The sequence below is a fragment of the Triticum urartu genome, chromosome 4 (genome assembly GCF_003073215.2).
Source record: "Triticum urartu cultivar G1812 chromosome 4, Tu2.1, whole genome shotgun sequence".
Classification (NCBI taxonomy): domain Eukaryota; kingdom Viridiplantae; phylum Streptophyta; class Magnoliopsida; order Poales; family Poaceae; genus Triticum; species Triticum urartu.
In genome coordinates this window covers 611,956,489-612,028,376 of record NC_053025.1, presented here as the reverse complement: position 1 = coordinate 612,028,376, position 71,888 = coordinate 611,956,489, and the positions used below count along the sequence as shown (strand labels likewise).

General features: G+C 45.0%; 3 protein-coding genes across 4 annotated transcripts in view; 1 reads left to right on the top strand and 2 right to left on the bottom strand.

The window, feature by feature from the left end:
- Positions 1-4,619, bottom strand: part of LOC125553221 (ankyrin-3-like) — a 7,134-nt gene extending 2,515 nt beyond the window's left edge. Inside the window, exons 1-7 of the mRNA XM_048717017.1 lie at positions 4,377-4,619; positions 4,126-4,296; positions 3,799-3,930; positions 2,943-3,082; positions 2,047-2,133; positions 1,526-1,645; positions 191-340 (exon numbers count right to left, since the gene is read on the bottom strand). Of these exons, the coding sequence (XP_048572974.1) occupies positions 191-340; positions 1,526-1,645; positions 2,047-2,133; positions 2,943-3,082; positions 3,799-3,930; positions 4,126-4,296; positions 4,377-4,500 (924 nt within the window). The 5' untranslated portion in view covers positions 4,501-4,619. The remainder of the gene's footprint in view (positions 1-190; positions 341-1,525; positions 1,646-2,046; positions 2,134-2,942; positions 3,083-3,798; positions 3,931-4,125; positions 4,297-4,376) is intronic.
- Positions 4,620-35,480: 30,861 nt separating this feature from the next.
- Positions 35,481-47,732, top strand: LOC125553220. Of its 2 annotated transcripts, none has more exons than XM_048717016.1 (12): positions 35,481-35,849; positions 35,997-36,728; positions 37,573-37,860; positions 37,982-38,155; positions 39,399-40,368; positions 40,447-40,535; positions 42,382-42,483; positions 42,582-43,724; positions 44,423-45,151; positions 45,252-45,444; positions 45,564-46,436; positions 47,361-47,732. In XM_048717016.1, the coding sequence occupies exons 2-12, from the start codon at positions 36,000-36,002 to the stop codon at positions 47,450-47,452; spliced, it is 5,382 nt and encodes a 1,793-aa protein (XP_048572973.1). In that variant the 5' UTR covers positions 35,481-35,849; positions 35,997-35,999; the 3' UTR covers positions 47,453-47,732. The 2 variants fall into 2 exon arrangements, with proteins under 2 accessions (XP_048572973.1, XP_048572972.1); XM_048717015.1 differs by having other exon boundaries at positions 35,961-36,728.
- Positions 47,733-50,557: 2,825 nt separating this feature from the next.
- Positions 50,558-57,402, bottom strand: LOC125555004 (methyl-CpG-binding domain-containing protein 9-like). The gene is made up of 10 exons (XM_048718333.1): positions 57,070-57,402; positions 55,770-56,900; positions 55,005-55,658; positions 54,527-54,820; positions 53,579-53,920; positions 53,245-53,340; positions 52,754-53,112; positions 52,603-52,663; positions 50,965-52,413; positions 50,558-50,806 (listed from the first exon to the last, which is right to left on the bottom strand). Exons 1-10 carry the CDS (start codon positions 57,400-57,402, stop codon positions 50,558-50,560), a joined length of 4,968 nt encoding a protein of 1,655 aa, XP_048574290.1.
- Between the last annotated feature and the right edge of the window lie 14,486 nt (positions 57,403-71,888).

Below are 71,888 nucleotides of genomic sequence, written 5' to 3'. Positions count from 1 at the left end.
CCCCCAACCAAAGAATCTTATAAAATGTTATCAATAGCATGTATAAAATTCTTGTTCATCCAATCAAAAGAGGCAAAAAGAAACATGGCTAATTTTATGTATGGTAATTCTAACTGGGAAACCATGGATTCAAAGTTGATGCCAGTGTTAAACTAGAAAATATATGAAATACACAGGATCTAATGCATACCTGTTCCATAGACACTGACTTTGCATGAAGTATTATTCCGTCAATGCTCCAATCATGCACAGTTGGAATACAAGAAGTTACAGGGAATAAGATCTCAACATCTTCCCTTGTACCGTTCAGTGCAGCGAGTTCTATTGGCAGCCTACCCGACTGTTGTACACAAAGTTCAACTTCAGAAAGGCACTTTCAGAAAGGCCAGAGGGAATGGAAACTAAGGCGGAAAAGCGTACTCAAATAGATCATTAGTAAGATAAAAAAAGGTAACATAATTACAAAAAAATATGAGAACCAATTGCTAAAAATGATTGTCAAAAAACCATGTTTGTCCATTTAAAATTTGAACCCCTTCCTTTTGGCATATCCCCGTGTTCAGACTGCAAACTGACAGCCCTGATGCAACTTGAAACATGATTCCGAGTTGTCTTACAAATATTTCTTTGGCAATGACATTATGTCTTTAAACATAAGCAGCCCTAGTACAGATAATCTTGTACAACTAACTCGTACAAGATACGCAGGATTTCAAAATGACTTGGCGATGTATATGACATTGTTGAAGAGTTACTAGAGATGTATTTTTATCATTTGATGGCCTCCCATTCCAATTACGTAACACAGCATGCTAAAAAATAGATAAACAGTCCTAAAAAGAAATGAAAAATGCCAGCAGCTCACTGGTTCTATGTTATTCAGAAAGGTAAGTGTGTATGCAATTGCTAGGATGCATTACGATCATGGAAATATTTCTAATACAATGGTTAGTGCACCTAAGTCTAACAAATGAAGAAAGCCAAAAGTCTCAATCGCAGTTTTAATTAAGTCTAATTTCATAAGAAAACACATGACCCCTAGAATTATATTTGCATGCAGCATGTGACAGCACATACAGTCTACATATAGGATTCTAGGATGTTGGATTGAGTGGAACAATTTTATTATGGCAAGAATCTTAGGACATGTTTGGAGCAGCTCCAACTCTTGGATAATATGTAGGCTAAAATAAGATGATTTAAGCCTAACAAACAAAACACACACCCAAAACCCCCCAATTCCAGCTCAGTGAATTCTTGGAACTATGGATACCCAGCTTCATGAATTATTGGACCTGTTTGGAAGAGCAACAGCTCCAAGAATTCACTTTTAAAATATGTGCCAGGCTTCCAATTTGCAGAATCTGGTAGATCTTAGAATGCGCTATCAAAACTCTTAAAGTGTCTGTGATGCAATGCATAACCCAATCATGAAAACCTCTAAATAGTATTCTTATGTGTGTGAACAGCAGTACCTATGTTCAAGCAATTGGCATGCCATGGCATAGAGGTAAAGAAATCTTACGGGGTCAGGAACATTAGGGTCAGCTCCAGCTTCCAGTAAGCATTTCAAGCATGCAGTTAAGCCTTTATCCGCAGCAGCAGCTAAAGGGGGTACAAGACCGTCATTGACATCAGCACCAGCCTACCAAAAAGTATTATAAGAATCAGTTTCTAGAGGAACTCTATGAGCTCACTGCCGATTAGACACGACACTTTCTTGTGGAAATAATTAGTGTAGCGCATCCACAAAAGTGTCTCAAAGGTACATCACATAACAAACACCGTTAAAGAAGGCCAAACCTACTTTACTGTGCAAAAATGTACTCCCTCCGTTCACAAATATGAGATGTTTTGGAATTTCAATACGGAGTACATACGGACTGAAATGAGTGAACAAACACACTAAAATGTGTCTATATACATCCAAATCAGAAAAGTTAGAACGTCTTTATAATAATGAATGGAAGGAGTAGCATTGAACCAAAAATTTCTTAAGTAATTCTGAGGCCTGACGCAATGAAAATGAGACTGCATTCATGATACCTCAACCAGGAGCTTGACACATTTCACTGAGGAAGCAGTTATAGCAGAAATAAGGGGGGTGTCAATACCAGGCAGTATCTTGTTGTGCTGGTGAGAAACGAATAACACACGAGTTACTATATATATACTGAAGTAAAATGTAGGAAAGAACATAAAAATAAAAAAGGAGAATGATTTGTGGTCCTATGACCTTCTGTAATAAGAAAAATCTTCCAATGACTTTGCAAAAGCAAACATGTATCAACAAGAGCTTCTGGAATAATATATTGAGCATTAATGCCTTAGTGGCCATGTTAAGCAATTAGACCGTTTTATCAATTCTGTCCCATGTGTCCCTTTGAAGGAGAAGTACCACATAACAGCACACCCTTTTGTTCCCAGCTAAGCTGGGTAGGCTAGAGCCTAGGGATGAACCCACCAAGAGCCGCCAGACAGAACAAGCGTATGTGAAAGAAAAACATACATCATCATGAATACTAGAGGGGATACAAATTCAGAAGGTTGCAATGCCCTTAAAATTGGCATTGGGAAAACATATAACTGTGTGTATAGTGGAGCCTATATTGAAGAAGCAGGTACGAACGGGGTTTAAGCAACAGCCTATGGAGTACAGAGAAACCACTCTGGCCTATCGAGAATGCAGCCTCAGCAGAATTTAAACAAAAGTTAACAGGGTGAACTTAGTCACTGCTACAAAGGCATGATCTTTAATAATTGCTAGAAAAATGTATCAAGTTAGCTCATAATTGCCCTCGGACTTCAAAACTACTGAATAAAAAGCAGTAAAGCCGACTCAACACAACCAGCAAAGCACGAAACAGCCGCGTTGTTTAATCGGAACAATGCAGCTAGCCAAAATTACACCTCGGGAGGAAACAATGTGTTATTAAACCTACATCTGCGTTGTTCTCCAATAAAACTTTCATAGCTTCATCCTGCCCTCTGAAGGCAGCGATATGCAATGGTGTCCCACTGACAGATACTGAGTCAACAGAAGCTCCTTTTGTAAGCAAGAGTTCCACCATTTCACGGTCTCCTGAGTGAAGGACAAAAAGATGAAAAGGGAATCCAACAGGTAAATGCTACAAAGTACAACTAATTGTGTGATGGGGGGATTTTATATGATCAAGACACACACCGATTAAAACTACATTCCCAGGAATAGTTACAAACAGACAAGGGAGAAGAATATGAGAAAATGGGCAACTTTTGAGACAAAAAGGAAATGGCACTGATATCCAAAGTATACAACAAAAACCATGAAACATTCGCCCAGGCAACCTCTAGCCAGGCAACAATAAAACACCCCCATGAAAAGAGGGGCACTCTGTAAAATTTTCGTTGTTGTCGACTTCACATCAATTTAGCTATCAGTGTGAATGTATCCCACTTTCCTTACATTAGCTGAGGGAAGGAAGATGGCTGTGAAATACCAGCAAGAAGCTGAGGCGCATAATTTTACATCATAAGTTAAATACCAGCAAGAAACTAGTAGATGGGTTGATGTAAGCTAGGTAGTTTTGGTCAATTAGCCGTTTATGTTTGTCATCATAAGTTAGGAATCCTATTCAAAAGAAAAACGTAAGCTAGGAAATAAATCTGAATACTTTGCCCCCTCCCAAAGTAGATCTATTGCAGATACCATCTCCTACATACTCTCTTTCCAACACGCATGGGAATCATATCATAGTAGAACAATATTGCAATACAATACTATTGGAAGAAAAATGCCATGTGCTAGCAGAGAAGTACCCATTCCAGCGGCATGATGAAGCGGGGTGAAGCGGTCGCCGACAACTTTGTCTGGATTAGCCCCATGATCGAGAAGATAGCAGATAGTATCCAAGCTTCCACCAAACATTGCGCAAAGCAGAGGCGTTACGGCTATCAGATGAAGACGCGTGTCAGTGGAAAGAGATGTATACCGGGATCATCGATCCCTGGCTATCAGAGCATGCTTTGTTTTCTAATTAACAGCATGGAATTTACTGCTGGCCTAGGAATTTTTATATTACGAACGCACCTACCAAGAGGGCTATGGTACATTTTAGAGACAAATTAAGAGGCAGAGGCACGTACATTCATCGCCGTCGGCGTCCACATCTACCCCTATCTCCTCGACCAGGTACCTGCACACCGGGACGCTCCCAATTCTGGCGGCCATGTGCAGCGCCCCGAGGCCTTCCTCCCTGGTCGCATCCAGCACCTCCCTGGGATCCCGCGTGCTCTTCTCCAGCGCCCGCACCAGCCCTGCAACACGACGAACCCCGGGGGAAATCAGTACCTCCCTGCCCTGGGATCCCAGACGCCAGCCCACCCGAAAGACGTACCCTTTAAGAGCGGGAGGTCGCCCTCGCTCGCCGCGTGGAGCAGATGCAGATTGAACTCGTCGACGGCCGTAGGGTAGGGGATAGGGAGGTCTGGAGGGGCGGCGGTGGAGCGAGGCGGCGCCATGGCGGCCGGCGGCGGCGATGGGCCTAGGGTTTAGAGGGGGGGATTGGCAGCGAAGACGGGAGGGCGGCGGCGTGTCAGTCAAAGGTTGAAATGGAAATGTTGCGCGCACGCTTTGGGCGTGGACTGGACTAGCACTACCTCTGTTCTGGGTTTTTTTAAGAAAAACTTGCAGTCAAGGTAGTACAAAGAATGGTAGAAGTAAAAAATACATCCATGTCCGTATAGCAACGATTTTTTTATAAAGGTTGAATTTTATTAGCTCAAAAAAAAGCATCAAGAGGATACAAACCCAAAAAGCACACACCCAGCATCTGTATAGTTCGAATGCACCCGGCACACGGCCAACACAAACCCACGCACACACAAAAAAAAACGTCGGCAAATAGCAAAGTCACATAAGACCGAAGCTATATGTAGGGGAAAAAAACAAAATGATCAGATCTGTTATCGACAAATTATAATAAATACAGTATTCGCACCAACCATCTCATGACATCACATAGACGACGAGGTTCCTCAAGCAACGCCTTCAACAAAGTAGCGACAATCAAGCATCGCCATCACCGGATCCAACCACCAAAGCTAGAGTCTAAGCTTTTCACCCTGAAGAATCAATCCGAACATATCCGAACAATGCCTTCAATAAGGTTACGGCGTAAGAACATCGACTTGCCAGGTATAACCGTCACTGGTCAGACTTAGGTTTTCACCCTGGAGCTCGTGACCAAGTGCTTGATTAGCACCACCATTGAGGTCACTCAAGTGTTGTCGCCACCATTTTCCCACGATTCCAGCATTTACATGCGATGCGACCGCCGCCACTGCATAACCATCCCTCCGCGTCAAGTCATCGTTCATAATTTGCATCTCACCGTAAAAATCAACCCACTGGATTTTGAGTGATGAATACCCTTGAAAGATCTTTCGGTGACCATCATCGTCACGGAGCCGTATGAGATCGTTGGAGCATAATCTGCAGCTACCCCACCCAGCCGATCAGATCTTAATCACGACCACCAAGCCATGACCATGGAACCATTGACCGGTTTCATCACCTCGCCACCACGCACTACCAGAATAACGGCCGCTGCCGACGGCCTTCTCTACGCCGACGGCCCCCATCGGCATAGATGGTGGTATACCGACGGCCGCGGAAACACCGTAGGCGTACTAAAGCCGTCGGCAAACCTCCATCTATGCCGACGGGGGCCGTCGGCGTAGGAAGGCCGTCGGCGTATATTTCACTATGCCGACGGGGGCTGTCGGCATAGAGCCGCCGTCGGCACACAGGTGGGTCCGCCGACCCAGGTCCAAACGGAGGGTTGACGTCGTCACCTCTATGCCGACGGCCCTGACGGAGGCCGTCGGCATAGCTTGTACATTTTTTTATTCGGCAAAAAATCACGTGGGCTTTCTATGCTGACGGGGATACCGTCGGCATATATATTATATGTTTTTTATTTCTCATTTTGCATTTTTTGTTTAAACTTTAGATTTGATTAATTTAAATCTAATTTATATAAACTTAAACATACACAAATTATATATGAAATTGGGGCAGAATTTTCCATAGATTATGAATATCCTGTTTGTTTTTACTTTTGAGTATTTTAAAATGTAACTTCATGTAATTTTGCATATAGGTCCTTATACTTAGTAAAAATCACAAGTAATTGATACTTCACTAGATTTGGATAACTTTTAAATGATTTTCTTATCATAATCTCGCACCAGGACATGATGCATGTGTGAATGTGTTGTGACATGCGTAGACGCCCTTCTTGGGCTTCGAGGTGTGCCCCCCCCCTTCACGGACGGCAGTGCCGCCATCACTTCGAGGGGGAATCGTGCGCGTCGGGTAGAACCGGAGGGAATCTAGTGGTGGGTTGGGTCCAGGCCATGTTCGGGGATGTTTCTATGGGCTGAACTATCGCAACCAGTGGAAGAGTCCACTGGTCAAAGCCCGCCAGGAGAAAGTCAAAGGCCTAGATCTCCTGGTTAACGAGGCTAGGGTTAGTCCGGTCAGTGGGGCTTCGAGGTGTAGCTATGCCGCCGAAACACCGTACCGGGTCTCGATGCGTGTGTGAAAGTGATGTGGTATGCATAGACGCCCGTCTTGGGTCTCCGAGGTGTTGCCCCCCTCCATGGACGGCTGTCCCGCCATCACTTGGAGGGGGAATCATGCGTGTCGGGTAGAACCGGAGGGAATCTATTGGTTGGTTGGGTCCAGGCCGTGTTCGGGGATGTTCCTATGGGATGACTATCAGGGCCGTCTCCAAAAATTTGGGGCCCCGGGGCAAAATTCAAAATAGGACCCTAAATTTACATCAGGGTCGAACTAAATAATCACACAATACATATATGATGATTTTCCAACAACCAAAAAAATCAAGAACTACTGAGTTCAAACTTAATTGTGTCCTAAATCTAGCCTCGTTCGACACTTCCCACCTAACCTAATCAAAACAAATGAACTTATTACCTAATAGTGGAAGACCCGAGGTGATGGCGCTCGTAATTGACAGGCCGTGGGCGATCGACTGATGCCGAAGCAGGCAGGCATTCAGGTAGATCTGGCATCGTAGTCTCTGGTGGGCGGCCGGAGGAAGCAAAACCAACGGGCGTTGTTGGGGCCTGTTAGCAATCAATGCACTATGGCAGAAAAACGATCGATTGATCGATTCTCTAGACCTCATGGGCCTGTTATACATGCTGTTTTGGGCGAATGGGCTCATGAGCTTTATTTTTCCTGATTTTAAACCTACAGCTAATAGACTAATACTTAGTGATTAGGGGCCCCAAATATTTGGGGGCCCTGGGCGGTCGCCCACCTCGGCCCCCTCCATCGACGGCCCTGATGACTATTCATAACCAGTTGGAAGAGTCCACTGGTCAAAGCCCATCCGGCAAAAGTCAAAGGCCTAGATCTCCTGGCCAAGGGGCTTTGTGGTGGCCTTCCGGTTGTGGCAATGCCACCGAAATAGCGCACGCGGTCTTGATGCATGTGTGAAAGTGATGTGGCATGCGTAGACGCCCGTCTTGGGTCTCCGGGGTGTTGCCCCCTCCACAGATGCCAGTGCCGACATCATTTGGAGGGGGGGAAACGTGTGCATCAGGTAGAACCAGAGGGAATCTAGTGGTTGGTTGGGTCCAGGCCATGTTCGTGGATGTTCCTATGGGCTGACCTATCGCAACCAGGTGGAAGAGTCCACTGGTCAAAGCCCGTCTGACGAAAGTCAAAGGCCTAGATCTCCTGGTCAACGGGAATAGGGTTAGTCCGGTCGGTGGGGCTTCAAGGTGTAGCAATGCCATCGAAACACCGTATCGTGTCCCAATGCATGTGTGAAAGTGATGTGGCATGTGTAGACGCCCATCTTGGGTGTCCGGGGTGTTGTTCCCCTCCACGGACGGCAATGCCACCGTCGCTTGGAGGGGGGGTCGTGCGTGTTGGGTAGAACCGGATGCAATAAATGTCTCAAATATTCCAGGCGGGCCCGAAAAATGCCATGTCTTGGCACATGTCATGTAATGCCCCCCTTTGAGAGAAAGACAAGTTTCGAGGTCAATGGAGCAACGGGTAGCACACTTCCTTCACAAACCGGACACATTCCCTCTTGATAGCCAGATACTACCTAGGAGATGGTGCAATCTACAAGTGGCTTTCGGTCAGGCTTCTACGAAACACACTCAAACTTTTACTAGACCCTACAAGGAACATATGAACATCGTCCCAGATCCTGAGGATTTCCGGCATCGTATGTTTTTTGTGGATTTTAACGGCTAGATCCGGCATGCCGCCGAGGTACATTCGCCCCCCGGTGGTGGGTCCTTCCCCTCCTTTTGTTGCACTAGGTATACACATTCCGAAAAGACATCATATACGATTGTACAAACCACTTTTCGACATCATTTCAGGTGGCCGCCATGCATATCTGTAATTTCCCGCATTGAAACCCTACGGATGCAATAAATGTCTTAAATATTCCAAGCGGGCCCGAAAATGCCATGTCCTGGCACATCTCATGTAATACCCCCCCTTTAAGAGCACGAGAAGTTTCGAGTTCAACAGAGCAACGGGCAACACCCTTCCTTCACAAACCACACACTTTCCCTCCTGATAGCTAGATACTACCTCGAAGATGGTGCAATTTACAAAGGGCCTCCGGTCAGCCTTTTGCGAAACGCGCTCAGATTTTTACCACACCCTACAAGGGCCATATGATGACACCATTCCCGGTCCCGAGGATTTCCAGCCCTCTCCGAAGCCCACCGCAAGTCCCATGGGCGGCTCCACCTCGTGGATGGTACTCCTGCACCCGGTGGCTGCGGGGCGGACGCGCGCAGCGGATAAACTCCGGCGAGGCGGTGGCTCCCTCCGGCGGCTCCCTCCACGGCATGACGGCGGTGCACTGCATCGGCTAAAGCACCACCATGGTGAGCCCCTCTCCACTCTGCTGTTCCCTCCGGTTGCTGCCATGCACATGACGTGTATTTTTCTAACTGTACAAACACTTACTCCTCTACTGTCACATACTAGATGATTGCTACTAGACTAATAGATTAGCCTTGAATTCATGTAGTCCGGATCAAAACAGAACCATTGATTAATACTAGATGATTTTTACTATAAATTTTGTTACAGATTTCTTTGAACTAGTTTGATTCCCTGTTGATCTACATTTTTTACTTACTCACATGTTGGACTGAATTTGCTACTGCTGTTACTCTAGTGTTGAACGAGATAGGCATTCTATTGCTTGTTTCCTTGCTTCCACAAATTAAAATTCAGTAATCTTGTTAACTGCTACCGTTGTCATGAACCACACATCTGAGATGAACTTGACATTGATTTGCTCCTTTGTCAAGTATGGATAGACTTTGCTATTCACCAGTATTCAGGCAGTTGATGTGTGCGTGTTGCTGCAGCTGTTAGGACGTTGTTGGATTGTTATCACTAGTACTAGTCCTATCAAATTTCATGTGAGTAGTTCATTACCATGCTATCCAGGTGTAACACCCTCGATGCGACTATAGCTCCCACGTGTCGAGGCACGACTTAGAGACATAATCGCATTGAAGGCATAAGTCGCAAGCTAGGCAATCTTCACAACATCCCATGTAATATAGATAATAAAAGGGGAGATAACATAGTTGGCTTACACTCGCCACGTCAATCAAGTACATAAATAACATTACAACATTCAAACACTCATGGCCCGACTACGGCGCCAAAATAAAAGATAACCCAACATGCGACACGGTCCCGATCACCCCCAACTGGGCACCATTACTGATCATCAGGAAAGGAAACATAGTATCATTGAGAGTCCTCATAGAACTCCCACTTGAGCTCAAGCGCGTCATCTAGAGCGGAATCATCAGGCCCTGCATCTGGTGTAATAGTAATCTGTGAGCCACAGGGACTCAGCAATCTCGCACCCTCGTGATCAAGACTATTTAAGCTTATAGGTAAGGCAAGGTAAATATGTGGAGCTACAGCAAGCGACTAGCATATATGGTGGCTATCCTGTTCGCAAAAAGAGAGCGAGAAGAGGAGGCAAAGCGCGAGAGAGAAACTAGAGGGCAACCTGCGCAAAACATTACTCCAACACCGTGTCCACTTCCCGGACTCCGCCGAGAAGAGGCCATCACGGTAACACACTCAGTTGATTCATTTTAATTTAGTTAAGGTTCAAGTTATCTACAACCGGACATTAACAAATTCCCATCTGCCCATAACCGTGGGCACGGCTTTCGAAAGTTCAAATCCCTGCAGGGGAGTCCCAACTTAGCCCATGACAAGCTCTCACGGTCAACGAAGGAATAGACCTCCTCCCGAGACATTCCGATCAGACTCAGCATCTCGGTTCTTCAAGACAACTCCGACAATGGTAAAACAAGTCCAGCAACACCACCCGCTGTGCCGACAAATCCCGATAGGGGCTGCACATATCTCGTTCTCATGGCACACCGGATAAGCTAAGCGTGCGGGAGCCAACGTAACCCAAGTTGCCAAGGGACGGCCCCGCACGGTGCTCTAGGTTGGACCAACGCTCAGAGGAGCACTGGCCCGGGGGTTTAAAATAAGATGACCCTTGAGTCCGCGAAACCCAAGGGAAAAGGCTAGGTGGCAAATGGTAAAACCAAGGTTGGGCATTGCTGGATGAGTTTTATTCAAGGCGGACTGTCAAGGGGTTCCCATTATAACCCAACCGCGTAAGGAACGCAAAATCCGGGAACATAACACCGATATGATGGAAACTAGGGCGGCAAGAGTGGAACAAAACACTAGGCGAGAGGCCGAGCCTTCCACCCTTTACCAAGTATATAGATGCATTAAGATAGCATGGCAATATAATGATATCCCAACAAGTAAATAAATGTTCCAATAAGGAACGGACTCCAATCTTCACCTGCAACTAGCAACGCTATAAGAGGGGCTGAGCAAAACGGTAACATAGCCAATCAACGGTTTGCTAGGACATGGTGGGTTAGAGGTTTGACATGGCAATTTGGGAGGCTTGAAAGCAAGTGGTAGGCATCATAGCATTGGCATAGCAAAAGAGCGAGCAATCTAGCATAGCAAAGATAGTAGTGATTTCGAGGGTATGATCATCTTGCCTGCAAAGTTGTCAGAGTTGACTGGATCCTCGAAAGCAAACTCAACGGGCTCCTCGTTAGCGAACTCGTCTCCCGGCTCTACCCAAACAAGACAAACAAGCAACAAGGACACAATCAACCACGTGCAAGGATCAAACAATATGATGCAAGGATGGTATGCTATGCGGAAAGCGATGCGGGATGCATATGCAAGATTTGACAAGGGATGCATGAACCTGGCCTCAACTTGGGAATACAAGTGTGCCACTGGAAAAATGAGATGAAATCTCTTGAAAATGATATAAAAGAACGCCGGAATCGGAGTTACGGTTTGGAAATGGCAAGCAATTCAAATATGACACCGGTCTGCGATTTACAGCAAGTAGCCATCTAAATGCAATGAGATGAACATGCTACAGCACCCAAACATGGCATAAAAATCCATGGCAGGGATGCATTCATGATGCTTAACAAAAGTCTAGCACTGAGCTACGTCCAATTCATTCATTAACAGGTTCAAACAAGCATGGCAAAAATGCATATGGTAAACAGATCTCAGACTTAGTGAAATTAACACTTGTCTGGAATTCCAGATCAGGTAGCACTCTTGGGAGCAACAAAACTATATGCTACATGACCTGAACATGGCAAAGTAAAGCATGGCATGGAGCTACTCAAAGATCTTAACAAAAGTCCCTTAGTGACCTTGAGCCAAAAGGGATCAGAAAATACAATTACAAGCATGTGAACATGGCAAAAACATAATCAGTTCTCAGACTTAGTGAAAACTGGCACATGCTGAAAACAGATATCAAGTAGGCATGTTTACGAGCTCGATGCACTCACTACAGAGCAAGTCATGACCAACTAAGCATACAAACATCAAGAATACACAAAATGCAAGCTAGACATGGCAAGAACAATAACATAGCATGCACGGATCAACTACAACATCATCGGCAAAATCGCTAACAAGTAGACAATCTGCCCGGATTCACGAAGTAGCAAAAGTAGAGCTCGATTGGCTCAAGCTAGGGTGCTCTATAATTACAAACAAAGACATGGATGGATAGAGCACTGCAAGATTAACAAAACATCCTTACTGATCATCCTCAAAAGAGGCACGGATCACTAGGAAACAACATGAACATATGGCCATATGAGATAAACAGCTCAAGGACTTAGTGGAAATGCTAAGTCCCTGAAATCAGCATTAACAAGTGCACCACTTTGCAAGCTTGTGCTAGTCGCCACACACATCACAAAAATACATGGGTTGTACCTCTGGAAAGATGGAAAAACCCTTAACAAAACATATGTAGAGCTCATGGGCATATCATGCACACAATAATCATGGCAAAAATGACAAATATCTAAATGGAACAGCAGATCTGACAATTATCTCAAGTAGCCCTCTTCTAACAGCATTTCGGGCATCAAGATGAACTCAAATGAAAATGATGCAATGGAATGAAATGATGTACTCTCTGAGACGAACATTTTGATATGTTATATGCCTAAAACGGAGCTACGGATGAGGAGTTATAGCACGATGAACATGGGCATATGGATTAGGGTTTTGGGAGAAAAAGTCAACCGAGGCGATCTGGATCTGAGATCTGCACGGACTTCGAGATTCGCCCGAGAAGCACTGTAGCCGGCCGGAGCTTCGCGGGGCGTCGCCGAAGAGGAAGAGGACGGAGTCGGGGACGAGGCCGGGGCGGTGGAGATGAGCGGCGGAGCTCGCCGGAGCGGTGGCGGCGGTGGCCGGCCGGTGCGGCGGGGTCAGAAGAAGGGCGCGGCGAGGCAGAGGGGGCGGCGCGCTCCCGGAGGCGAAGGAGACGGCGGCGGGATGCGGGCGAGCGCCTCGGCCCGGGCGGGAGCGGCGGAGGACCTGCCTTGGGCCGGGACGGGCCGGCGGCGGGAGGGGTTCCCGGTGCCACGTGGCGGCGTCTCAGTGGCCGCGGGCGGCGGCGGACGGAGTGTCCGGTGGCGGCGAATCTGGATCTAGGGTTAGGGGGAGAGTGGAACCGCGAATTTCGGAGGGGGGTGTATATATAGGCATAGGAGGAGCTAGGAGAGTCCAAATGAGGTGCGGTTTGCGGCCACGCGATTGTGATCGAACGCTGTAGATGATGGAGAGGGTTTTGGTTGGTTTTTGGGCCAACTTGGAGGGGTGTTGGGCTGCAACACACACGAGGCCTTTTCGGTCCCTCGGTTAACCGTTGGAGTATCAAACAAAGTTCCTATGGCACGAAACTTGATAGGCGGTCTACCGGTAGTAAACCAAGGCCGCTTGGCAAGTCTTGGTCCAATCCGGAAATGTCTAATACCCACACACGAAAGAAAGGTAGAAATGGCCACCGGAGGAGAACGAAGCGCCGGAATGCAAAACGGACAACGGGGAAAATGCTCGAATGCATGAGACGAACACGTATGCAAATGCAATGCACATGATGACATGATATGAGATGCATGACAATGACAACAACACACGGAGGCAAAAACCCGAACCCGAGAAAATAAAATAACTTAACGCCGGAAACGGCAAGAGTTGGAATACAAATTGGGTAAGTCATATCCGGGGTGTTACACCAGGGGATATTCATTTTTGTGCCTGTGAATTCGTTCTTGTTGTGTATATATGTATATGTGCTAGCAACATGAGTAGGATTTAGCATCATGCTGGGCCTAGATGAATTGCATGCATACATTGATCCTGGGAGAAGTGTCTGGCTGATACAATCCTCTTTTTTACAAAGCTATTATATACTTTGGGAAATATAGTAATTTGTTATTTACTGCCTGCGCTGCAAGTATGGATGCTCATGCATGCATGCATCCAGGGTGAGTCGTACCTAGTTGTTCTTTGTGCATCTCCAAGTTACTATTGAAAAAACTCGCATAACTAGTTGTTTCTTTTCAGTTTAAACCTGAGACCTCTTTTGTTTTATCTTGAGAGCTATGACTGATGGCCAAACCGTTGTTTTTCTGTGCTAGACTCACTCCATAGCTTTGTTTTGTTTTGCGCCACCTGATCATTATGCCATCCTATTGATATTGATGCAATGGAATTTATAGTTTTGCTGTCCCCTGAGATGCTTATCTAGTGTTTATGGCTTAGTAACTGTCCTCTGAATTTGAAATTATACTAGTATTGCTCTACACTCAGCAGCTAGCTCTGTTTTGTGGCACCTGTTACTTATGCCACGGTATTGTTTCAATGGAATCAGTACAATTTCTTTGCACATTGGGATTGCTCTGTTTGCTTCATATTATGGTGTTAATGTCTTACTAGCTAATTGTGGCGGCCCTCTGGATTGTCGCTCATAGCATTGCTGGTGGTGGTGCTGTTGTGTAGGTTGACAAAAATGCTTTGCATCTTGAGAAGCAAATATCTTAAAACTTTGACTTGGATCTCGACGACGATGGCATCCAACGAACACAAGGTCGCTCCCAACCAACAAGTTTTTTTCTTCCAGGTTAATAATGTGGATTGTGACGTTTGTCTGTGCACTGATTTTCAGAGTGGATGGCTGTACCATTTAATTTTGATTACTAGCACTAGTAGTTGTATTCAGTGTGAGCTGGAAAACTAACTGATTTAGTTTTCGAAGCCATCTTTGCTATTCTGGTTGTGTTTGCACAGCTCACTTGTTGTCAGTGCAGTTCTCTTACACATATTTGTTTGTTGGGGTTTAATTTCTAGAATCATGTCTCTAATTGCATTCGTAAATTTCTAGCCTTAATTGTTTTTTTGTTATGGTCAGCAAGTATGCCGACGGTCTAACCGTCGGCGTAGCTATGCGCCAGGCCTGCCCAGCAGCTGACATGTGGCACTGCTAGGCCGACGGTTAGACCGTCGGCATAGGTTCTAGAGCTATGCCGACGGCTTTACCGTCGGGATACCTGTGCCACGTGTCAGCACATGGTTGGCTCGGTTTTGACGGCGGAGCCGTAGACGGCCGTTAGGCGGAAAATTTTGCCGACGGTGCATGTATGCCGACGGTGGTACGGACGCCGTCGGCATAGCGGCCTATGCCGACGGCCGCCCTGGGATATGCCGACGGGGCTATGCCGACGGTTTTTTGGCCTATGCTGACGGCCCTGGGCCGTCGGCAACGTAGCTTATTCTGGTAGTGACGGTCTACCTCCCGACATAGAGCCATCAGCCCGGGTTTTCTGGACATGGCCAAAACTAGCCGCAGTCGAAACCACCGCCGGGCTTTGGGATTGATAGTCATAGAGGACTAGATCGGGCCTGAATCCACCAGATCCACCGAGCCGGAGGCCACCAGCCAAATCCAACTGAGCTGGAAGGCACCAACTAGAAATAAAAAAATTCAAATAGAAAGAAAGATTATAAATAATGTTGTTAACATATAACTAGGTTTTATGAAACAAAAGTTTGGTACTTTCGTATATATTTATGTGAAAATTCAAACGGGACCACCTATACATCAGCTGCCTGAAAAAATATATTGCATCACTTACGTTCATTCCATTAGATCTTCATCCAACGGCTGAAAATAAATTAAGGCATCGTTCATCTTCAACCTCTAACTTCTTCTTTCTCGCATAGCTGCCGACCAACCTAGCCCTAACCGACTCCCCCCCTCAGCCGGGCAGCGGCTGTCACCGCCCGCCCTCCTCTCCCCACATCTCCGTAGTGTTGGTCGCCGCCCCGACCATCCTTCTAAGCCATGCATCGGTTAACAACTCCGACGACCCCCTCCCCCCACTCCCCGCATCCCCATGTCCCTAAGATAGTGAGGTTGCTGCTTCTGAACGAACATGCACCCCCACACCCCTTAGATAGATAGTAAGGTTACTTCGTCTGCAGCGAGGTCCAACCTCCACATCTCAAGCGCTCGGGAAGAAGAAAAAGGTGAATGACGCCAAGAATATTTTTCAGGCACTTGAGGTTTTAGCTAAAACCGAATTCACACACACATACTTAAAATTTGAATATGTATATTAAAAGTTTTGACATATTTCCATGATCACACATATACTTCCGGTTGCAACTACAGGGAAAATGGACCCACAGGTCCAGAATACAATTCTTGACCTATGTGACATTTTTTATGTTTTCTCTCAGAAATCAATGGTCTGTAGCATTGCAAATGGCTAAAGGAAGATATGAACGGAGATTGGTCTATCAAACATGCATACTCATTTGAATTTGGGCATACATATATGAACAGTGATAAATAGCAATGCCGGTCACCGATGGTGCAGACACACATCATGGGGAAGGGACAAAGTGGGGGAAAGGGCTTTGGGTGGGCCATGGGTGTCGGACGACACACGTCCAGACTCCACCAAACTTCCCTGCATTTGATGTTGGTTTGCGGGTCCCGACATTTTTGCGACCGCCATTGGGTGACAACAAAATGTCCGAACAATATGATGAGGACATTTGCGAGCGAGCAGGTCAAGTCTTCATTTCTTTTCCAGGCAAATAGGAGGCGACCAAGTCCCCGTCGCTTTCATCCGGTTGTCATGTGGATCCCTTCCCCATCCGCCTGCTGCTTCAGTGGTAGCAGTGAAGGAAATATGCCCTAGAGCCAATAATAAATTTATTATATATTTCCTTATTTCATGATAAATGTTTATTATTCATGCTAGAATTGTATTAACCGAAAACATAATACATGTGTGAATACATAGACAAACATAGTGTCACTAGTATGCCTCTACTTGACTTGCTCATTGATCAAAGATGGTTAAGTTTCCTAGCCATAGACATGAGTTGTTATTTGATCAACGGTATCACATCATTAGGAGAATGATGTGATTGTCTTGACCCATTTCGTTAGCTTAGCACTTGATCGTTTAAGTTTACTGCTATTGCTTTCTTCATGACTTATACATGTTCCTATGACTATGAGATTATGCAACTCCCGAATACCGGGGGAACACTTTGTGTGCTACCAAACGTCACAACGTAACTGGGTGATTATAAAGGTGCTCTACAGGTGTCTCCAATGGTGTTCGTGGAGTTGGCATAGATCAAGAATAGGATTTGTCACTCCGATTGTCGGAGAGGTATCTCTGGGCCCTCTCGGTAATGCACATCACTATAAGCCTTGCAAGCAATGTGACTAATGAGTTAGTTGCGGGATGTTTCATTACGGAACGGGTAAAGAGACTTGCCGGTAACGAGATTTAACTAGGTATTGAGATGCCGACGATCGAATCTCGGGCAAGTAACATACCGATGACAAAGGGAACAACGTATGTTGTTATGCGGTTTGACCGATAAAGATCTTCGTAGAATATGTAGGAACCAATATGAGCATCTAGGTTCCGCTATTGGTTATTGACCGGAGACATGTCTCGGTCATGTCTACATAGTTCTCGAACCCGTGGGTCCGCACGCTTAAAGTTCTGTGACGATCGATATTATGAGTTTTTGTGTTTTGATGTACCGAAGGTAGTTCGGAGTCCCGGATATGATCACGAACATGACGAGGAGTCTCGAAATGGTCGAGCGTAAAGATCGGTATATTGGAAGGTTATATTCGGACACCGGATCGATGAGTTCCAGGGGTTATCGGATAAATACCGGAGAACCGGGAGAGGTTACCGGAACCTCCCGGGGGCTTATTGGGCCTTATGGGCCCAAGTGGAGGAAGAGGAGAGGCGGCCAGCTAGGGGCGTGCGGCCCTCCTAGCCCAAACCGAATTGATTTAGGGGGTCGGCCCCCCTTTCCTTCTTCTTCTCCTACTAGGACTAGGAAAGAGGGGGAATCCTACTTGGAGTAGGATTGCCCCCCTTGGGCACGCCTCCTCCTCCTTGGCCGCCTCCTCCTCTCCCTCCTTTATATACAGGGAGGGGGGCACCCCTTGGAGAGACAACAATTGATCTGTTGATCTCTTAGCTATGTGCGGTGCCCCCTCCACCATAATCCACCTCGGTTATATCGTAGCGGTGCTTAGGTGAAGCCCTGCGTCGGTAGCTTCATCAACATCGTCACCACGCCGTCGTGCTGACGAAACTCTTCCCAGAGCTGTACTGGATCATGAGTTCGCGGGATGTCACCGAGCTGAACGTGTGCTGAACGCGGAGGTGCCGTACGTTCGGTGCTAAGGATCGGTCGATCGTGAAGATGTACGACTACATCAACCGCGTTGTTATAACGCTTCCGCTTAACGGTCTACGAGGGTACATGTACGACACTCTCCCCTCTCATTACTATGCATCACCATGATCTTGCCTGTGCGTAGATTTTTTGTTTTGAAATTACTACGTTCCCCAACAAGCAGGTGGGGTGGCGATCTCGGTGCTTCGTATCCGGCTGGTTGGTGGTCTAGGGTTAGTAGTTTTTCTGAATGGTGGCGTCTTGATGGCGGCATCACCACTGCGGAGAATAAGGTGTTCCTCACTTCGGTCCCATTGCAGGGCTTCTTCTTGTGGAGGCTTCGAGGAGTGAGTGAAAAGTGTCATGTACGTACAGGAGTTCGTCGTCGGCCGCTGCTTCATGCGGTGACGGCGGTTTCTTTCATTGTGGTTGTTGATTTAGCATTGGGTTATGGTCTGCAGGCAGGCGGATCCAATGGTATTCATCAACTGCAGACGGCGGATCTGAGCACTGGTAGAAAAAGGCCCTATAGTCCCGGTTCGTAAGGGCCTTTAGTCCCGGTTCCGGAACCGGGACTAAAGTGTCGGTACTAATACCTCCCCCCTTTAGTCCCGGTTCAATCCAGAACCGGGACTAAAGGCCCTCCACGTGGGCAGTGCGCAGAGCCCAGTTAGGAGACCCTTTGGTCCCGGTTGGTGGCACCAACCGGGACCAATAGGCATCCACGCGTCAGCACTTCTGTGGCTGGGGTTTTTGTTTTTTTTGAAAGGGGGGGGGTTGGGGGTTTTGGGGGGTTAATTTAGGTGTTTCATATATTGTGTTAGCTAGTTATAATTAATAGAGAGAAGTGTCCTCTCTTATGTCCGTGCTTGGTCGACGCTACGTACTATACATACGTATATAGAGAGGACTAGACACGCTAGCTAGCTAGTAAGCAAAACGAAGGAAACAGAAGATCGTCATGAACATATATGCATATATATAGAGAGAAGTGATATCGACCACCTCTCCTTCTCCGAGAGATTGGTCGAACAACAAGTTCTCGTATATCTATCTGACACTACCGGCTACATATATACAATAATTATCTCTTACAAATATAATCATACGGACTCAGGGTCCACATAGAATTCTCCGTCTTCAGGGATCACGTGGTCAAGAAAGAATGCCGCCAATTCCTCTTGAATTGCTCGCATGCGAGCTGGTGCTAGGAGTTCATCCCGCTTCCGAAACATCTAATTTGAAGAAGGGGGTCAATACATATATATATATATATAAATGAATGAAACTCAACACAAATGATGGTAATAAAATAAAATTGTGAATGTTGTTATTTACGTACTTCATATTGTTCGTTAGAGTACCCGCCCCGCTCACAGGTCGTGTGGCAGATGGACTCGCAGATGTAGTATCCACAGAAATCATTTCCTTGTTCCTGCCACAACCACTTTACAAGAAATAGAGGTCAATCAAACTGATAAGCAAGAATGCTAAATGGTATTGATGAAACTAGTGCTTGAATCACTAGGAGATGCGCGGAACATGCTACTATAGTACTTACTTTTGGGTGTCTAAATTCCAGCTCCTTCGGTAGTCCCGGAACTATTTTGGTGAATTTTCTCCAAACCCTGCCGGACAAAGAAAACAATTACTTGATATCAGGAAATGAACAAAGTTGCTGATATGGTGGATAATGATCGATTTAACTTACTTCTTGAGGATTTCAGTCATGTCCGCATACTCCTTGGGATCTTTTCGTTTAGAGTCCAAGACGGTTACTACTCCCTGCTCAAGCTTAATCTCTAGGAGAATATAGTGGTAACTGCACACACATGCATAACTCATCAATTACATTACTATAACCTTGACTAATATATAAGGGAAACCGAATACGCACAAGACAGTAACACTCACCTGAAGTTGTAAGGAAAGAGTATTATATCTTTGTTTTGATTTATTACGAACGATCGTAGCAAGTTGGCCTCGGTAGCTGCGGCATGAAGTTTAACCTGAGTTGCATCTATGAGATATGTGTTAATGAACCCAATATCACCGACTTGTCTTTTCTTCAATTCGGCGATCTTCAATCTGCATAATATAGTGAGGATGATTATAAATACATGCAATGAAAGAGCTAAGCTATATAGAGAAACTTAATGACAGAAGTAGTACTACTTACAGACAGTAGCAGGCGACCGTTGTTTTATCGAGGGCCAATTGATTGAAAAACTGATAGAACTCCTCAAATGGAATAGGCAACAGATCAATTCCAATGAGGTCATGCTCCGGTTTAACTCTCGCATACAAAGTACTCCTCCCCCCAGAGTCTCTGCAGATTTTCAAGTACCAATCATGCAATCTTCGCATCATCGTTGATAGAGATCTTTCATCTTTGACGAGAGGCTTCCCGTACTCGTATCTTTGTATCTGCACCTCCATGGGTTCATAATGTACTTCGTCGGGCAGGTAATCTGCAAGATTGCTATAACCGGGCACCATCCTCGGATCATTATCGACGTTGTGGCTAGGCACCTTGAGCGGGGGGCACGATTGCTTCGCTTGTTCGCCGAGCTGGGCAATTTTTTTCCCAACTCGTCGTTCTTTTAGCCTTTGATCACTGACAGTACTTCCCGACCGCTCCGCTTCGGCAAATTCCTTTCCAATAATGCGGTCATAGTTTCCTTTCGGTGGATCAGACTTCGGTGGTTTTGTCAGGGCAGCCAGAGTGCGCTTCACTTTCACCCGATCTACCTTCTCCTCCGGAGGTGGATGTTTCTTTGCTTTCACCCCTTCAAAGAAGTTCCTCACTTCTTCTCGCGCGATCTCGGCGTTCTCCTCCAGGGTCCTCTCATATGGTAACTTCTCTGGAGTCTTCAGAGAAGGACCGAATCTGTATGTCCTCCCGCCTCTGGTTGTACTGCTAGACGCCGACCGAGCAGACGGAGCGGTTGTCTTCTTTACTTGCTTAAGCGGCGGAGGAGAAGGACTACGACGCGCTGGAGCAGTTGGAGCGGTGGCAGGTCTCTTCCGCCCTTGCTGACGAGGCGGAGAAGGAGGAGGCTGGCTGCTCGGGCGCGTCGGCGCAGGCGGAGAAGGAGGCGGAGTGCCGCCACGCGCCGGAGAAGGAGCCGGCCGAGGGCCCTGATCGTCACTCGCCGGAGGAGGAGGCAGTGGAGGCGGAGTGCCCTGACTCGCCGGAGGAGGAGGAGGAGGCGGTGGCGTCCAGTTCGGAAGGTTGATGAGCTCCTTCCGCCATAGGCATGGAGTCTTCAGAGCAGACCCCAGCCGAGTCTCCCCTTCACCGGTAGGGTGGTCAAGCTGGAGGTCCTCAAATCCCTCCGTTATCTCATCCACCATCACCCTAGCATATCCTTCTGGAATCGGCCGGCAGTGAAAATTTGCGCCGGGTTCAGTAGGATAAACAGAGCCAACAGCCGCCTTGACCTTCAAATTCATCCATTGCGTCATAAGGTGGCAGTTTTGAGACTCTGTTATAGCATCCACGGGATAGCTGGCAGGAGCCGTCAAGGCATGCTCTAGCTGAAGCAGCTCGGTGGAAGCCACGCTGCTTCTGCGCTGAGATGGCGGGGTAGCTTCGGGGGAGGCTTCGGCAGTACGTTTGCTGCGATTTGCTTCTCGTTCTTCTATCGCGTCTACCCTTGCTTGCAGTGCCTGTATTTGGGTCTGCTGCACTTTTTTCCTCCTCTCATGGGATTTGTAACCGCCTGCGTCCGGAAACCCAACCTTCCACGGAATGGAGCCTGGCGTGCCTCGTGTCCGTCCAGGGTGCTCAGGATTCCCGAGGGCCATTGTGAGCTCGTCGTTCTCTCTGTCTGAAAAGAACGTCCCTTCCTGCGCTGCTTTGATATACTGCTTAAGCTTACTGACTGGTATGTCCATTTGATCGTTTGTCCAAATGCACTTCCCTGTTATAGGGTCCAGTGTTCTGCCAGCCCCGAAGAACCAAGTCCGGCAACGGTCTGGCCAGTTATTGTCTCCGGTTCGATCCCTTTATGAACCAGATCATTCTCAGTCTTGGACCACTTAGGCCGGGCTACGAGGTAGCCACCTGACCCCGTGCGATGGTGAAGCTTCTTCTTCGCAGCATTTTGCTTGTTTGTCGCCGACATCTTCTTACTCTTTTCTGATGTCTTGTGGGCCACAAATGCGGGCCAGTGATCTCTGATCTTCTCATATCTGCCCTTGAATTCTGGTGTCTCATTATTTTCGACAAACTTATTTAGCTCTTTCTTCCACCTCCTGAATAGTTCTGCCATCCTCTTCAGAGCAAAAGACTTGATTAATTTCTCTTTAACTGGGTTCTCTGGATTATCCTCAGGCGGTAGGGTGAAATTTGACTTCAGCTCAGTCCAAAGATCATTTTTCTACATATCATTGACATAAGACACCTTAGGGTCTTCTGTAGCCGGCTTAAACCATTGCTGGATGCTTATCGGGATCTTGTCCCTAACCAGAACCCCGCACTGAGCAACAAATGCGCTCTTTGTCCGGAGGGGTTCAATAGGTTCGCAGTCGGGCGTGATTGCTATGATCTCAAACTTTTCATCCGAGCTCAACTTTTTCTTCGGGCCTCGTCTCTTTACCGAAGTTGTGCTCGATTCGGAGGGCTAGAAAAAAGAACAAAGACTTAATTAATATGTGTACATACCAAAACAATGAATGCATCAATCAGCTAGTCAGCATAGGCTTAACTAATATATATACCTGGCCGGACTCGGTTCGGTCACCGGAGCCGTCATCACGGTCTCCTTCTTGCACCGGCATTGGGTCACCGGAGCCGTCCTCATGTTCTTCTTCTTGCACCGGCATTAGGTCACCGTAGCCAGCTTGTTCACCCTCTCCTTCCAGACCATCGGCTTCGTTGAGAAACAACGAGATGGCATCACTTCCTTCTGCGATTATGTCCCTCAACAACGCTTCTTTTGTTGCTTCGTCTAGGGCGGTGTCCATAGTTTCTACAAATATTTACAACATGGCAATTATTATTCAAACATGACAGATGGATATATTAGGATATATTAGTGCCAAACGTAGAACTAGCTACCTAATCATAGTAAGCTATCGGGAGGGGGTATATATCGACAACGACGACACTACATCTATGTCCCTCGACGACCCTCGTTCCCGATAAAAAAAGAGGAAGAAGAAGAAAAATAAGAGGAGAAGAAAGAATAGAGGAGAAGATCTCCTCTATTCTTTCTTCTCCTCTTTTTTTTCTTCTTCCTCTTCTTTTTTTATCCTCTTCTTCCTCTCATGTTCGATAGGATCGCCGAGGGGTCGGGAGGTTGCCTAGTGTCAAGGGATTCAACAAAACCATGTCTTCATCATTAGGCGAAAGTAACATGTGCATGATGGTACGAAGCTCTTCAAAGTTGTTCTGGAACGGAGTCCCAGATAGGATAATTCGCTTTTTGGTACAAAGTTCAGCAAGAGCCTTCCGAATATCGCTATTTGGAAGGCCTTTGCTGAATTCGTACCAAAAGGCGGATTATTCTATCCGGGACTCCATTCCAGAATAACTTTGCAGAACTTCGTACCAACATGCCCTGGTTACTTCCGGCTAATGATGAAGGCATGGATTTCTTCAATACTTATTCTATTTTCTCTTCTTCTCCACTATTCCTTTCTTCTTCTCCTCTTCTTTTTCTTCTTTTTTCTTCTTCTTATTTATTTCTCCTCTTCTTTTCGGTAGAGGAAACCCTAAATAGCTAGCAAGTATCGTGGGTGTGAGATACATGTGGCCTTCGGTGTCGGACACTACATCCACGTCCCACAAGTGACGTGGGCGTCGAAGCCCGCGCCACTTGTGGGATGTGGGTGTAGTGTCCGACACCGACGGTACATGTATCTCACACCGACGATACTTTCTATTTAGGGTTTCTCCTCTACCGCTCCTCGACCTCTCGACGACCCTCGTTCCCGATAAAATAAAGAGGAAGAAGAAGAAGAAGAAAAAAGAGAAGAAAGAATAGAGGAGAAGACTTCCTCTTCTTCCTCTCCTCTTCTTCTCCCTCTTCTTCCCCTTCTTCCTCGCCTCTCTCATGAATGTCCGGCGTTCTCGACCCCCCCCCCACGTGTCGAAGAAAAAAAAAGAAGAAAAAAAGAGGAGAAGAAGAAAGGAATAGAGGAGAAAAGAGAAAATAGAATATATTCTATTTTCTCTTCTTCTCCACTATTCCTTTATTCTTCTCCTCTTCTTTTTCTTCTTTTTTCTTCTTCTTATTTATTTCTCCTCTTCTTTTCCTCTCCTCTTCTTCTTTCTTTCCTCTTCTTATTTTCTTCTTTCCTATCCTTCTTTTTCTAAAATTGTAACTTTTGCATATATGAAACTTTTCTAAAATTGTAACTTTCTATATAAAACTTTCCTATCGGGAGGGGGAGAAGATCGAAGAAAAAAAAAGAAAAAAAGAGGAGAAGAAGAAAGGAATAGAGGAGAAGAAGAAAAAATAGAAAATTTCCTCTTCCTTTTCTTCCTCTCCTCTTCTTCTCCTTTTTCCTCTTCTTATTTTCCTTTTTCCTCTCCTAAATATATAAAACTTTTCTAAAAATGAAATTAACCTAAAATGTACTAAATCAGAGAACATATATAGATAATCCTTTTCTAAATATTTAAACCTAACTTTTGCATATATGAACATATAAACACAAAGCACATAAAAACATATATACATTTTTATAAAAAAGCAAAATACAAGCATATAATATATACACAGAGAACATACAAACATATATACATATATATATAATCTGAAGCAAAAACAAGCATATAATATATGAAAAAGCAAAAAGCAAAACATATATACATATATAAACAGAGAACATACAAACATATATACATATATATATATATAATCTGAAAAAAACAAGCATATGAAAAAACAGGGGAGGGGCGGCGCCGGCCGGACCAAGGGAGGGGCAGGGGTGCGGGTTCGGCGGCGAGGACGGCGACAGGGCAGGGGGCGCGCGTTCGGCGGCGAGGAATGGGGCGGGGCAGGGCGACGGCGATGACGGGGGCGCGCGGGCCGGGGCCGGAGATGGCGCACGCAGCGACGAGGAGGAGGCCGGCGACGGCGCAAGCAGTGACGGCGCACGCAGCGACGAGGAGGAGGCCAGCGACGGCGCAAGCAGCGACGGGGAGCGGGGGGCGGCGACGACGACGACGAAGGGCCTGGGGGCGTCGGGGCGAATGGGAGCGGTTGGCCAAAATTTCGCAAGTGTTGGATTATATAGCCAGAGCAATGGTCCCGGTTCGTGGCACGAACCGTGACCAATGCCCCCCTTTGGTCCCGGTTGGTTCCACGAACCGGGACCAAAGGCCAATTTTCAGCAGCCCAAAGGGCGGGAAGCGGCGGCCTTTGGTCCCGGTTGGTGGCACCAACCAGGACTAAAGGGGGGCATTGGTCACGGTTGGTGCCACGAACCGGGACCAATGCCCCCTTTAGTCCCGGTTGGTGCCACCAACCGGGACCAATGACCTTTGCTGCCCCGAGCCCAAAAGTTTAGTCCCACATCACTAGCTGAAGGGCGCCGGCACTGGTTTATAAGCGCTGGTGTTCCTACCCATTCGAGCTCCTCTCTAATGCAGGCTTTCGGGCCTAAACTTGCTACTGCCTGTGGGCCTATTGGGCCTTCTGCGGGCCTGAATCCTGGCCCATGTAGGGTTTCTAGTCATATTCAGGCCGTGGAGGCCCAGTAGGAGGCATTTTTTTGGTTTTTTTCTTTTTTATTTCTATTTTTTTTTGGTTTTTTATTTTTTTATTTCTACTTAAAACTAAATACTTACAGTTTTTTAGTGATTTCTTTTTGCTTTTAGGTCACAAAAATTATAAACTTTCTGTTAGTGCCATTAGTTTTAAATTTTAAATTGTTTAAATTTGAATTTTTAAAAATTTGTGTGAATCACTAGTTTATAAATAACTTTACTATAAAAATAGAATTTTTTTCTATTTATTTTTTATTTATACTTACAACTAAATACTTATAGTTTTTTAGTGATTTCTTTTTGATTTTAGGTCACAAAAATTATAAACTTTCTGTTAGTGCCATTAGTTTTAAATTTTGAATAGTTTAAATTATGAATAACTTTACTATAAAAATAGAATTTTTTTTTCTTCTTTGCTATTTATTTTTTATTTATACTTACAATTAAATACTTATAGTTTGATTTTAGGTCACAAAAATTAAATACTATAAAAATTCTTTTTGCTATTGAAGAATATTATAGTTCTATTTTAGTTGATCATAACATAATATTTTAATTGATTGTTTTTATTTTCATAAAAGTTTTGTAGTTCATTCTGTTTGCTATTAATTCATTCTTTGAGCTAAATGACTCTGAAATTGGAAAGCATTTCAAAATGAACTCCGACAAAGGTTGAAAGTTGGCATGGTATCATCATTTCACCCACATAGCATGTTCCAAAAAGTAGAGAGGGTTACGACAAAAACTTGATGCACTTCGTGTACAAAATGGACAATCACTTTCGAAGTATCAAAGTTTCAAACCATAAGACATGAAAGCATTTCAAATGAACTCTGAAAAAGTTGAAAGTTGGGATGGTATCATAATTTCACCCACATAGCATGTGCATGTACAAAACGGACAATGGTAGCATGTTCGTCTGTTACAAATTTGGCATGGTATCATCATAATAGTTGCGGGAGAAAGTCTTCACTTTTTCTTCGCTTGTGTCATTTGCTTATTGCGCCGTAACCATGGATAATCTTCATTGTTTATCAGGATGCTTGGGTCAGCCTTGACATTGAAGGGAGGAATTTCATGAAACTTTTCATAATCTTCAGACATGTCTGTCTTGCCGTCCACTCCTAGGATGTCCCTTTTTCCTGAAAGAACTATGTGGCGCTTTGGCTCATCGTATGATGTATTCGCTTCCTTATCTTTTCTTTTTCTCGGTTTGGTAGACATGTCCTTCACATAGATAACCTGTGCCACATCATTGGCTAGGACGAACGGTTCGTCAGTGTACCCAAGATTTTTCAGATCCACTATTGTCATTCCGTACTGTGGGTCTACCTGTACCCCGCCGCCTAACAGATTGACCCATTTGCACTTAAACAAAGGGACCTTAAAATCAGGTCCGTAGTCAAGTTCCCATATGTCCACTATGTAACCATAATATGTGTCCTTTCCGCTCTCGGTTGCTGCATCAAAGCAGACACCGCTGTTTTGGTTGGTGCTCTTTTGATCTTGGGCGATCATGTAAAATGTATTCCCATTTATCTCGTATCCTTTGTAAGTCAATACAGTCAAAGATGGTCCCCTAGACAACAAGTACAACTCATCACAAACAGTGTTGTCACCTCTGAGACGTGTTTCCAACCAACTGCTGAAAGTCCTGATGTGTTCACATGTAATCCAGTCGACGCACTGCTCCGGGTGTTTGGAGCGCAGACTGTTCTTGTATTCATCGACATACGGGGTCACCAAGGTAGAGTTCTGTAGAACTGTGTAGTGTGCTTGAGACCAAGAATATCCGTCCCTGCATATTATTGAGTCTCTTCCAAGAGTGCTTTTTCCAGTCAGTCTCCCCTCATACCATGATTTAGGGAGACCTATCTTGTTAAGGCCAGGAATGAAGTCAACACAAAACCCGATAACATCCTCTGTTTGATGGCCCATGGAGATGCTTCCTTCTGGCCTAGCGCGGTTACAGACATATTTCTTTAGGACTCCCATGAACCTCTCAAAGGGGAACATATTATGTAGAAATACGGGCCCCAGGATGACAATCTCGTCGACTAGATGAACTAGGACGTGCGTCATGATATTGAAGAAGGATGGTGGGAACACCAGCTCGAAACTGACAAGACATCGCGCCACATCACTCCTTAGCCTTGGTACGATTTCTGGATCGATCACCTTCTGAGAGATTGCATTGAGGAATGCACATAGCTTCACAATGGCTAATCGGACGTTTTCCGGTAGAAGCCCCCTCAATGCAACCGGAAGCAGTTGCGTCATAATCACGTGGCAGTCATGAGACTTTAGGTTCTAAAACTTTTTCTCTGGCATATTTATCATTCCCTTTATATTCGACGAGAAGCCAGTCGTGACCTTCATACTGAGCAGGCATTCAAAGAAGATTTCTTTCTCTTCTTTCATAAGAGCATAGCTGGCAGGACCTTTATACTGCTTCGGAGGCATGCCATCTTTTTCGTGCAAACGTTGCAGGTCCTCTCGTGCCTCAGGTGTATCTTTTGTCTTCCCATACACGCCCAAGAAGCCTAGCAGGTTCACGCAAAGGTTCTTCGTCACGTGCATCACGTCGATTGAGGAGCGGACCTCTAGGTCTTTCCAGTAGGGTAGGTCCCAAAATATAGATTTCTTCTTCCACATGGGTGCGTGTCCCTCAGCGTCATTCGGAACAGCTAGTCCACCGGGACCCTTTCCAAAGATTACGTAGTGTAAATCATTGACCATAGCAAGCACGTGATCACCGGTGCGCATGGCGGGCTTCTTCCGGTGATCTGCCTCGCCTTTGAAATGCTTGCCTTTCTTTCGACATTGATGGTTGGTCGGAAGAAATCGACGATGGCCCAGGTACACATTCTTCCTGCATTTGTCAAGGTATATACTTTCAGTGTCATCTAAACAGTGCGTGCATGCGTGGTATCCTTTATTTGTCTGTCCTGAAAGGTTACTGAGAGCGGGCCAATCGTTGATGGTCACGAACAGCAACGCCTTAAGGTTAAATTCCTCCTGTCTGTGCTCATCCCACGTACGTACACCGTTTCCATTCCACAGCTGTAAAAGTTCTTCAACTAATGGCCTTAGGTACACATCAATTTCGTTGCCGGGTTGCTTAGGGCCTTGGATGAGAACTGGCATCATAATGAACTTCCGCTTCATGCACATCCAAGGAGGAAGGTTATACATACATAGAGTCACGGGCCAGGTGTTGTGATTGCTGCTCTGCTCCCCGGAAGGATTAATGCCATCCGCGCTTAAAGCAAACCATACATTCCTTGGGTCCTTTGCAAACTCATCCCAGTACTTTCTCTCGATTTTTCTCCACTGCGACCCGTCAGCGGGTGCTCTCAACTTCTCATCTTTCTTTCGGTTCTCACTGTGCCATCGCATCAACTTGGCATGCTCTTCGTTTCTGAACAGACGTTTCAACCGTGGTATTATAGGAGCATACCACATCACCTTCGCAGGAACCCTCTTCCTGAGGGGCTCGCCGTCAACATCACCAGGGTCATCTCGTCTGATCTTATACCTCAACGCACCGCATACCGGGCATGCGTTCAGATCCTTGTATGCACCGCGGTAGAGGATGCAGTCATTAGGGCATGCATGTATCTTCTCCACCTCCACTCCTAGAGGGCATACGACCTTCTTTGCGGCGTATGTACTGTCGGGCAATTCGTTATCCTTTGGAAGCTTCTTCTTCAATATTTTCAGTAGCTTCTCAAATCCTTTGTCAGCCACAGCATTCTCTGCCTTCCACTGTAGCAATTCCAGTACGGTACCGAGCTTTGTGTTGCCATCTTTGCAATTGGGGTATAACCCTTTTTTGTGATCCTCTAACATGCGATCGAACTTCAGCTTCTCCTTTTGACTAATGCATTGCGTCCTTGCATCGACAATGACCCGGCGGAGATCATCATCATCGGGCACATCGTCTGGTTCCTCTTGATCTTCAGCAGCTTCACCCATGGCAGCATCATTGGGCACATCGTCTGGTTCCTCTTGATCTTCACCAGCTCCCCCCGTTGCAGCATCACCGTATTCAGGGGGCACATAGTTGTCATCGTACTCTTCTTCTTCGCCGTCTTCCATCATAACCCATATTTCTCCGTGCCTCGTCCAAACATTATAGTGTGGCATGAAACCCTTGTAAAGCAGGTGGGAGTGAAGGATCTTCCGGTTAGAGTAAGACCTTGTATTCCCACATTCAGTGCATGGACAACACATAAAACCATTCTGCTTGTTTGCCTCAGCCGCATCGAGAAACTCATGCACGCCCTTAATGTACTCGCGGGTGTGTCTGTTACCGTACATCCATTGCCGGTTCATCTGTGTGCATTATATATAATTAAGTGTCCAAATTAATAGAAGTGTACAAATCTCGAGGAAAATGGAGCTTGGAGGTCGAGCTTCGAGAGGAGAAAGCTTAAGTAGTGTGGCTCGGGCATTTCATCGAACACCTCATGTGCATAGGAGGTGAGCTAGAGCACCACAAAGCCCTCTCCCCCTCGGCCAGAAAAAATAGAGCACTGTGCTCTACTCTTGCGCGAGGGGGTATATATAGGCACCTCATTGGTCCCGGTTGGTGGCATGAACCGAGACTAAAGGGGAGCCTTTGGTCCCGGTTCAAGCCACCAACCGGGACCAATGGTGGTGGGCCAGGAGCGAGGCCCATTGGTCCTGGTTCGTCCCACCAACCGGGACCAAAAGGTTCAGACGAACTGGGACCAATGGCCCACGTGGCCCGGCCGGCCCCCTGAGCTCACAAACCGGGACCAATGCCCACATTGGTCCCGGTTCTACACTGAACCGGGACTAATGGGCTGAGCCGGCCTGGACCATAGCCCTGTTTTCTACTAGTGGAGGACCAAGAAGCATAGGGTTGAACCCCGACCAATGCGCCACATTGATATGCGCTTCGCCGTCCATGGTGGCGCTTTCTACGGCTCACAAAGCAGTGATGCAATATTAATGGTGCTTCGACGGTTTATCGATGCATGGTGTCTATTTTCTCTTCCGATGATGACATCAACACCGTGGCTGGTGGATGGTGGACGATGACGATTTGGTCAGGCGTTCAGGGGTCAACTCCCTCAAAGTTGTACCCATAAAATTCTTTTATACCGGGTGTTTTTTCTTATGTGCCAATACGATTGTCCTCTCTAGTGCTGTTTAAAGTGATCCATGTATTGTAATTTTCAACTTTATACTATTCTCTCCGTTCAAAATTATTTTGTTGCGGAAATGGATAGAAATTGGTACAACCTAAAAAAAGAATATCGTTTCCTCTCCCCTTATAAACCGTTTCGCTTCGTCCACCTCCTGCCTGCCTCGATTTTTCTCCTCGAACCGGAAACCTCACGCAAGTGATCTGGAAGCCGCCACTCCCTCTCCCATCCTGCTAACAGCAATGGAGGTCGACATCCACTGATGCCGTGCACTTGCCCTCCGCCAACACCGGCCAACGACGGACCGAACATGGAGGCGGGTGACCCAAGGATTTGCCGCCGCCGCCCGGAGCTACCTCCCCGTCAACGTCAAGAAGGCTTTGGCGAGAGCTCCTTGCTATCCAGGACCGCCGTTGCTGGGTTCGTTTCTCTGGCTGACATTGTGAGAAAGACTGGCTGACTGAACAAATCATCATCTGCACTAGCCTAGAAGTGTCACACGTTCCATACCGAAATAGTAAGCTAACGCAAGTGCTGCAACATGTCTCAGGTGTACACAAAATCTCTCAAGATTTATGGCTTTGTTTCGTCAAGAATGCCAACATTGCCATCCATTTGTTGTTCTCTGTGTTTGTGCTTGTGAATCATGAGGGCGGTGCTTTTGGTGAAACAATGAGTACTCTCAAGTTTGCGGAGTCATGTAGCCACCATAGAACTTGGTTCATCTCGTGTTAATAAGAGGTACGGCATTCCCCGTAAAAAAGAAAAAGAAAAAAAAGAGGTACGGCATTGTGTGTTGTTGAGTCCTGAAACATATGTGTCGGGCCTTTTGGAACTTTGTTTTCATCACTCATGGTACACAAAATCCGTTTCGAAAAAAAAAACTCATGGTACACAAACTGTCTTTGTCAAACCGGCACTACTACCTCCGTACGAAAATATAAGACGTTTTTAGGCTAAACTAGCCTAAAAAGGTCTTATATTTTGATTAGGGGGGAGTAAATGATAAGGGAAGTGAAGCGGCACATCTGAGAGATGCCACGAACCATATTAAGCTCGTGTTAGTAAGGAAGATGAACGCAAGAGTAAGATCACCTCTTATTACCACGAGCTTGCGCTTCAAGCCTGAAGCTAGGCAGGAATCCAGTGTTGACACTTGCACAAGCTTCAAAACTTTCTGAGGTTGCATCCATTACATTTTTTTCTATCAGTTCTGTGAGTGTATTTTTGCAACAGTTACTCCACAACATTCAGGTTCTTTCTCACAGGAGGAAATGGCCTAACTAGACAACTTGTTGTGCGTTTGCAGATCAGAAGCTCGTAGTCTTGAAAGCAGAGAAGGTTAGCAGGAAACTATATATACTTTACTTCACGCAAGTCGAAGACTCTGTCTCCTCCAGTAAGAAGTTCATTCAAAAAACAAATTGTTACTCCATAATTTGCAGTCAACTATTTGAATTTGACTGATCCTAGACCTAGCTAGATAGCCTTTTGTACAGGCAGTTAGTATCTTTCCAGTCAGTTTACTACTACCTCCGTTTCTAAATAGGAGTATTTAGGAACAGAGGGAGTAGATGCAGAGTACTAGATCATCAAGGTTTCTGAAGCAAGCCAAGAGCAAAGCTTTATCACGTTTGGTGTGGAGAGAAGATCCCAGTAATAAGCGGCATTGAGCGAGCAGTCCAATAGCAGCTTCCTTGGTCTATACCCTGGATGGTGGGTGGGCTTTTGACCATTTGAGTTCCTGTGTAGACATCCATCATTTGGCCTCCTTCGATATTAGTAGTACATCCCAATTGCTTGTTGTGCAAGTATGCAGCAATCTACAAGAAATTCGATAATGTGCAAGTATTGCTATATTTTAGCTCATTTATATCTACCCAAAACCGACACTATCAATCAAGAATATTCATATATACACATGGGGATGCTACCCTAGCATCAGTAGCCAGTACTCCCTCCGTCCGGAACAAGTGCACTTCTATCTTTTGTCCTAATATAAGTCAAAGTTTAAAATTTAGTTGGATCTACACCGCCTTTTGACACTATCAAGAACATTTGGCTTACTCCACATGGTTGCTGCTGTCTCCAGTTCTCCACCTTCCATTAACTCCCTATAAGAGCATCTACAATCGGACTTGGCAAATTCGGCCCCTATACGGCCGCGAGAGCGTCCGCGGACAGCGCCCGCCGACCCTTGATATCTTGCGCCGCACATCCACATACCTCAAATTCGGATCCTCAAATCCATACAATCCATGCACGTCGATCATACGACACAAATTGTTTGAATTCAACAATCCGAAACTAAAGCAAAGCAAATCATAGTTCAACAAACCGGACATGCCAAAATGAAATCCATGTTCTAGCGTGACGGATGGCTCGCTTGTCGGATCACTGGCTGGACGCTATCCATGCTGCCTGCTTCGAGGCCATGCTTGTGTCATGCTCCTCCTGCTCCGCCTACATCCTTGTCGCATGCTTCGCTGCCGCTACTGCCCTCGCCGCCTCGTACACCCTATGCTTGTTGATCTCCTTCTTCTTATCCGCAAGCCATTTCTTTGCATGCTCATCAAAGAGGGTTTCGTCCGCCAACATGATCTTCACATCCTCTGCGTCCTGTGCGAGTTGCAACATTTACTTCTCAAGCTCAATCTCTCCAAATGTCTTGGCTTTCTCGAGTTCCCATTTGATCGCCGCCTTTTGCTTCTCCAACTCAATATTCTCCTACTTGTTTCCCATGACTTGTCGGTTATCCTTTGGCACGGTGGCTTTTCCATTCTCGACGACAACATCGTCCTCTCCATCGTCCAACCCGATTGATTGGTGGAGGCTTGAGCCATCATTCCTCTTCTTGTCGGCCTTGATATCAGCCACAAGCTGTGTCCACTTTGACACTCCAATCAATAAGATCAAACAATGGCTAAAAGCAAACACCTTCTTCTCCATCTCGTGATACAAAGTGGTCGCCCTCGCCGTCTAGCAAACAACATATGTATGAGCATGACATCTAGGACGGCAGATCGGGACCCGTGGCGAGGATGGGGAGCAAGGGTGGCATACGGCGAGGGCTCAGGCGCAGGAAAGGTAGGAGGGCGACTGGAGGAGGAGGGGGAGGAAAGGTTTGGTGGATTTGGTGCAATTTGCGATGGGGCCGGGTTGTCGGGTTCGACGTGACAGACGCTCCCGGACGCCCCCATATCCGCCCTATTTTTGGGTTGGATATGAGAGGTGCCGGTCATCCCGGGCGTTTGAGGCCCGTTTAAGGAGCCCATATGGGTCAGATTTTTGTGACTGATCAGTGACCGGGCCATCCGCCCGGGCGTTTGAGGCGGGTTTGGAGCGTCGAACTATAGATGCTCTAATCAATAAATGCCCGACACACTAGACTAGACTATTGGATCCAAGCATCATAAAGTGACACATCTTCAATGCAACAATTTGTATGACTCATTTGGAACTTAACTTGCACATGTATTATATATTTGTTGTTCCTTCTCTTGGTACCAAATTGGCAACAAACATGACCTATCATCTATGTAGACAATTGCAAAATTCTCGATTGGAGGAACAACCCCATTTTCTAGGAACTATTCAGTTCATTTGCTATTATGGTCAACCGTGCATAGAACTCACTGCACTGGATTGAGAGGTTGATAAATGGTAACACCTAAACGTGTTCATTGGTAGTCCAGCCCGAAAAACCTTGGCCAAGCCGGCCAGGCTTGCCTCTTCAGGCATGGCTCGGGCTTCATTTTACAGCCTAAGAGAATATTCGGCCTGGGCACGGGCTTCCGTTTCTCACCTTTTCAAACCGGGCTTTCAGGCTTAGGACCGAGCTTACACGTGCGTAGACTGGAAATCTGCATGCGGGTTGGGCCTTCAGGCTTGCATTCGGGTAGGGCTCAGGCTTGAGAAAGCACATGTTTTGGGGCTTTGGTCGGGCTCAACTTTAGCATTTTTACTTTGGGCTTTGTCAAGCTCGGCCTGAAACCCGCCCCGGCCATTCCCATGTGACGGAATGAGAGGGTGCATGTCTGGCTCGCAGAGAGAGATGGAGGGAGCGAGAGAGAGAGTGTGTTAAACAACCTTTAAATCTGTAAAAACAATATGGGATTAATTGCGGATGTTTAAATTGGATTTAATCTATTTGCTTACATCATGTCATCTAGTAGGGTGAGATAATTATTAGATTTCACCCTAATGTTCTGAAATCTTATGTCTTAGGTAATCTTCTTTTGGTTATTTCATTTGCATTAAGATTTCCCCTGCCCTTTTATTTGTGTTATAATAAAAGAACTGGCTCCCGTGGCACGTATCAGTGGAATACGGCTTCCTTATAAAAAAAAAACTTCAGAGTTGTGACAAATTACTCCTGTTTGCCACTGTAAAAATCCAATCGGTTCCCCAATCCCCGACCCCGCGACATTCCCCATTTCTAGGTTTCTCGTCCGCCGTCCAGCAGCTGGCCACCGGCGCGCTCGCACATTGCCGCCGGCGGGCCGCCGCAAGACCGCCTTCGGCCGCCTCCACCCCATCATCCACCTCCGTCGCGCCGGCTTCCTCTCCTCCGCTCCGCGGCCACCCCCATCTACCTCGACCACAGTGACCGGCCAGCCGCCGCAGGAGCTCGACCAAGACGACGGCCCGCCGCAGGAGCTCTACCCCGGCACCGCCTTCGCCGTCTCTCTTCTTTCGCTCAGCCTCCCTGTGCCCGCCGGCTCGACCACGGCGAACGACTCCCTAGCAGTTCGACTGCGAGGTAAAAAAGAAAAAGAAAAACCCCAACTTTTGTGATGCACATGCCCCCGTACCTCCGGGCTGCCAAATTCCCGACCCCCCTTTGCTTCTGATCGAAATTGCGTTATTCTAGGTGTCCTGCCTAATGCGTTGACTGATTCTACTGAAGCTGATGGCCAATACCCGGTCAGGAGGGGCGAACAATGAGGGAGCAGGGGACACCAACACCAGTGCAAGGGAAGGCAGCGCCGCCACCAATGCAAAGCACCCCAAGTCCGCAACGACCTCCACCTCGTCTGCGCGTGAAACAAGCGATGAGCCGAAGCCAAACCTGAGGATGCTGAATCGAGAAACAAAAGGAAAGAATCCCATTGTGATGACCACCACCAGTTCTGCAGCTACACCGGTTTCGCAGACATCTATGAGGGGCAGGAGCAACCCCAGCACACCTGATTCCCTGAAATCGTCAGCAATGAAGCTAAAAGGGTCGACGAGGAAGCCTAGTTCCCCCAAAACGTCTGACAGAGTAAAGAAAAGTACCATTTCAGCTTCTGCTGCTTCAAATGATTCAACTGGAGTTTCTCCTGGTCAAGTGGCTGCTCTCGGCAAAACCGTGAAAAGGAAAATTGATGAACGTAAGTCAACCAAGAATAAGCATGATGCTTCTGAGAGCGGTACCAGGCCACTGAAGCAGCATAAAAGGCTAACTGTGGAAGACAATGGCTCTGTTTTGAGGTTTGAAGAAAGTGGCGCGCACGAAGAAGATAACCAGGCACATTTAAGTCAAGTCGTCAATGAATTTTGTGAAGGCTGTACTTCTGGTCGGTGTGAAGCTCCTGAGTTGATACTGGAGACAGATGGGTCGAAAACTGATGTTGAAAAATCTGCTCCCATTTCGGAGGTTTGCTCAACCATCTTCTATTCTTGAGTTGTTGTTTCTTTGATTCTACTCTTTATGAAATCATGGTGTTGCTGTAAGTACCAGTCCCCTCTGCCTTCATCCTTTATAGGTCTTAACCCTGGAGTAGCAAAATAGAATTAAATAACATATTCTGGTAACAGAGTAATATGTTCTTTTGTTGCTACTAGATCACATATCACCTCTTGTGCTTACATTATTACAGTTCTTGACCTTACATTATTACAAAGCATTACTGTAAATGTCATTGTTATTTTCCTTCATCCTTTATACTCCCTCCATTCCATAATGTAGTGCTTCCTCTATCCACGTGCTTCAACTTTGACCGTAAATTTAACTATCAAGACCGATTGCGGCGGGAGCAAAAATTATATCAGTGAATTCGTATTCGAAAGAAGTTTTCAATTATATATTTTTTTCTCCCGCCGCAGTTGGTCTCGTTGGTTAAATTTATGGTCAAAGTTGAACCTCGGGAAGCGTGGGCGCACTATATTTTGGAATGGAGGGAGTATCTTGTAACTCTCGAGTAGCAAAATAGAAGTAAATAACTAAACACATATTCCAGTAATACATCAAAATGTTCTTTATTTCCACCTGAATTATCTCATATAACGTCTTGAGCTTCATTACAACCTATGCAGGACGCAGTGTCCACCTGACAGGATACCCTGTATAGTTTCCTTTTAGCAACTCATATGCTTGATTTTTCTGTAACATCCTTGTTGCCTCAATATGTTGGCTTGTTATTTGCAATGCTGCTTTTCTTTTTCTTATCATCCTACCATCTGTATCAAAGGAGTTGGTTACATTATCAGTTCTTGTACAGGCACATATGACTGCTGATCTATGCTCACAGAATATGGTGGCTGAAAGCAGTCCTGCAGTGGACGCTAGAGAGCCAGCTGATAACTGTTCAGAGTTCACACCTCATGTTGCAATGGCCCAGAAAGTGGACTCATCAAAATTTGTGGAGTATTGGGTTCCTGCTTGCCTTTCACGGGTGCAACTAGAAATGTACTGTTATACGTTACTTTCAAACTCATCAGTGCTTCAATCACATTCAAAAACTGACAGTGTCGGTGCTCTTCGCAACGTTCTTGTATCCCTCTGGAAGGTTAGCTGTTAAAATTTCTGAGCATGGATGATACCTTTTTAACACTAGGGGATTAGACGGAATCTGCAATGGTACTCATTGTGCATAGCTAACTGTCTTTACTGATCTTATCATGCAACAGTGCTGCGACCACCCTTATCTAGTAGATGAAACGCTGCTAGACTCACTTCCCAAGGGCCACCTAGTAACTGATATCCTAGATATTGAAGTACGTGCAAGTGGCAAGCTACTGCTTCTTGACAAAATGCTCCGATTAATCAAGGAAAAAAGGCAGAGAGTTCTTATCCTTTCCCAGGTAAGCGTTTTGTGGCACCATGCCTCAAATAATCTCTTACTTCCATTATTTAATTTTGTCCCAATTACTGTAGTAATGCCTGTTACGTGTGATTCGTTACTAGTACCTGTATCTAAGGAGTTGGCAAGCATTAATTTTTTTACTTCCTCAAAGCATGCATTATTTATTTTTGGCAACTGAAGCATGCGATAATTTCTTTTACTTATTTGTCAATGTTATGCACAAGGGTATTCAACTTCTCATATGAGGAAAACTTTCAAGCTGTCTTTGCTCTTTGGTACATTTTGTCAAATTGTTAGTAATAACACCTGGGTATCACTTCCCTCAGTCGCAGAATCAAGAGTTGCAGAAAGACTGGTGATGTTTCACTTTAGTACAGTTATGCACATAAGAATTCCGCAGCATGGAGTTTCTAGACATTGATTTAGTTTGATCATTTAAACACCAAAGAAATTCTTGCGCGGCACTTCACTATCTCCAATGGTAACTCTTGTGTCCTTTGCAGCAACGGGCAGTAGAAAACCAGCATCCATCTTTCCTTCTTTTGCCCCTTTAATGTCAATTGTTGTAACAAGCTTGGCATTCAGTGGGGCAGACCGGCAGAGAAATGGTATCGAAGACATGCTGCACCATCATACTGCTGGTTTCTCGGGAAATAGATTCTTAGGCATCTTCGTCATGGCCTGTTGGCTTATATCTGGAAACAAAGGAACGCACGGATTTTTGGCAAAGTAGCCCCTATTAGACTATTGCTCATCCTGAAAGAAGTCCATGTTCAATCCTTTAGATTTAAGGAGGCATCTCTAACCCTGCTCAGGGTTGCTCCCTCATAGTCAGAGTCTTTCTCAGTTTTGTGTTTTTACCTGAACAACCCCCCACCCCCCATGGTATGAATTCATGGTTGCTCCTGCAGAAAGCTGACACATCTGCACTTGTTCTAAATTTATGTTTTTTTTTGGTACAATGCACATATGGTTCACTTTAGAAACAACATTTTGCAAGCACATGTTGTAACATCTTGGCATCGGTTAAAAGAAAACATGTGGGTACCTTTTTTCAAAATCTAAATATGTTACTTTTCATGCACCATGTGTACTTTTTAATTGCTGGCGTATATATCCCTTATTAAGTTCTTGTTTGGGTAGTTTCTGATTCATCATTGTTAGAATTAAATATCATGATCTTTTGGAAAGGTTTCCCAAGCTTATCAGTGCAATATGATGGTACTTTCTTCTATGTGCAGTCTTGTGATGGGGCTGGCATTCCAATGGGTGATATTCTGGGTGATTTTCTCTGTGAAAGCTTTGGTCTTGAGTCATATGAGCGCGTGGAGCATGGTTTCTCTGTACCAAAGAAACAGGGTGCAATGAGTATGTTCAATGACACGACTAAGGGCCGGTTTATTTTCTTGATTGATAGTCGTGCATGTGTCCCAAGCATTAAACTGTCATCAGTTGATGTCATCATCATATATTCTAGTGATTGGAATCCCACAAATGACTTGAGAGCCCTCCAGAAGATCAGCATAGAGTCACAATCTGAATGTGTGCCCATTTTTCGTTTGTATTCGTCTTGTACAGTGGAGGAAAAGGCTCTTATACTTGCAAAGCATGATCATACTCTTGATACCAGTGTCCAGAATATAATGCCTATCCTGAGCCATTGTCTGCTTAGTTGGGGTGCATCATTTCTCTTCAGTAGACTTGAAAGGCTAGAAAACGATGCATATTTAAGCAAGGATTCTGATGCTGAAAAACTGTTCATGGATAAAGTACTTTCAGAGTTCTCAACGAAGTTATCCACTGAAGATGATACCAGCGCTAAGACGAGCAATGCAGCCGTATCACAAGCTCATCTGAGTGGACCTCTTTATTCTAGAGATAGTGTTGTAGTAGGTGAGAGGGAGGGGATCTCTGCACCTGATAGTGATCTCCCAAAGTTCTGGGTAAATTTGCTAGATCGGAAGTCTCCTCGTTGGCAGTATATAACTAAGCTGGCACAAAGCAACTGTAGAAAGAGACAAAGCATGGAAGAATGGAAAATTCATGCAGACGAGGCTGCTGAAGCTAGTACGAAACGTAGAAAAATTGCTGGAATCTTGGATTCATCTGCAAATGTTTTAGCTGGCGAAGACAATGTCTCAGTATTGCCTGAAATTAGTACGACATCTAGTTCTCATCAAATATCAGTTGACAACACATGGCAGGAACAAGGTATACCACTGTAACTATAATTAACAGCTCTGTTTTTGGTGCGAATAATGCACTGTTCTAACAGAATCCATTTTGTAGGGGTGGAAAATCTTCAGGACACACAAAATAGTGTTCACATCCCATTGAAGCAAGAGTTCTCAAAGCTATATGAATTGTTTGAACTACCGGTATGCTGAATGTAACGACTTCGTTGTTCTCTTGATGTTTGTGTTGAAATATACTGCCTGCCCTTTTTAATCAGTTTGGACTTTTGGGAGTCCCCATCATGTCGAGGTTCCGTCAGGCCTTAAATGTCAGATTGATGTAGGCTGTAAATACTCTATTAAATAATAAATACTGCGTTGGCCGGGTGTTGAGCTTGAGACCTCTTGGCTCATATACCATAGTACGTTTCAAAATACTTCGCATCTTACTTTTGTCTTAAGTCAAACACTAATATTTCCATGCAAGAAAAAAACATTGTCATATTGGACCATATTTATATAAAAAATATCAATATCTACTATACTAAATAAATACAATACAAAAATATATTCAATGATGGATCTAGTGATATTGATTTGTTATTGTGAATCTTGGTAAATTTTTTGAATATTTTTTTCTTTTAACTCGGTCAAACTTCACAAGATTTGATTTGAGACAAAACTAATATGTGAAGTTGGGCTTGATGAGGACAGACGCGGCCATTCCCTGGCCGCACAAAATTGGGCGGGAGTGCCTTCATCCCATTTTGGCCAGGCACCATCGTTGAGGCCAGGGGTGGCTTGGCCAGCGGGGGGATGGTCCCAGATGGCATGCTCCTTCTCTGCGTCCATCTCCTATACTGCCGCTGGCGCCACCTTGAAGTTGGCCCAGAAGGTTCACTCCCTCTCCGCCGCGGCCTCCTCGATGCCTATGGCGGAGGTGGCGGCCTAGCGGGCATCCCAAACTGCCCTAGCAGCGAGGGAGCGGCGGGAAACCAGCGGTGGAGTCGATCTCGGACGCAACCGTGCAGCGCTTCGCGGCAGCGGGCGGCCTGTGACACCGTCCAGCCCGTCCTGGCGATCACATTCCTCCGCGATGAGGGTGGCCTCCTGCACGTCCTCCTCGTCCAGCCGTTGTGTCTTCTCCTCCGTGAGTGGCAGCCAGTCCGGCCTTGGGTGAAGCGGCATGGTGAGGACAAGGAGGGAAGTGGAGAAGAAAGTGGAGCTGTTGGCGGCCGGGAGATGAGCTGGGACGTGTGCTGGCCTTTCTATATCCACGAGTGGCGGGAAACGGGGTGGGCGGGTGGCGGGAAAATGTGGCAGAAATGGGCGCGGGCTGTTGGACAGGAGGTGACAACCGTTAATTGGCTCGTTTCCTGGTGAGATAAGTGCATGCGGGACTGGTACGCGCATCCGACACGCGCCATTGGCAGAGAGAGAGAGAGAGAGAGAGAGAGAGAGAGAGAGAGAGGGAGGGAGGGAGGGAGGGGGAGAGAGGCCATGTGCAAGGGGAAAGAGGTGAAATTTCCCTCCCGGTTCAACCTCCAAATAAGGAGGCTATGGCCCACTATTTGGAGCATGTTCCAAAAATCTTGGAGGCCAAGGGTGATATGGCGACTTTAATAGATCCCTTTTTTTGGCCCCGAATGCACAGGCTGTTATTATGGCGGTTGGGCTGTTTTGCCAATTCTGCTAGAGTTGCTCTTAGTGTTTAATATATTCCTTTGGTCAGAAGTAGAAACCTATTGGCAGTATTGAAAGTTCCGTAAGGAAGATATTAAGAACCAAATACATGCCGAAGAGAACTAAAATGTTTGGTTGTTTGTAATTGATCGACAATCATAAATTGTGCCTAAACTGAAGAGTGCAGCAATTCTGAACAGCAATACATTATGTGTGACAAATAAATACACAGACAAGTTATCAAATAGTAATTCACCCTACCATTTTAGTGAGGCTGAAATTTCTGAAGACACATGATTTCATATACTCATCATTTTGCTATTTTAGCTGATTGGATTCTTTGATGGAACGGTAACATGTTGTGCAGGGGAGTGTTAAATGTGTATGTGAGGAACTTCTTGAGTATGCTTTGAAGAATAAGAATCACCAAGTCAGTCAGGAGCCAAAGCATGCATTCAACATTGCACTGGTTAGAGAAGAGTCTTCTTTAATTTTTGCACTACATGTTCAATGTTAAATGTTGCTGTTCTTCATGAATGTTTTCCTTCTTTGCATGCTTTACTTCAGTGCTGGCATGCTGATTCTCTCTCAAGGCACAAGGTTAATCATAAAGAATCACTGGCTCTTGCTGCAAAATACTTGAACTATGAGTGCAGTGAAACTTGTGTCGAGTTGGTTTATAAGAAGCTAAGGAACCTAAAGAAGGAGTTCGCATATGGAGTAGGCGGAACAGGCAAGAATAATCAATCAATTTCAGTAAAGAACATATCACCATACCAGCAGGAGACCTCAACTAGACATGGAAATGGCAAATCAACCCCTAAGCAGACAGCATCTGTTGGTGGGAACGAATCACATCAAGAGGATTCACATGATTTAGTGATTGAGGCTATTGTACCAGGAGAGAAGGAACTGCTATCTGTATCAAAGGATGTACTTCTTAATAGGATCACAGAGAAAAGAATTAATTTAGTTGACATGGTTTTCTCCTTGAGAGAGAAGAATATCCTTGATAAACAAGCAAACGAGGTCGCAATGTTTGACATGCACAGGCACAATGGAGTGGTGAAACTGAGAAAAGCATGCAGAATAGTTGTGGAACACCTTCGTAGGTCTCAAGCTGATTCAGAGGACAGAGGTGGTCAAACAAAGCTAATAGTTGAATGGCTCACTATGCTAACAAACCTAATAGTTGAATGGTTCACTATGCTACTATATGCGTTTCTGAAGCACATGAGGCACCAGCGTGAGAAGCTTGATTTACAGCAATCGAAGGTGTGGACTAAGGAGTTGCAGTTGAAGGAAAAGTTCCTTCACGAAGCAAAATATGGCCAATTAGATCATACTTTTGATCAGAGTATTTATTTACCAGAATCAGGCTTTGCTATTGAGGAATTCAGCCACTTTAGCTCCTGTGTTGATACAACTACTTTGGCAAACTGTCCGCAGTCTTTGCACGAAACTTCAGCGATGGAAGTTACATTGGTTGGTAGTGTGATTCCATCTGATGTTATCATTGCAGAAGCAGCGAGAAAAGGTTCTGCTGAAGTTCTTATCCACAACGAAGGCACACTAGCAGCAGAAGGTATTGGTTTGACAGAGAACATGATCGGCAATAGTTTTGATTGCATTGACATGCAAGGAGGGGCATCTCTGGCTGTTCAAGACCAATTAAATTCTAGTCCTGCAATTGATAATTCCATTAATCAGGTAGGGCATGGATTAATCAGGTCTTATACTCACTAGTTCTTTGGAGTGGTATTCATTCTGATTTTATAAGCTTATCCATGTCGGAACTGTCAGCTTAACTTTTTTTTTTTTACAGAAACTTCCAACATATTTTGCAGTCAATTTAGAAGTATAACACATTGAAGCTTTGGTTCAAGTTTCATGTCATGTTTTATGGACTGTAAAATTTTCATATAAGTTTTCCTTTGTGATATAGCGAAAAGGAAAGGAGATGTTTAGTAGGCTCATGTAGGATGTGTCGTTTTTGCTCTTTCCATGTAGCAAGTGAACATAGTTACTTGCTCATCATGGCAGTACAGTATACTAGGCATAGAAAATTGTTTGTAGTATGTTGCCTTTCATACTCTCATGTTTTACGGTTTGTAGATTACTCATTGAAGTTCTTTTTAATACAGCAAAAGGAAAAGAAATATTTAGTAGGCTCATCTATGAGCGTCTGTGACACTGTGTACCCATTTACTTATAAACGCACTTCCAAATAGAGGACATCACAGTTGATGCAGCACTTGTCTTTCCATTTGAGTCAGTTCTGAGCAATGGTCTTCATGTTCCAATTCATGGTGCTTCATTACATTATGGTTGCACTAGTATTCCTTGTGACCTTCTTTTTATTAGTATCCATTATGATACTAATCATATGTACCTGTAACATATATCAGGAATCTTCAAGTGGTGACCATAGAAGGACTGAACATATTGAGCGACAGAGTGGTGGGTGTTTGCAACCATTACCGGGAGAGACTGACGAACATTTAGGAGATGCTGAAATGGAAGTTAACACCGACAATGGGGGCAATACTCATGCAGATCCACCTTACTTAGAACCACAGACTTTGGCCCCTGTGCCCAGCCAGACTTCCTTGCAAATGTCTAAGGAAGTTGAAGCCAAGGCCAATCTTGTAATACAGTCAGCCCAACCAATTGTAGCACCAGCGCAACTTCTGCAAAGAGAGGCAGAACAAGTAGGCCGTTCTGGTATAACACCAGCTCAGACTTTGCGACCTGAAATGCAACCATCAGCATCCAGGGAAGCTTATACTCAGACAGATCTGATAATTCAGTCTGCACAACCAAGCATGGTGCCAACTGAGCTTTCACAAAGAGATGCCGAACAAGCAAACCTTTCTCGTGTACCATCATCTCAGTGTTTGCCATCTGCAATGCATCCATCGGTTCCACCGTCCAGTATTCTGCTTGAAAGAACACACCCTGATCAGTGTCAACCACCAAGTCATCAACCCGAGGCTGCACCGGGTTCTTCAGCACAACTCTTTCTGTTGGCACCAAGGATGTTTAATCATCCACCAGTTGGTGATGATCCACTGAAAAATGAGTTGCACAGATTCCGGTTACACATTGACTCGCTTAATAAAACCCACGAGCTAAAGGTTTGCTATTTCTTCTAACTCATGTATGTATATCTTGGTTGTGAATTTCGTACACTAGTTCTGGGATTCATCTTGTTCTCATTTTTTCACTTACGGACAGCAATCACAACTTAGGACCGAGTATAGCCAAGAAATGGAGAAGCTCAAACAAAAGTATGATTTGTTACTTCAAAAACAAGATTCCACTCATCTTCAGAAAACGGAGACACTAAATGATTTATGTGAGAAAGTTCTCCTCAACCAGTCACTAGCTGACAATCTTCGGAAGGAATTCATATCTTCTGGAGACCAAGGTATTGAGTATTGACTATAAGCAATCATTTTTTATGACCTCTTAATGAAATATGCTGACATGATTTGCAAACACCCGTCCCAAATCTCTATCGCTAATGCCAATTACTTTGATCTGCAGTTAGAGCCCACAGCCCTCCAAATCACCAGACACCCCAGGCTTCTCAGCAAGTTCCCACGAGGTCTTCAGCGGTGGCATCGACTGCATCACCAACTGCGTCGTCGTCAGCTGGTCGACCTCCAGTGCCGATACATCATGTCCAACTATTTCAGGTCGATCGACCATCACCATCATCACCGCCATCTTCACAAGTGGTCAGACCACATCCCTCCATACTAAGCAACATTGCCAGATCAACATCAACATCAACTAGATTTAGTCCCGCGCCAGTTCTGCCACGGGGAGGCTTTGGAGTCCACAGTGAACTAGCACATGCACCTGCTCCTCATCTTCAGCGCAGGTTGCCTCCACAGGTGCATTCAATGGTATCTGCAAATCAGCAGCAGCTTCCAACTAGGCTGGAGAGCATGTCCGCAAGGACATGGTCTATCCCTGTGACTCCAATAAATATAAGACAATCATGCCCACAGGCTGCTCCCCCAGGGAACCCATCACTGTCAAGCTTGCACCCAAGTTCACACCCCACTACACCGGCACCCTTGGGGCCATCAAGTTCACATCAAATTCGGCAGGTTCCAGCACTGCCATCAAGTTCACACCCAACACACCTGCTGTCGCCAGTACCTTGGATTCCAAATCCAGTTCTTCCACTAACATCACAGCGAGGTTTGACAACGACATCTAGCGTTTCATCAGCTGCGTTGAATGTGTTGCCAAGTAAAGGTGTTGGGCCTTCAGCATCAGGCTCGGCGGAGTCAGATTCTGATTTAGCATCACTGAATGAATGGCTAACAGGTCTTGGGCTGCCCAGTGATCCCCATGACATGGAAGCTTCTGCTAATGTAATATACCTATCTGATGATGAAGAGACCGGTACGTTCACATTTCCTTGATATCGAGTGTAACAGGTTGCTTGAAAAATTAGAGATCTTAAGGATAGCACCATTACAAAGATACCAATGATAATTTAAATATCATGATCTCAGGTGCAAATGACACACGAATGAGTTCGTTGTCGTGCAGATTTACAAACAGAAAATCCACTGAGATACTATTTTAGCACTACTAGTTCACAGTAAAAAAAAAGATCAGTGTTAAGATTAGATTGTCAACTGGAGCCACCATGTACACAATGAGCTGATCCTTTGTTCCATGTTATGCAGTACGAAATCCAATAACAGACCTACAATGTGATTCAGAACCGATAGTTAGAAATACATAAATTTCAGTTGCAACTAAACTCTTGATAACAATGAATGAATAGTAACTAACAGGCACTTAGGATAACACACACTTATGGTGTTGAATCCAATACAAGTTGTTCTGTGTATTTTTATTAAAGCTGCCATGTGTATTTATTCTCAAGAGTACATCTGCATGTAAGTAACTAGCTAAAAATGTCTCGATCTAAGTGAACTAGCTCATTAGTAGTCTTTGTTTTTGCTTCATTAGTTTTGTTGTAGCATAGTTCCATTCATGTTTTCCATTACTTATTTTTCTGTCATTTACAATTTTCGTGTAGCAAAGTGATGTTCCTCTTGAATAATCAAATGGCGCTACCAGTTCAGACATTGCACTTAGCACTTGCAATTTTTCGAAGAATATTGTAAATGAACTAGATCATGAGTCTCAATCTGACAGAGTTGTTTGTTCCGTTTGTACAGCTAAATCTGCTATACTTTTGATCTATATATTCACGAATACTTGCTTGCTATCATTACTAGTTTTAGCCAAGTGGTAAAAGCGTTTGTTACCCAAGTGATGGATGTGTAACTGATTGAATCATTTGCTATATAGGTGACCAAAACAAGCAAAAATCGGCGCTCATCACTGAAGAGCTCCAACAGAAGCTTGCGGTCGAAGGTGGTACTTGCAAACAAGAAAAGTGATGCCCAGATCGATTTTATAATCACTGATTTGTGATGCAACCCCTTGTTTCTGCTACAGAACCTAGAGTAACGACATGTAACTGGGATTAGCCGGATGTAATGCTTGTTTCACAAATTTGTGATGCGACTTCTAATTCTATATGACATGGATGGATTGACCGAACGACAATAAATCTCGAGTAGCCTCTGTATATGAATTTGGAATGAATCGAGTGACTTGATTAGCCTCTGTATGTAACTGGGATTAAACGCAAGTTTATGCAACTGCTTGTTTCATGAATTTGGAATGCAACTTGTGATTCTATATGACAGGGTTTAACCGAGTGACAATAAAACTCGAGTAACCTTACACACATAACCTACTGGACAGAAAAAAATCGAGGGAAGAAGTCTGATATCTAACTGATGAAAACTGAAATTTGTGTGACCCGGCACTTTGTTCTGCTCCACTGCTGCCATTCCCCTCGTCTCATCCCTGGCTGTTAGATCAAGCAACCTGTACCCACATCTAGTACAAACCTATTGGGCAGAATAAATCGAGGGAAGAAGTATATAAACTAGTGGGTTAATCAAGATGCATATATGATTTACCTATCCGTAATCAGCTCTAAATCTCGGCGCCCGAGGACGGAGAACCGAGCCACCGTAAGTTGGACCAAGGGGCAAGCAAGTCTGAGGAGTCGAGATGAACTTTCGGGCCAGAGCTCATCATCACACCATTGCCTGGATGGGAGCACCGCAAGTCCGCGCCGCCCTAATAAGCTCCTGGCATTGAGCAGTTGTGTGCTCTGTTAGTTCAGGTAGATTTTGGGCTGGTACAGTACATAGTATGAGAAAGTACTTTCTGCACAAGATTAAAAAGCAACATGGTGAGCCGAACTCGATTGATCTGGATCCCCATCGGACCTTGGTTTCAACTGAGTTTCCATGAGATACTTTCTTGTGCTGGTCAATCTCATAAGTTCTCTGTCAACACTGCACATCAGATGTTCTTTCTGGGCAACACGCGGTTTGCCTGCCACAAGCCAATTTGGAAATCCAAAGCACCACCTCGCTGCAAATTCTTCATGTGGCTGGAAGTGCATAGGAGATGCCTGACGGCCGATAACTTGGAGCGCAGGAATTGGCCCTCCAATGGTGTTTGTCCCTTGTGCCTCTCTGAACCAGAAACATGTACTCATTTGTTTGTGCACTGCAACTTTACCAAGCAGGTCTGGACGCTCTTCAAGGCATGGACAGGAGCTGATTTTCAGATTCCAGACAACAGCTTCAGCACGACGGAAGATTGGTGGCTGATTGCTAGGGCGGCTATCCCCAAACAAATGAGGCGGAATTTTGACACGATCGCGATCTTATTGCACTGGAGGGTCTGGAAGGAAAGAAATGCGAGGATTTTTGACAATGTCGCCAGCCCGGTGGAGAGAGTCTTGGACCCGACCAAAGAAGACATCGGCATGTGGAGGGCTGCGGGATGCATCAGAGATCTGGCAGCCTAGATCTTGTCCTTGTAACGGACTGATTGTAATGCTCTGTGAATCCCCTAAGTTGACGAGCTTGTGTTTTCTTTTGGGTTTCAGCTCTAGTTCTCCTAGGCTGTTTCCCTGCTGTACTCTTTTCCCTCAATCTAATAAAGTACGGCCATCGGCCCTTCGACAATCTCATAAGTTTTTTTTGAGGAATATCACGCTTTATTGATCAAGGACAATCATGAGAGTGCCTCCCGGTTACAATCCGGGGTTACATGAAAAATGGAGTCATTAAAGGACTCAGATGATTTACATGACGATTTACTAGAATATGTGCCGCGACAATCCACAAACGATTTATATGACTAAAGTGAATGGACGACAAGAACGACACCAACTCCTTGATATCAGCAGTGATGAGCCCCACCGGCGAGCGATCAACCGTAGAAGCATTGTTTATATCTGGATAACAGATAAACAGTCTGACTGGAAAACGGCCCTTGAAAAGCCTTCCTGGCGGGTGAGAGCCACCGCACGTAGCACCAGTGCTTCAACTACTTCTGGGGCGGTAACCTCGTCAACGTGCTAGCAGCAAGCTAGCAAGCAATCTCCGATGTCGTTCAATATATCCTATCGGCTAAGTTTTTGGGGAAAAAAGTTCTTTTGCTCACGACCTCCACCATGCTGCCGCCACTCTTGGCCATTGTCGTTTCTTCCCTAATGGCTCCCCAATCACAGTCCAGCAAGCAGCAGCCGCCTCTCCTCTCCAATTGCAGCCCACCAGAGTACAATTTTTGAATCAACATCACTCCATGGCTGCTTCAATATACTCCACAGTCAGTGAACCTCTCCTCTGCTTGCCTTTTTCTCTCCCTCGGCAGCGGTCACCCGACAGAGGTCCTCCTCCGACGATCTCCATCATCCGTTGTCCAACTCCTCACTTTATCCAGCATCTCCTGTGCTCTCTTTTGTGCCGTCACTTCCATCGTCTGTCGTTCCTCCTCTACGACGCCGCACCTGTCGACAACAAAATTCTCACCCCATCACCGGTTCGTCTCAGAGGTCATCCTCTCTGGTTGTTGCTGCCATCGCCAGTTGGGTCTCCTCCACACTGGTGCACACGGCCACCTGCCATTGTAGGGCACTGCTGCGAATCTGGAAATGCCTGCTCCATTGTTTGCTAGCAGGAGTAATAGTTTTGCACATGTGTTTGCTAAAGCTGGATGTAATTATAATGCAGCAGGTGTGTGGCCCCATTTAAATTTGTGGTATTTGTAGCGTCATTATACATTTTGTACTCTTTTTTGATGTGCTTACATCCTAACCTTCTCTCAAACGAAAATCTCAGTACTACATTTTACTTTGTACTTATGTTATTCCATTTTCTGAATGTGATTCAGTAGCGTAGTAGCACGGGTATCTTACTAGTAGTCTGGTAAATTTGACTTTTTAAAACGAATGGTCAAGGTTGCACACTTGCAGGAACACCAGAATCAAAGCTAGCCCTAAAGCCTCAAGGGACCACATAATAACCAAGGACTGTCTATAGTACCAACTCTGTCATCACAGCGTCACATAGTTGTTGAACTGTCTGCGGAACATCTAAGTTTGGGGTATACAATAGATCGAGCGGCGCAAATTACGACGCTGATGGTTCTGGCTCTTTCCCCTTCCTCCCCTTGTTCACAACCTTTGTACTGTCAGCCGGTGGCACAGTGTTAGTCTGCTTGGTGTACATGATACAGTTGTCGAGAGTGTAGATCCTGAGAGCGAGCGAGGATACAGTTGAGGTATTCATGGCTACTGTAAAGGAGGACCAGTACCACCAATCATTCTTCAGGAACTCGGATTTTATCACTCTCTCCAACATGCTGGTCGCCAGTACCATCTGGAAGAGGCATAGAATAGATACGATTAATCAGTGCAGTGGCTAATAACAGCCCTCTCAAGCATTTATTTTGTATGGAAATGATGATGTTAGAGAGCTTTTAATATATATATTTTGTGTGGCACAAATTAAGGTGAATAAATAGATGATGAAGTCACCTCGGATATTGATTCTGCATGCTTGACGAAAGCACGCCATGAACGCCTTCGCATTTGTTGAGACTTTGAGGATCTCAAAGCTTCCTCTGGCAACGCTGCATCTATATCAAGCAAATTTATCTTTTGTTGCTTCAGGATATGAGAGTTTCTTCCTGTAACAGGCCTCAGTGATGACTCCGGAACCAAGCCACCGTTAACAGCTAGCAATCTTGTTGTTGGCTTGTCTGTTGCAGAAGATGCTGCTTCCTCACAGGAAGTAGTATCAGTATCAGGGGCTGGTTCCTTAGATTTTGACACATTTTCATCACAGGAAGTACTAGCTGCAGGACAATTTTGAGCAGAATTAGACCCCTCAGGCCCTAACTTTTGTGCAGGCATTGCCTGGCATTCCTCTAAGGAGCTGGAAACCCAATCATCATTTGGGATGTCATCTTGCTTTTTGTTTTTATTCAGAATGACTGGAGGATCAATAAAAGCTGCACGTGAAGGGACAAAAGACGGAACTCCGTTTGATCCAATAAGTCCAATATCCTTCACTATCTCCTTGTTTGAATTATTGGTGGCAAATTTTCCGCAAATCTCTTCAAAGTCATATGGGCATGACTTCATCAGTTTTGTGGACCCAGAGGTGGAGCTAGGATGAACAGAATCCTTCTCCTTGTTGACATGTCCATTGCACTTTCCAGCATGATCTTCATACTCCATTGACGTGAAGTAAGTCTCATGACATCCTGTGCAGTGGTGTTGAGCAGGCCATATAGGCTCTAAGCAGTCGCAGCGGCATGTTTTCCCCAAAATTGCTGCAGCCTTGGTACTGGGAAGTTCCATAAGCTGCTGCTCGCTGCTGTTCGACGACCCCTGGGATGATACTGGAGGATCACTGAGAACAAAATTACCCAGCTGGTGATGAAGAAGCCTCTGCCGCTGCCACTGCCACTGCTGGATACAACGTTTCAGCTCCTTCTCCCTTGGATCGTATTCCCTTAGCCAGTCAACAAGGCTACGGATTTCTTCATCCGATTCATAAATGACAACAGATGCAGAATTCCATCCTTTACAATCAGAAGTAGATGGTGAGTCCCTCTCCTTGCTTATCAGCATGCTTCCATCAACGACCAACAAAGGACGTTTACCAGATCGTCCTAAAACGCAGTACAGTCGACCCAAGGAATCCTTTCCAAGACAATCTCTTCTCAGGGATGCCATATTAAGCTCTGACTCTACGGTGCCAATTGACTCCTGCACTTTTGAAATCTGGTCCGATAAAGTATCCATTTCACCATATGAATTCCTCATTTCCTCCTTATCTTTCAAATCCTTCAATTCAAAATTCAAAGCATAAAACTTCTTCTGGAGATCATTGAACTTATCTGGACATTTTTCTATATGTTCTCTTATCAGGACTGTGTTGAGCATTTCATCACAAAGAAATTTCAGCATATCTATTCTCTGCATTTTGAAGATAAATGTTAGACAATGTAGATTGTCACTTTGTCCACTATGAAAATTAGCACACAGAGAAATTATCAGGTATACCGTAAGATAATAGAGAAAAGATGATTTGGCCAAGGTAAAATCATATGAAGGAGTATAGCGAAATGTGCAATACACAAAGAACCATAGAAGAGAAAACCATACCTCTTGTGTGCTGAGCTCCCAGTACTCTTTTTCTGCCACTGCTGCAGCTAACTTAATAAGCATGTCATGATAGGGTCCTTTCCGTTGTGGTTTCAAATCCTGAACTCCCTGGTCAAGATGTGATTTCCTTTGAGCTGAGATGCACGATGGTTTGCCGTGAAATGCATGAGACTCTTCTCCTTCTCGTTGTCGTTTAAGATCATGAGCACCCTGGTCAAGATGTGATCTCTCTAGCTTTAACATGCACGATGGGCAGAACCAGTCTCCTCGTGGTATTCGAGTTAGTGGTGGATTCAGGCAATAAGTATGGTACTCATCGTCGCAGCCATCACACAAGAGAACAATGTGATCGTCTCTATCAATGCCACACACTTTGCAAATACCATACTCCCATGGAGCTTTAGGTAATTTGGCTGTTGCAGTCAGAATATCCTGTAGCTCCTCATGGATTTCTGAACCAGTATTCTCCCTAGACAGGAAGCAATCAAATTTCTGAACAAGGTCGAGCACCTGCACAGAAAGCCAAAAGGTTTACTAAAATCATTGGTAATATATATAACTTAGTAAACAGAAAATTTAACAGTAAGCTAATATATACTCAAATCAGCATAGTAAACTACAATACAGAAAGGGATAACACACCTCTGTCTTATGCAATTCAACACTCTTAGAGAATTCCAGAACCATTTTCACTATATCTATTCGATCTGCACATGCAGTGTGCAGATTACGGATTACCTGCAGGTAAACACATAGCAGATCAGCAAATTTTCTAGTTTGTGCACAAACTAACTGTCAGCTTGATTTTCTAGTTTCGGCACACTGTCTGTTATAACTCCTTTGCTGATCAACAGTTAGCACAAGCTAACGCAACAGGAGTATTTGCAGGCACATGAAGCCATCCATGGAAAATCTGAGAAAATATCCCATGCGTGACCATGGCATAATACAAAAAGGGTGTTAAAGAAAAACGCACCTCTTGCACATCCTCAAAAAAGGTCTCCCAAGATCCACAATAAGCTCCCATAGCCAACCTTATGTCAATTGTGCGGAAGTCCAAAGGGCGTGGCACCATACCAGAAAATCCAAGGATGCCTTCATCCTCATATATATACTCATTAGAGTTCACTATAATACTTCCAAGAAGATTCCCCAAAAGCTTATATTGATCTGAGGAAATGGCACGGCGCAGAGCAATACGACACTTCTTCAAGATGACCTCTGAGATGGAAATAGTTTTCCTTTCATTTCTTGGGTTTTCAGTTTTTTGTGGCACTGTTACACGGCATGCCTCTGACAACACAGATAAAACAGCTTTCTGCAACAAGAAAAAAAGAATCTTTTAGTGTATTTTCCAAATAGTCACAAGGGTCCTCAAATTAAGCTTGGCCGTGCTATGCACTGACTAAGCTTGGCCGTGCTATGGCAAAGAATAAGTCAAATACAACATAAGCTTGGCCGTGTTGACAGCAAGTTCATGTTAACCAAAGTTTTCTGCTCAGGCTATATAATCAAAAACATGTAAATACAAAATACATCATTCTGCAACCATTCTGTCATCCTTTTAAAGGGATACAATACTTCATCTCGTAAAATAGTAAAACAAAAGAAGTGTTAGGGGAACTAGAAAATGGAATTTATGCATTCGTATTGCCGGCTAAGGGCAAAATACATGAGGAGTTCTAATCTAGAGCGCAACCCACACAACAAATGGTACTAAAACATAAACTAATACAAACTCATACTTTTATTTTTGCAACTCGTTACTCTTTACGAGAAGAACACCATAAGTATTGCAGCTCGATCTATCAATAAAAAGGGTTTTATAAGGGCCTGAGAGCAGGTCAAAGCCAGAAAAAGGAAATTAAACGCAGTCTGGAACAGCAATAATACAATGACTTCAGCCTGCAGGAGCATTACTAACCTTGGTTCGTCCAGATGCATTAGCCTTGTAGACCTCTTTACTTATCGAATGTTCCAAAATTTTCCTTGCCCATTCTGGTGGTTTTCGGTCCAAAGCTTGATAAACACAATTTCTAATTCTCGTTCCCACATTTGTCGGTAATTTTCTCACAGGCTCTAGTGCTTCTGCCCAATCCGGAAATGTTCTATTATCAGCAATAGGCACCTCAGCAGAATACTTGTAATCCATCATATAAACCTTGTTTCCTTCTGTTGATAGAGAGCTGCATATCAAATTCTCCGCCTCCAGAAGCAGCTGAAAATACAATACAATAAGTACAGTGCAGCAAAAATACACATAAAATTTACAATCGTCTAAAATAAGAACACAGGAAATTTATAATATCTCTTAGTGGGCGAACAAAAAACTATAGATAAATCATACAACAAACGTAACACAGCATCCTTATAAATTATATTTGATATTTTCAAAATATCACACAGCTGGACAAGGAATCAATGTGTATGCCACCATCACCGTGTAGGCAGCGGAATAACTTCACCCTTTCTCGACTGGAAATATTTGACACATCCATGCACCCATTTTTGGAAGAAATAGCTAACATATACCTTCTAGCCAACTCTGGCCAAGTCAACTTGTTAGCAGTTAGCATATCAAAGTTAAAATCCTTTGTTGAAATAAGGTTCTCAGTGTCCTTCTTTCTTCCACGCCTGGGTTTTGAATCTTTCGGGTCAATGTTCAGCTTTGATAATACCTCACCAAAAAGAACTTTAATGAGTGCAAGATGAACCCCAGGCAATACTGTACCAGTGCACCTCCCAAGTGTCTTGGCTGCCAATTTATCTAGACAAGCTTCCTTCATAGAGGAAGTTTCAACAGGAATAAATACAGACACAATCTCTTCATTATTGGAGAGACCAGATTCACTATTTGAATGTGATATAGAAGCATTTGCAGGGGAATTATTCATTGGTGAAGAGTAATCCCTACATTGTTGAATGCCCTTTGACAGTGTTTCTTCCGGACTTGCACAAATTGGCCATGGGTCAGCAAGTTCATCTTCTAATTGTTCGTATGAAGGCACTTCTTTGAGATCAATGATTTCGGCAAAGCGCCCCAAGAACTCCCATATCTGGAAGAAAATTTCAATGAGATGGATGCAAGAATAAAAAGGAAATGCACAACTTTGTAAAGATGTGTTTCTTGAAATAGCAGAAACTGTGAGAGATATTTAAAGAGCTACCTGGAAAACATCTGCCGCCGATTCTGGTTGAAGTTTATGGCTAATAGGACGTCCTGGAGGTAGCTCGCGGATGCTAGAAGCGCTGGGCTGAGCATGATCATGTAGCCCAGTCACCGCACCATGTCTATGATATGACGTATCTCCATTACTTTGACCATCTTTATGCACAGATAAAAGTAAACCACTTGCAACTGTCACAGAAGAATGAAATTCTGTCCTATTGCACAAGAACTGGTAGTTTATGCAAGACCTGGATCTAGGAAGGGACTCCACAATTTCTTGAACAAATTCCAAGTCAAGCCCAATTCTATCATGGTATAGCCAATTCTTCAGTAATGTATAAGTAGATTCCACATCATTCTTCTTTTCTGTAACTCGTGGTATACTGGGGCCATTGGATGAGCAAAATCTAGTTAAGGGAGCGTAAGGACCATCAAAGTTCTGACATCCACTCCCCTTGTTTAATAAATGATTTTCACTGCTGTGCGTGCATGAGAATACCAGATGCCCATGTTCCCTGTACATTTTTTCACATGCTTCCACCATAGCAGAAGAAATCATCCCCCATACTGAAGAGGGCGATGTTCCCTTAAATGTAAACTCACCAATTTGGTCATTAATACTGGCTTCTTTACCTGGTGGAACATTCTCAGAATTTGATGGTAGTATTTGTGACATCATATTTGAGCTCTGTACATCATTGCAACACAAAGAAGTCCTTTGATCCTCCATATCACTGGTAAAAATTGATAAGAAATCTTGTTTGGTCTCAGAGGGCGTATCCACCATCATATAAATATCATCATCCATATCATTAGCAGTATATCCAATAAAACTGCTACTTTCCTTTGTTTCAGCGGCCTTTCTTGCACCATTCTGAAAGAGAATGGTGGAGGCTTCTGGAAGGGGGAACACTGAACATGGTAACCTTCTGACCTTAAACAAAGGCGCAGAACTCCGGCCATCACATTCACACACCTCACACTCAAACAGTGAACCAGTGACTCTATCATGCCAGTAAGATGTAAAACCCACTGGCCATATCTGATGGCAATTGTGGTAGCTTGCCTGTTTATCGATCTCTCCCAAGCTAGTTATAAAGAAATCTTGATATTGAACAGGTAGGCCAACCTAGAGTAACAACACAAAAAATCAGTGTTATCAAAATCAGCGCCAAAGTGACGTAAGATAAAATAACTGCAGTATAAGAATACAAAGGCTGTAGCAGTGGGATACAAGAACATCTAAAATGGACACTGAATGAAGAAACGGAATCTGAAACAGGTAATGAGATACTCACACTGCCATGATGCGCTTGACGGTTGCAATTTTCTGCAAGAAATTTTGGAGGCTTTGGTGGATTTCTTTCTTCTTTACGACTCGAGTCTGTTGCTTTCTTAAAAAATGATGGCTCCATAGAAGTACTGGAACTTCCAAACTCGTGCTTCTCAGAAAACTTGTGAAATGCTGATTTTTGTGGAAAATCTCTTCTCCTGCAGCATGTATGATTTGAGCTCTGTTCTATGTTTCCATCAGCAATGAAATTTTGATCCACAGGAGGAAATTGTTGTCTCATGTTAAAACAATGAGGAAGACCAAATGCTGGCATAAACTGATTCCCATCTGCAAACATGATAGCCAGAAATGGATTATTATAAGATGCACCACCAATGACGGTCAATAGTTACTTTAGAGACCAGACGGCTATAACTTCAAAACGGTAGCAGGAACCATAATTTTTTGGAACTGGAATTAAATTTCCGTTTATGGATAAACACATAATACGCGGCAAGCAGAAGTTGATCTTGATGCTTAGGACAACCAATTGCTGTCTAAAAAGTTACAGTGCATAAAGGCGTGGAAAATATCCAACAAAAAGCAAATACATCTCGCTTGCAGTACATATGATTGCTATAATATCCTTACCAAAAGGAGTTGTATTATTCAACTGTAGCCCCTCAAAATGTGGAGTAGCCAATTCAGTCAAATGAGCTCCAGCAACACTTACTCTGCGAGGAGGACCAAAACAAAATATTAACTCTCCTGTGATGATAATGCCTGTGCAACAAAGGTTATTAAAAAACTTCCTATAACATTTCTGACATTATTATGTCAGAGCACCCCAAAACAGTCCAGTTTATAAAGTTTATCACTAAATAGCTGCCACAAGTTACTTGTAGTTTCACTTTTCTTTGCAAAAAGCAGAATTTCAACAAATCAGAAGTTTTTTCCTTCGAACCGATCTTTCAAGAGTAGTCAAAACAATAACCATTTGACAATTAAACAGCGAGCATCATGTACAATAATGAAAGCACTGCTCTGTAACACAAAGAACCAGCTATAGAAAATGCAAGCACACTTTCAGCGCTTATTCTCTTCAGCATAGCACATAAAAGTAGTCTAAAACAATGAAAGGACAATAATGACCTATTCAACTGCTATGGTTATAAGCTTCTTAACACACTGATATGCAAAGACAACTCGATTAGGAAAATTGAACTCCATAATAATCACTAAAGGTACAGAATAACAATCATCAACATAACTAAACATTGTACAGAATGACGGTGGACTCAAAATAGAAATAGTTAGCTTCAAATCATGTTTGATTTTGAAGTTATACTGCAGTTATGTAGTCGGCTGCAGCAGTTTCACAACCGTCATGTGGATTTAAGAAGATCAAAAGATCTGCTAAAGGAAACAATGAACACTGGGGCAATTTTGTTCATGAACTCAAGAGAAAGGTTCACCAAATAATATGTGACTAGAATTTTACCATCAAAATAGACCAAACAAGGTGGGGAAATTGTACAGAATCTATGCATGTACCAGACCTAATAGCCAGGAATAAATAAAGCAAACTTTGATGTTTGTTAGCAACTTCAGTGTAGGCATGGTCTGATGCAGGTATAACACTTAACAAAATTCCAAAAGTTCAAAATTCTAGAACTCAGAGCCCTCCGCACCCCCCCCCCTCCCCACACACCTCCTCCAAGGAGAAAGACATGTCTGTATATACATATAAAAATTTGGTATAGGGACACCTGGTTGAGCGATTTTTGTAAGTACATAAGCCATTCTCTTTATGTGGATCTAAATGTGATATCAAAAATAAGTAGACAAGAAATTGCACAAAAGGGCATGTGTGAGGATTGATGATCGAAAGCATAGAACGTTCCGAACGGCATTCTTTTTCTATAAATTTAGTGTGAAATATATCTTTTCAAAATATAAGAACCAAGCAGTCTGACACGTGACCATGATCCAGTCTCGAAAGGAGACCATCCTTTCAATATTTATGGAATAACACAACCAGAATAGGAAAGGACTAAAACCATAACATCAGTGCACTCTAACCTACACTTCAGGTCAGGTCAGAATCACTAAGCAGTGCATGTTTTCACAAATGCTTGCATAATCTTATATGATGTATATGATATTGAAATGCTTTAATAATGGAAAGGCATCATTTGCTAACAGTTGGGTAAAATGCATATGAACTGATCAGGAAAATTTGCAGCCATGTGAGAGTTGTCATGTTAAAAGAAGAACAGAATAGATTATTAGTGGGTTTTCAATGTTAGAGTTATAATATAAGTCATGTACCCCTTTGTATTTATCCCGTTGTATAAGGGGTTTCCTGCATATGTTCCACACCTGTACATGTATATATATATCGGCCTATGGCCTCATGGGAATACAAGTTGCTTATTCCTAACATGGTATTAGAGCTTAGGTTTTTTAGCACGCGCAACTCGTGCTTGATCCTCTCCCCGCGCCGCTGTGTTCTTCTTGCCGGCGTCGCTGTTTCCGTCGCCGCTGCGTTTCTCTCCCTCCTATCTTGCTTCGCCTGCCTTGAGCCCTCAGATCAAGCCGGCGGACTTCTTCGTGCTGACTACAGATCGAGCCCGAGCGATCGCAGGACTTCTCCGTCCGTCCCCCATCGCTGAGATCAAGCCGCTGCACCATCGCTGAGATCAAGCCGCTGCACTACATCGCTGCTTGTCCTGGGAAGGACGTGCGTAACGCCCGCATCCAGCCGGCCGCTCGCAGGGCTCCCGTCCTCAGCCAGCGCCCCGATCTTCCGCTCGACGCTGCGCCCGTCCCCAACCAGCGCCTGCTCCCGATCTGGTCGCTCTCGTCGGATCTAAAAAAAAAGAAAAAAATGTCTGCTGCATCGGGCTATGTTGCTGTTCCTCGCTGTCCGGTGATCTTTGATGGTACTAACTACACCGAGTTTACTGGCTTCATGCGCATTCACATGCGTGGCATCCATCTTTGGGGTGTTCTTTCTGGCGAGGTCTGCTGTCCGCCACGTCCAATTCCTCCGGTGGCCCCTACTCCGCCAACTCCATCGGTTCTTCCTACGGATGCTAATCAGGCCGCCAAGGATGCGGCTAAGGTTGCTGATGAGGCTGCTGATCGTGCTTATGATGAGAGGGTTTTGGCTTATGAGGAGGCTCTTCAGACGTATCATGGTGCTCTGTCTGTTTACACCCAGTGGCTTGATGATGATGCTCGTACTGCAGCTGTTCTCACTGCTAGTGTTCTGCCTCAGTTTGCTTCTGAATTTCTGGGTCTTTCTACTGTCTTTGAGATGTGGACCCGTCTTCGTGAGCGCTATCAGCCCTCTGGTGATGCCTTATACCTCTCTGTGATCCGTCAGGAGCATGCTCTTCAGCAGGGTAACTCTTCTGTTGATGACTTCTATGCACAGAGTTCTGCTATCTGGCGCCAGCTTGATTCTCTTCGTAGTGCTGGGTGTCGTACCTGCCCCTGTTGCCAGGCTGTCCAGGCCAATTTGGAGTTTCATCGCGTCTATGAGTTCTTGTCTCGGCTCTGTAAGGAGTTTGAGCCCTGGCGTGCTCAGTTGTTTGCTCGTGGCCGTATTTCTCTCATGGAGGCGCTTTCTGAGATTCGTGCTGAGGAGACTCGCTTACGTGGTGCTGGTTTGCTGGAGGTTCCCTCTGTGCTTGCTACTCGTGCTCCTACGCCACTTGCTCCATCGACCCCTTCTCGCTCGAGTGCTCCGCCGCTCTTGCCCACTCCTTCTGGAGGCTCAGGTCGCCCTCGTCCACATTGCGCCTATTGCAACAATGATGGTCATCTTGAGTCTCAGTGCTACACGAAGAAGAAACACCTGCGCAAGGCTCGATCATCATCTTCTGGGACTTCGTCATCTACCTCGACAGCTTCAGCCATTGCTTTGACTGAGCAGGATATTCTGAGACTTAAGCGTCTGCTCGCGGCTTCAGGTTCTTCCTCGACGGGTACTGCCGGTTCTGTGACTGATGCTTCCCGCACTGAGCAATCACCCTCTACACAGTCAGGTACATCCCCCTGGGTTCTGGACTCTGGAGCTTCTTTTCATATGTCTTCTCATTCTTTCACTTTGTCCCCTCTTCGATCACTGGATTCTCCTATTCATGTCTTCACTGCTGATGGTACTCCACTTTCTGTTGCTAGTAGAGGCAATCTTACTACTCCTTCTTATTCTGTTCCTGATGTTGCTCATGTTCCTCGACTTACCATGAATTTGTTTTCTGCTGGTCAACTTACGGATTCTGGTTGTCGCGTCATCCTTGACGTTGACTCTTGTTCTGTCCAGGACCGTCACACGCACACTCTGGTTGGGGCTGGCCCTCGCCGCCGTGATTCTCAGGGTCTTTGGGAGTTGGACTGGCTTCATGTTCCTTCTGCTGCCACCACCATCACCAGTTCTTCCGCTTCTGTCGCCTCCATCACTGGTTCCTTCCAGCAGTGGCATCATCGACTTGGTCATCTGTGTGGTTCTCGGTTGTCTTCTTTAGTTCGTCGAGGCCTTCTGGGGTCTGTCTCAGGAGATGTCTCTTTAGAGTGTCAGGGTTGTCATCTTGGCAAGCAGATTCAGTTACCATATTCACATAGTGAGTCAGTGTCTAAGCGTCCTTTCGATTTAGTCCATTCTGATGTATGGGGTCCGGCCCCTTTCGCTTCGAAAGGTGGTCATAAATACTATATTATTTTCATAGATGATTTCTCTCGTTACACATGGCTTTATTTCATGACTTCTCGTTCTGAGGTGTTGTCTATTTATAAGCGTTTTGCTGCCATGGTTCATACTCAGTTCTCTTCACCCATTCGTGTTTTTCGTGCTGACTCCGCTGGCGAGTATATCTCTAAGATGTTGCGTGGTGTTCTTGCTGAGCACGGGACTCTCTCTCAATTCTCTTGTCCTGGTGCTCATGCTCAGAATGGTGTGGCTGAGCGAAAGCATCGACATCTTCTTGAGACGGCTCGTGCATTGATGATTGCTGCCTCTCTCTCGCCTCATTTTTGGGCTGAGGCCGTCTCCACATCCACCTATCTTATCAATATACAGCCTTCCGCTGCTCTACAGGGTGGTGTTCCTTTCGAGCGACTTTTTGATCGTTCTCCCGATTATTCGATGCTTCGCTCGTTTGGCTGTGTTTGCTATGTTCTTGCCCCTCGCGAACGCACCAAACTGACCGCTCAGTCTGTTGAGTGTGTCTTCTTAGGCTACAGTGATGAGCATAAGGGCTATCGTTGTTGGGATCCTATTGGTCGTCGGATGCGTATCTCTCGAGATGTGACTTTTGAAGAGTCTCGTCCCTTCTACCCACGCCCATCTTCCTCGACTTTTTCAGTGCAGGATATCTCTTTCCTCACTTTTCCTGACTCACCTATCACTCCCGCCGAGACTGTACCTCTCCGTTCCACTTCCTCTCCTTCTCCACATCTAGTTGATTTGCAGCCACCATCATCCCCGGTCTCCTCGCCTCGCATGTCACTGGGTTCTCCACCTTCATCTCCGGTGACTTCCTCCCCGGTCTCCTCTCCCAGCCTGTCACCGGATTCTACACCTTCATCTCCGGTGACTTCTTCGTCCCCACCCCCTGATTCTACCTTGCCGATTCCTCCTTCTATTATTCCATCTTTTCCTCAGCATTACACTCGTCGTCCACGACCAGTTGATACCTCTGTGGATGGGTCGTCATCTTCCTCTCAGCCTACTTATGGCTTGCGTTCTCGTCCTCGTCCGCCTGTTGATCGCTTTGGATTTCCCACCGCTGGTGCTGCTGTTCTTGAGCCGACTTCTTACCGACAGGCTGTTGTTCATCCTGAATGGCAGTTTGCGATGGCAGAGGAGATTGCTGCTCTTGAACGCACTGGTACCTGGGATCTTGTTTCTCTTCCTCCCGGAGTCCGTCCGATCACTTGTAAGTGGGTCTACAAGGTTAAGACTCGCTCCGATGGTTCTCTTGAGCGTCACAAAGCTCGTCTTGTGGCTCGTGGTTTTCAGCAGGAGCATGGTCGTGATTATGATGAGACTTTTGCTCCTGTGGCTCATATGACCACTGTTCGTACACTTCTTGCCGTTGCCTCTGCACGCCACTGGTCTATATCTCAGCTTGATGTTAAGAATGCCTTTCTTAATGGTGAGCTGCGTGAGGAAGTGTACATGCAGCCACCACCTGGGTATTCTGTTCCTGATGGCATGGTATGTCGTCTTCGTCGCTCTCTCTATGGCCTTAAGCAAGCCCCCCGTGCCTGGTTTGAGCGCTTTGCTTCTGTGATCACTGCTGCTGGTTTTTTAGCCAGTGCTCATGATCCAGCATTGTTTATTCACCTTTCTCCTCGTGGACGGACTCTTCTTCTTCTTTATGTTGATGACATGATCATCACGGGGGATGACCCCGAGTATATTGCCTTTGTAAAGGCCCGTCTTAGTGAGCAGTTTCTTATGTCTGATCTTGGACCTCTTCGCTACTTTCTTGGGATTGAAGTCTCTTCTACCTCTGATGGCTTTTTTATCTCCCAGGAAAAGTATATCCAGGATCTTCTTGCTCGTGCTGCTCTTACTGACGAGCGCGTTGTTGAGACTCCTATGGAGCTCAATGTTCACCTCCGTGCTACTGATGGTGATCCTCTCCCTGATCCGACGCGTTATCGTCATCTTGTTGGCAGTCTTGTCTATCTAGCTGTCACTCGTCCGGACATCTCTTATCCGGTTCATATTCTGAGTCAGTTTGTCTCTGCCCCCACCTCGGTTCACTATAGTCATCTCCTTCGTGTTCTTCGATATCTTCGAGGCACGATCTCTCACCGTCTATTCTTTCCTCGCTCCAGTTCTTTACAGCTCCAGGCCTATTCGGATGCTACGTGGGCTAGTGATCCTTCCGATCGCCGTTCACTTTCTGCTTACTGTGTTTTTCTTGGTGGTTCTCTCATTGCCTGGAAGACGAAGAAACAGCTTGCAGTTTCCCGTTCGAGTGCCGAGGCTGAGTTGCGAGCAATGGCTCTTTTGACGGCAGAGGTGACTTGGTTACGGTGGTTACTTCAGGATTTTGGTGTTTCTGTCACTACACCGACTCTGCTTTTATCTGACAGTACAGGTGCTATCAGCATTGCACGCGATCCTGTGAAGCATGAGCTCACCAAGCATATTGGTGTTGATGCGTTCTATGTGCGCGCTGCTGTGCAGGATCAGGTTATTGCTCTTCAGTATGTGCCTTCCGAGTTACAGTTGGCGGATTTTCTGACGAAGGCTCAGACTAGAGCACAACATGGCTTTTATCTCTCCAAACTCAGTGTTGTTCATCCACCATGAGTTTGAGGGGGGTGTTAGAGTTATAATATAAGTCATGTACCCCTTTGTATTTATCCCGTTGTATAAGGGGTTTCCTGCATATGTTCCACACCTGTACATGTATATATATATCGTCCTATGGCCTCATGGGAATACAAGTTGCTTATTCCTAACATTCAATACATAACTTGGTTAATGGATGCCCCTTCTACCTTAACAGAAATATGTTTCATAATTTATGCATGCCTATTTTTTACTTTTATTCAACATCTTTATTCCTCACTAAGGATGTGCACATGGTTGTAATATTCCAAGATTATAAAATACACAGGGGCAGACCCCAGGATTAACAAGCCTGGCTAGGAAACCCAACAGTTTTCAGTGAGAAAGGAAATCATGGTAATATCAGACCCAAAAGAAATTTCCATATTAGTATTTGAAATATGAATTCATAATGCAAAACGTCCTTCAGGAGCTAAAGTTTTGTTATCAAAGTGCATGCTCCAATTTGACAATAAAAACAGCCACGAAAATTTCATAGTACCACCAAGCCGCATGTTCTTCAGAAATCCTGAAATTGTGACCCCGGCGGAGTCACGTTACATTTGGTGCCCATGCTGGCACTCAAATTTGCCCCCCCCCCCCCCCCCCCCCCCCCCCCCCCCCCCACACACACACACACACACCAGAATCGAGGAAAGCATGACTGCAATAGGCTGAGGAACAGCAGAGAGCATGGCATGGTCGATGCAATTGATGTTCGCCAATTCATATTAGGAACTACTTTGGAGAGATACTGCATTATACACTTCTCCACAAGAATTAAACAGCAGAAAAAAGCAAAGCCGGTCATGTAGAGAGCCCAATTTTACTGGATGCCCAACTCCATCCCCACAGAACTCTCTGGGCACAGGACTGGAAACAGGAAGGATACTATCCAAGCGATCCAAAGTCAGATCCAGTAGTGAGCCATTCAAGAAGGCATTTCAATATCCAGCAGAATCCAGTGTAGTATGATTTTTTCACCCCAGAACAAATTCGGATCCAGAAAAGGCAGTTTCTATAGTGAGAATTCATAAAGTTGACCCTCTATTGAATGGTCAGCCAAAAATGACCATAGTCCAATGAAAAAAAATAGCGCGCTACAAGATTTAGCACCGTCCTTCTCCAGATTATAGCGTGCTATATTTGAAAACGGCATTTTGCATAAAAAATGATAAATATATCCCAAAAATTTCAAATATGAGGCACAATATATTTGACTGGAAGCACAAAGTCAGCCAGTGCTAGCGATCCAATTTTAAACTGAAGTTTGACCCCCCCCCCCCCTCTCTTCCCTACTTCCTCTCCATCCCCTACAAATCGGAAGCGACCACGACACCTGCTCGATTCGTCGAGCCGGCAGCCAAGCCCAGCCTAGGATTCATTGGCTCCGACGTCCCTGCACCGCGTGCTCCCCATCTCCACGGCCACACCCCCTCGTCTCCAACCCCAAGAAACGGCTGCAGCAGCGGATAGGAGCAGCAAGAGGAGGAGGAGCATGCCCATGAGCAACCAACAACATGCAGGAGGAGCTCAGCGAGGTGGAAAAGTGGAAGCAGTAGAGGAAAGTGTTACCTGGTGGCTGACTGGCGTGGCTGACATAACCCCTTCCTGTGTTGGCTGGAGTCGAGTTGGAGATAGCTGCCGTCGTAGCCCCTCACGAGAAGACGCTGCCGCCGTCGCTCAAAGCTCGGGTGGGAACTGGGAAGGGGGAATGCGAACTAGGGTATTATTGCCTCGTTGGTTAGGTCTGACACTAAGAATGAGAGGGGTATGGGCTGTCACCAGCCAAGGGGTGTTTTTGGGCCGCTGGGTTGTTGTTTTCTCTGTTTCAGATTTTTGCATGACACTACAACGCTATAACACTACAACTTTTAGCGCAGAAATAGCGCGCTATTATGCGATTAGCACCGTAGATGCCAAATTTTGTATTGTTCGTTGCCACAATACCATAATGCCGGCCATGACTCTTTAGATGCGAATCATCTTCTCCATTGAGCATCAACGTTTGGCGAGGGCTTTCGAGGTGGAGAAAGAGAGGGAGGACTTGGGCTACCACGCCACCAACCGAGGGTAACAACAGTGCCACTAATAATGATGGAAGGGCCTCCCACTATTCCAACATCCTACTTTGTCACCATTGAATGTAGTCAACCTTCACTTTTAGCCGTCAAACAAATTGTACATGGATCAATATTGTGGCGTCGTCGATAACCTAACTTGGAAAGATATTAGTCTACAAAACATATAAAAGATAATTAGGCAGCTAACCAAGGATCCCTCAATCCTAGGGGTTGGTTGCAGTTGATGACATGAGATGGAAGGTGGAAAAAAGTGCAGGATCATGAGAATTCACCGAGAAACAAGTAGTAGTGACTAGTGAGGCGAAACGCTCACACCAAGCACAAGGGGCTTGCTTAAAGCCATAAAAAGAGCGACAAAGATGACATACCATGTCGTCAAGAACAGAATACACTGATGGTGGTTGTATACAGACCTCACACAACTCGCCGTTCATTAGCATTCTTGACATCAAGTGGAGAGACAAACTAGTGGCGAACAGAAGCCATGACAAGGGTGCGAACTGTGGTCATGTGGGACACATGAGCAAATGTCTCGCCATAGTTATGACCAAGCTCATGATGATAGCCACGGGCAATAAGACGAGCCTTGATCTCGCCGCCGCCGCTAGGAGCACTTCCTTCCGCCACCATCCTCTGACGGCTCCCCTCCATCGACGACCTTGGTCGTTGGTGGTGAGGGGGTCAACGGATTCACACATGTGGAACATTTTAGCCATTAGTAGCCTAGGTTTTGGGATATTCATCATCTTGGCTTCAGCGACGGCGATGGCTGCGCTGAAAAAAGATTCTTCAGATCCTACCCTGACGAAGCAAAGGTTCTATGGTTGGGGATGGATTTGGAAACTAGTCTATTCAAGCAAGGATGGTGCGGTGTCGACAGCATCCTTGTGGTGGACATGTGCCCTCGAGCTCCGCATTGCAACGATGTCTGCTCCAGCGTCGGCGCAAAGCTTGGAAGGTTGTCCGGGAGAAGATGCAAATTGTGGTTTGCATCAGCGGCATCGGGAGATGGTGAATCATGTGCTGGGTCTGTTTTTCATGGATGGAAGGTATGATTTCCTCCTATGACGTCTTAGTCATGTGGGGGTGCCAGATTTTGAGTTCGATGGCATGTCCAGTGTGTTACCCTGGTCTGATTCGTTCAACCTTAGAGGTCCGCAAAGCTGCATATCAGCGACAGAGCTGTGTCAAGCTTGGGTGTGGAGGTGATCCGTCATGTTTTCCTTTGGTGGCTGCTGTGGTGGTGCGAGAGGCCGATGATGGGCGTTGGTGTCAAGCTCTGAGGATTATTCGGTCTTGTCTATATTTTTTACTGCTTGGTTGATGTTCCTATGTGCAAAGGCTATCGTTTTGCTGTCTTTTCAGTTTTGTCAATTCAGTATGTGCGTGGCTTGTACTATGATCTTTATGATATAAATGAGACATGTATTACCATGCAGAAAATAAGACGAGCCTTGTAGCACTCAGGAGAACCATGACAACGAGTCCAAACCTTGTAGACCCACATGCAACTGATGGGAGTGTGTGGGCAGGCCAAAAGGGCACGGGTGGGGTGGAGGACCGGCGGCACATGAGCGTGGCTTTCTAGCATGCCCGATTGAGAGGAGCAGCTGCCGAGTGAACCTGATTGGATTGAGATGACAATGACTACGAATCTAGGCGATGGTGAGAGGAGATTGAGAGGAACTCGAGTAGAGAATCCAGAAAGAAAGATCATGAGGGAGACGAGTTGCGGCTTTCGGAGTAAAACTCCCTAAACCGATGATATCGTGGTTACCCACATGTGAGGGGAATGTGATTTGTATAATCACCGAACTGAACCATTTCAGAATCCATTGTATAGATAGGATATGGTAAGAGATTTTTCACATGTATAAACTATCCGCTTTGACTCCGAACCCGAGACACTAGATATATTATTCATAATACCCCATGGTATTAGGATTATTGAGTTTTTTTAGCGAGATTATCCAACCCTCTTAAATAGGATAATTCGACTTCTATATAACTTTAGTAAAAAAAACTTGTCATATAGATGGTACTTATTTATGACATGGTGTGGTTGACTCCTAGTGTTTTACTTGTGGAAGTTTACCGCCTTCTAGAGTTTATTATGTGCTTCTAGTTGTTATATACCACATTGTAGTTCTATATGCCCTTTACTCTTGTAATTTTGTCCGGCATTTAAATACTCTTCGCATGTGTGTATTACCCGTTTACTCGTGTCTATTCTCGGAATGAGGCATTACACTACCTTGCCAAGTCTAGCTCCGACATCATCTGTATTTCTATCTGCATCCTAGTGTTATCCTGTCTGCTTCTGAATCCAATAAAATAATGTGGAATAGGGTACTGCAAGTCTAACCTCGTGTGAGCAGTATACCATAAAATCCACTGCACTTGCAGGCTACATGGCATGGATCATGCTCCACGTCGCCCGATAACGAGTAACACCCTAAGGTGTGAAGAAGTTAATTATGAAATCATATCATACTTCCTACTCTTTGGTGAAGGAACCAATAGTAAAAAACTAGGATTGAATGACATAATGTGGGCAAGGGTGTCTAGTTGTCTGGCAGGGTGGCATCACGGCATCAGACAATCTCGTCCATTGCTCCTTTACCATGGCCAATGTTTCCACCACAACCTCCTATATGGTCATGACATCTTCTAGAAGATTTGAGGTTCTCGAAGGTGTCCCAGATGAGTATGGTCTTGTTGGCCGTCTACTTGCCCCAAGGAGACTTGGTGGCAAAATCTATGGCGAGCACAAGGAAATTATGTATTTCTTTCACGGCATGGTAAATGGTATACAGAGGAAGTTGCTTGGTTGTGCCTTGAATAGGACGAGGCACAAGTCAAGAGAAGAGAATGTATCCTTGGGAGATAATTTTACTTCATCGTTTATTGTTTTCCTCTCAAGCATAGGTCTTCTGCATACGTAGGAAAGGCCTCTTAGCAAGTTCACCATGAAGATATCGGTAAATAGGAAAATTTTCAATCCAGAGAATATGGCAAAAATGTGATCATGATCAAACCGAGTATACCCTCAATCCTGTGGATTCCCATAGATCTTGCAATATGGGAGTCCTTTGGGATCTAGGTCGCCGACTCACTATATGAGGTTACTTAATGACATGGCTCACATGATGTCTCTTCCTTAGTTCATCTCCCCTACATGGCTTAAGGTAACTCCCTTTTTGTGGCGAAATCATCACATATGGGTTTACACATATGCCATTTGATACATAGGGGATACCATGGCATTCCTCTCCGAGAATCACCATCGTTCTGTTGTGTAGAAGGTCTCACTCAGTCTTCTATGAAGATGCATTGAATTCTGTGATGGCTAAACTCACAAAATACATGTGACACTGGCAATCATATATTAGCAGTGTTAAACCTTGAGAGTTTGTTACTCTGAGCCTTGAGAAAGTACCTAATAGCTCTTTAATGTTCAGACACAACATTGATTACAATTTCACATCAGAACTATGTTTACAGTTGGTCGAACGGCGGAAAAAAGATCGGTTAACATCTCAAATCAAATCGTTATAAGGAGTTAGACCAAATGACCATCTACAAGTATGGTGTTAGAAAGAGTTCCCGTGTTAATGGAAAATAATGAAAATAGTTAAAACTAGCAATAGCAGCCGCAAGTACAAACATGGTGTCGACAATTTTTGAGTCACTGCAATGGTCACAGACTGCATAGAAGGTCATAGATTAATGCCAAAAGGGCAATGTTACATTGGCGAGAACAAGTCACAATCGAGAGAAGAGATTGGAATTAGGCCATGCTCGATCCAATTAGGATGGGCCATAGGGAAGAAAGAAATGGAAATGATTCAATGCAGTTGGTCAAATAAGGGTTGTGGCAAATCAAGGAAATTACTGTCTAAAGGAGACAAGAAAACTGAAAAGATTTGTGTGGCTCTGGATGAAGTTGAAGAGAAATAAAAGAACTTGATGGGGTAACAAATAACCATGGACATGCCAAACTAAAAGATCCTTTAGATATCTAGCTAAAGAATGGGTAACGAGGTCGAGGGGTCAAGGACGGTAATATTAAATTTGATCAAAGAAGGCAAACAAGATGCGATGATAAATACATAAGAGGCACCGAAATAGATTGCCATGGCGATGGAGGTTAGGCACAAATGCTAGCAGAAAGACGCAATACATGTTTGTTTGATGTCCCATACATTGTAGTGCATGAGAGGTTAGGGATACTATTCACAATGTTGTTACTCACAACAAATTCTAATCATAACTACAACGTAGACACAATTCAATCTTGTAAAAGATTTCTGGGTAATGTAAATACAAAAGAACTAGTTCTATGGGTAGGTGGTTCCAGAGGTACACGAATGTATTCATACATCGACCATGTCAGCACTCTGCCCACCATCTTTTTGTCTCTCTTACCATACATGAGCAAGCCTATGCCATCATTCACATTTGGTAGTGTCAACACTAACTACTGCTATTGGTGGCACTAGATTCTTCCTACTAAGCTTGACCCACGGGCCTGACAAACATGTCGAAACCATTCTTACTCATGGGTAGCACCACTGGTGGAGAGCCATGACGAAGCCCAATTGTGGTGCCGGTGTTGGAACGACCGTCCACCATGGTTTCCTTATCGAGCAAAATCTTTACACGATGATGAAGACACACATTGTAATGGTGGAGGAAGGTTTGTCAACAAGAGTGGTGGTACAAGCATTTGACCACAAGTCACTATACTTGATCTCTCTCCATGATGGGCCTTTCATAGAAGTTGTATGCATAATATTGTGCTCACATGTCCCTTGTACATGAGATGGACGTGATGAAATCCTAGCCGTTGGATGAATCATCCACCATTTCAATATCCGCAATCGATTTAACCTTAGGAAGTAAGGATCAATATCTCGCTACTAGGAGTCTAGGTGCCTTCTTTGTTAGGCTTGTGTTTGGTCGTGGTGGCCCCATGGTGGTCTCCCAACTCCATCCTCGCCCTAGTGTGACCATCGTGATCTACTACCTCATAGAGCTAGTGATTCTCAATGCTCGTTAATTTGGGCTTTGCGCCTTCTCTACTAGTTGTATGTCCGAGCAACAGTTTGGCAGCCTGCCTTGCAAGGGGTTTTTGGTCATATTAGGTTCTCACCACTTGAGCTAGGCAACTCATGTGGTTGTGCAAAACCTATAAGGTTGGCCTGGCTTGTGCGGGTTTCGTCACCGAAGACATGGAGAAACATCAGACATTAGATCAAAAGGACATTGATGTAACTTCCGGTTTTATCATGGATCTTCTTTGTTGGTGGCCTTCCAGTTGTTCCGGTCCATTGTACTATCGTTAATCAATCAATAAAGCTAGCCCATTGTTATGATGGAATCCCTATCTACCATTCTCTA

Bases quoted from the DNA above. Each gene is read 5' to 3' on its own strand.
- LOC125553220 (XM_048717016.1), top strand. From the start codon at position 36,000: ATGGCCAATACCCGGTCAGGAGGGGCGAACAATGAGGGAGCAGGGGAC. The intron at 37,861-37,981 runs GTTAGCTGTTAA...ATCATGCAACAG, and splicing joins TTCTTGTATCCCTCTGGAAG to TGCTGCGACCACCCTTATCT. The intron at 40,536-42,381 runs GTATGCTGAATG...CATGTTGTGCAG, and splicing joins ATGAATTGTTTGAACTACCG to GGGAGTGTTAAATGTGTATG.
- LOC125555004 (XM_048718333.1), bottom strand. From the start codon at position 57,402: ATGTTTGCAGATGGGAATCAGTTTATGCCAGCATTTGGTCTTCCTCAT. The intron at 54,821-55,004 runs GTGATATTTTGA...TTGTATTTTCAG, and splicing joins TTGATTCCTTGTCCAGCTGT to CTGCTTCTGGAGGCGGAGAA. The intron at 50,807-50,964 runs GTGACTTCATCA...TGCCTCTTCCAG, and splicing joins ATGCAGAATCAATATCCGAG to ATGGTACTGGCGACCAGCAT.